Source organism: Botryllus schlosseri, chromosome 5 (assembly GCF_051294905.1).
Source record: "Botryllus schlosseri isolate E-star chromosome 5, Bs_hap1, whole genome shotgun sequence".
NCBI classification, from domain to species: Eukaryota; Metazoa; Chordata; class Ascidiacea; order Stolidobranchia; family Styelidae; genus Botryllus; species Botryllus schlosseri.
In genome coordinates, this window is record NC_137240.1 from 17,012,481 (window position 1) to 17,084,569 (window position 72,089).

At 40.6% G+C, this 72,089-nt stretch overlaps 4 protein-coding genes and 2 long non-coding RNA genes across 6 annotated transcripts; 2 read left to right on the plus strand and 4 right to left on the minus strand.

Annotated features, from left to right (window-relative positions):
* The first annotated feature begins 2,128 nt into the window (after positions 1-2,128).
* On the plus strand, positions 2,129-31,525 carry LOC145439253 (zinc finger FYVE domain-containing protein 9-like). Its single transcript, XM_080316752.1, has 19 exons — positions 2,129-4,476; positions 4,969-6,513; positions 7,547-7,575; positions 7,630-7,769; positions 8,569-8,693; positions 14,409-14,627; positions 16,982-17,105; positions 17,772-17,845; positions 17,903-18,043; positions 20,401-20,605; positions 22,281-22,402; positions 23,167-23,295; positions 25,541-25,721; positions 27,120-27,309; positions 28,202-28,298; positions 28,357-28,469; positions 28,851-28,933; positions 29,742-30,006; positions 30,768-31,525. The coding sequence occupies exons 1-19, from the start codon at positions 4,392-4,394 to the stop codon at positions 30,948-30,950; spliced, it is 4,050 nt and encodes a 1,349-aa protein (XP_080172878.1). The 5' UTR covers positions 2,129-4,391; the 3' UTR covers positions 30,951-31,525.
* Positions 10,588-13,348, minus strand: LOC145439258 (uncharacterized). The gene is made up of 3 exons (XR_013915126.1): positions 12,941-13,348; positions 12,346-12,405; positions 10,588-11,433 (listed from the first exon to the last, which is right to left on the minus strand). It is a non-coding gene; the product is annotated as an uncharacterized LOC145439258 (long non-coding RNA).
* Positions 31,526-33,532: 2,007 nt separating the features above from the next.
* Positions 33,533-38,000, minus strand: LOC145439254 (integrator complex subunit 4-like). Its single transcript, XM_080316753.1, has 3 exons — positions 37,633-38,000; positions 34,197-36,808; positions 33,533-33,790 (listed from the first exon to the last, which is right to left on the minus strand). The coding sequence occupies exons 1-3, from the start codon at positions 37,733-37,735 to the stop codon at positions 33,623-33,625; spliced, it is 2,883 nt and encodes a 960-aa protein (XP_080172879.1). The 5' UTR covers positions 37,736-38,000; the 3' UTR covers positions 33,533-33,622.
* A 140-nt stretch (positions 38,001-38,140) lies between these two features.
* Positions 38,141-40,226, plus strand: LOC145439257 (small ribosomal subunit protein eS28-like). The gene is made up of 4 exons (XM_080316756.1): positions 38,141-38,290; positions 38,456-38,503; positions 39,829-39,961; positions 40,132-40,226. The coding sequence occupies exons 1-3, from the start codon at positions 38,258-38,260 to the stop codon at positions 39,949-39,951; spliced, it is 204 nt and encodes a 67-aa protein (XP_080172882.1). The 5' UTR covers positions 38,141-38,257; the 3' UTR covers positions 39,952-39,961; positions 40,132-40,226.
* Positions 40,227-40,848: 622 nt separating this feature from the next.
* LOC145439255 (uncharacterized) lies at positions 40,849-53,248 on the minus strand. Its single transcript, XM_080316754.1, has 13 exons — positions 53,015-53,248; positions 52,763-52,913; positions 52,007-52,142; positions 51,629-51,717; positions 47,889-48,069; positions 47,646-47,744; positions 45,718-45,900; positions 44,882-45,012; positions 43,687-43,844; positions 42,911-43,018; positions 42,216-42,401; positions 41,707-41,842; positions 40,849-41,156 (listed from the first exon to the last, which is right to left on the minus strand). The coding sequence occupies exons 1-13, from the start codon at positions 53,136-53,138 to the stop codon at positions 41,015-41,017; spliced, it is 1,824 nt and encodes a 607-aa protein (XP_080172880.1). The 5' UTR covers positions 53,139-53,248; the 3' UTR covers positions 40,849-41,014.
* Positions 46,022-47,347, minus strand: LOC145439259 (uncharacterized). Its single transcript, XR_013915127.1, has 2 exons — positions 47,228-47,347; positions 46,022-47,194 (listed from the first exon to the last, which is right to left on the minus strand). It is a non-coding gene; the product is annotated as an uncharacterized LOC145439259 (long non-coding RNA).
* Positions 53,249-72,089: the final 18,841 nt, after the last annotated feature.

Genomic DNA, 72,089 nt, shown 5'->3' on the forward strand with positions numbered 1-72,089 from the left:
CTCAATCTCTGCCAAGGTTTTATCTCTGTCCATCCTCCTGGAAGAGCAATTCGCAAATCGCATTCTCCCAAACGATATATGTCTTGGTGTGTTATATGGCGCCGATGTGCCCGTGCGTAATAGTCCGGCCATGCAGGCTGCACGATCCTAGAATAAAGCATCCCAAAAAGTAGTTATTCGTAGAAGCGAAACAGCCGAAGCGAAACTGTTATATGCAAGCCGCATGGAAAATATAATAGTAACAAAGAGTACGATTAAAATGCATTTAGTCGCACTACTGTACCCCTTCTGATCGACTCAAAAGGTCCAAGATAGACATAGAAACCCTAATCGAGATTTAATAATAAAGGACCAAATTCTCATGTCCGCGTTTACAATTTAATACATCGTATTCCTCACAACGTATAAGCAAAGTTAAACGCCAGATTACGACTGAAACAAAGGGAGCATAAACATTTAGCAACTTATTCCGTCCTTAGAGTCAAAGTCACTGTTTTTTATCGGTTAATATAGGCTTACCATACGTCCTCTTTTAAGAGGATTTGTCCTCTTTTTTGACTTTTTTGAAAGCGTCCTCGGAGGACGCCCTTTTGTCCTCTTTTTTGAGATATTGTCCTCTTTTTTGAAAATTTAGGTCAAATTTAGAGCGAATTGCGAGTGATATGCCGCAAATTAGCACAGAAGTGACGCTCCGGCGGGTATTTCGGAGTGAAAAACGGTGATTTTAGCTCTGAGCGAAAAGATGACCTTTTTTTTAGTTATCCGATCGCAAAGTGGGAAAAATTCACCGGATTTTGAGAATTCTACTCCGGTTTTGCAAGCTGCAAATTTCTGAAAAAGTGTCCTCTTTTTAGTATTCCAAAATATGGTAAGCCTAGGTTAATATATTAATTCGGGCGACATATCTTGGATTTTTTTCCGAAATTCCGTTGTTTGCGAATAAAGGTGTTGGTAGAATATGACCATAACAATTTACAACGTTGTAAATTGCTATGATATAACCCTACGAGCTACGATCCGTAGAATAGGATTGATTATAAAATATTCGAGGAAAAAGCAAGGGTGTAGATTTTGCGGTAGCCTTTTGTGGTCATTTGACTGGTCCGACCCGCGAGCGATTTGAAGGTTCGAATCCGGCCCGCGGCGCCAGTTGAGTTTGACACCCCTGATCCAGCCCCTATCGTATTCGTTGTGAGGAATACGATAGATTTAACATTAAACGGTTCGATATACCAATACCGAGAAAACCATTACCGAGAATGGACATTACCGAGAATGTCATTACCGAGAATGGACATTACCGAGAATGGACATTACCGAGAATGGTCATTACCGAGAATGGACACCACCGAGAATGCACATTACCGAGAATGACCAATGTCAAGAATATAGCTTACTGGGACTGACGTTGTCGAGAAATTTATACCTGAGCATCGATACCGAATGTGGCGACGCCGTGATGCACAGACACGACCTGTGCATATGCATAACATGCCTGCATTGCATATATTACATTCTCGGTAATGTCCATTCTCGGTAATGTCCATTCTCTGTGGTGTCCATTCTCGGTAATGGTTTTCTCGGTAATGTCCATTCTCGGTGGTGTCCATTCTCGGTAATGTCCATTCTCTGTGGTGTCCATTCTCGGTAATGGTTTTCTCGGTATTGACCGGACACCACTCTAAACACGGACGCTGTATTTGGTTTAATAGTATTAATATTAACCGCTATTCGGATTTCTCTGGAATCCCGGGGACTTTTTGAGTCGTTGCTCTATCTCGCCCAGACATAGCTTCATTGATCATTTGCTACCATCGTTTAATTTTTCTTCTATTTTTTTAAGTACCGCAACATTTTTTACAGCCAGACTGTTCAGAGTCAAGTGTACCTGTTTGATGCTGGTGTGATCAGACTAGATGACCTTCACGGTCTTATCGATCATTCCTATCTAATACCGAATAAAGTGCATGCATATTTTCTGTACCACCACCACTGCCATGTGTTATGTATTTTGGTTGGATGAAAATGAAGACTCTCTCTTTCTCTCTCTCTCTCATCCGGAGGTTAGTTACCTTCTTACCTATATAGAATAACTATGTCGTAAATTGCTTCAAGACGTCTCGACATCTTCCTATCTATCATTGCATCGCAGTCTTGTTGTGTATTGAAATGATGAAAATTGTAGCAATAAAATGATCAATCGATCAAGGATCATAGAGTGTCATATTTTATTTCCGTTTATGCGAAATTAGTGCCATATCATCTCTGCAATGATTTTGTTTACTCTTACTTTGCTGTCTGTCAGCTGTCGATGGAAATGATGGGAAGATGGATGATTTTGATGACTGTGGGTATTTCGTGTTGGATAATGTATTTTATATTATTCTTTCGCTAGATCATTGTCATATTGGCATGTTGGATTACTGAACTTGTACTCACAATTTGTTCTCCTGATCTGTATAGTTAAGTTCAGTTTCAGTTTTGATTTCATCATTTTGAAACAGCACAATATTGCGATGAAGGAATAAGGAAAAAGTCGAAATCTCTATGAGCAGACTTTCAATCGAACACACTCACACCTTGGACTACAACATTTAAGCCTAAATTTAAGCCTAGAGGCATGAACACTATTACGAGTAAGATGAGGATAAAAAGGAGTAAAGGACAAGCAATTGAAATAAGGTGGCATGGTGTTGGACTATGGCAGGGGCGGGAAACATACGGCCCGCGACGGCATTTTGTCCGGCCCGTGGACAGATTCCCGTCTTACATGATATGGCCCGCGACCCATCAGTTTGCCGACATTTCACACTACTTGTTTACTACGTCAAATGTTAGTGACTGTGTGTTATTATATCCTGGTGTGCGCACTGCGCAGCGTGCGAGAGTGGAGCTTACGGGTAAGTTCGTCGAAGCGAACTCATCCCTAATGTTGTTTGTGGTAATCATGGTGTTAGTCGTCCACAATGGTCATTTACACCTGAGCGATATTTCTTATTTTTCATTCCGTAACCGCCAACTGCTGGTAGCACGGCACACGTCGAGCCAGACTTTTATGAGATACAGCAGCTTAATAATTATGCCTATGAGATGGCGAGGAGAAGCCTTAGATAAAGCTCCAACTCTTAGATAGGAATTGTGGAGTCGGACATTGGTTATGTAGCTGCGGATTATACATCTACGCTGTCTTGCCACCTACTAAATTTGGGGCACCGGGCTTATCGGACGTCTTAAAATCATAATTTAGGATTGCACCTTGTGTTGATTGATCAGAGGGAAGCAGTCACGGCGGTGCATGTATGACAGCGGTTCTCAAGCTGGGGGACGGGAAAATATCTGAAGGTGGCACGAAGTCACATTTACCTAGAAATTTTTCGCGCTCCACGCGATTTACCTCCAGTTTATGGTGATTGGTCTGTCTATTGTACGAATTTCATATTTGGGAACTCTCCCATCAATAGCCATAACCTTTAATGCCATCAAACTATCCGTTGGAATGGTTAGCATTCTGATTTATCTCTTCAATATTTTGTGATATCATGATAAGGAAGGGGGGCGCGGAATTTTTCACCAACAAAAAGGAGGCGTGTTTAAAAACTCCAAGAACTACTGCCGTATGACAATGCGGTTCTCAACTCCAAATTGTCATCGTCATTATCGGCGAGAAATCGTTTCAAAATGGCATTGCTGTCGGTAAAATACATTCTTTAAATACGATTTATTCCTTGCATAATTGAATAAATGGGTGAACAATCTATCGATTCAGCAATCCGGCCCGCCAAGTAGCCTACTTGATTTTCCTATATCCGGCCCGCCGACTGGAGAAGTTGCCCGCCCCTGGACTATGGTATGTCAGTTTCAGATTGTAGTCTGGAAATGTCCTAAGGGCAGTGGACAGACAGTAGAATCATACAGTAGAATCTGATTGTATTTGGTCTTGAATATGGAGATACCGTTACTTGACAACTCTCAGATTGGTGGTGAAATACTGTCGTGGGTGGCCCTGGTCCATCATACTTCATAAACGGCCTGGTGTATTCTCTTGATCATGATCAGACAGATGATATGCTCAATTGTTCATTTTTAAGTAGTTAAGGTTAGTTGGTTAATTTCTATCTTTGACAGAACCTACTGAGAACACTCTCAAGCACACATATTAATATATCCATTGTCTGTTTTCTCCTTGAATTTGACATCGCTTTTCTAGGCTGAATTGAAGTTAGCTTTTACTTATTTAAAAATATGAAGGGGTAGTCAGTCGGTGCTTATTATGCATGCACACACACCATCGATCATGACACAATCAGGACCAACCTTACATCTGTTGACTTCAGTTTACCTGGAATAGTTCTATGTTATGAAGTTGATAAAATACGAATATCGATAGCAAGATGGATGATTCCTTTCTGGCGGTTGCTGGTAACTTGGATAGTCTCCTTGACGAGTTGGAGAAGAATGAAGATGAGAAAGTTGAATGTATGTTTTTGATGACTGTTCTTTTGAAGTTAACCGGCGTTCAGTTTCTGAGTTTCCCAATGTTTTAATGAATAGATAAATTTGATTGATTGATTGGTTTCGAATGCTCAAATAACGTATAACCTATATTATTCTATTTGAACTTAAGAGCTAGAATTGATCACATGTGTTTGCAAAATGTAAAGTGCACACATAATTTTATTCCATTTTTGTACAAATACGAATTCTTTGGCATTGAGCTGATTATGCGCAACAACAAGGCCTACATTTTTGGAATAGTAGCTTACCTGTTGTACAGACTTGGTGGACCAAATTAATGAATAATTCTGTATTTCTGTATAAGGTGACCTCATGTGGCATTGAATGACTTGTATTCCATTACTTTGTTGAGGCAATAGCAGACGATGTAAATGAAATAAATATTTGTAAGTGCACATTAAATAAGGAGCAAAATCTTCAAACATATATGTTATATTTGATTGTATCTTTCAGCCCATCCATCGACTCCAGTTCATGTCGAAAAATTGGAATCCACAGGTGTTCCCGTCAGTCCGACTACTGTTATCAATCAGACTTTGAAACCTGCAGAACAGTCCAACGACGGGCACTTGGGAAATACGAATGGCGAGATGCCGCTTGCCAGTAAAACAGACATCATAAACAATGACAACTTCTCACTGCAATCATTTGATAACGGAAGTACCGAGACCGCCAGCGAGAATATCAATATCACGAATGGGCTACAGCAATCAAATTCCGATCTCCTGTTGGATCTATTTGGTGCAGTACCAGAATCAACGGCGCAGATTGGCGCTACCACACCCCCGTCAGCCATGGAGTTTTCTCCACTGAATCCATTCAGCGCATCTTATGCCGGGGTTTCATCCTCCCAAAATGGGCATGATGCCTTTCTACAGACTAATATGATGCATGATATTAATAACGTTGATGCAAATGATGTAATGAATCTATTTACGACCGATATCGTAGAAACAACAGTTGGTAATGATATCAACGGAACGTCGGAGGAATTGAACAACTTACCCACTAATGAAGATATGCAATCTTTAAAAAATCCAGTGTCTGCAATTACACCGAGCGAGCCATTTCAAAGCGGTGCGCTTTCTGATTCACCATCGTTAGTTTCTATGAGCAACAGTGCGGATGGAAATGTAACTTTTCAAAATCCCAGCGAATCAACGCAGCATTTAACGGCACAAACTATTGCAGCCAACTCTGAAATCGTAATCCCAAACGTAAACTCCGCTACGAATCTATCTCGTGAGACGCTTCCAATCACGTCTGCATGTCCGCCTGTTGGTAACGCTAGCGATACTTTTGTCCAAAGTCCAATCAATATCACACCAAACGAAAATGCAGATTCCTCTACTAGGCGAGAGGAACAGTCTATGGAATTTATGAGAGATGTTGAAATAAGCAAGGAAGAATTCGATCGATTTTGGGAACAAGTGGAAAAAGACGACAGTAATGTTGATGATATTGCAAGTCAAGGCTCCACTTTTCCAGGAGGCGTAACTAACACGTCACATATCGTGACGGTCCCTTCTTTACTAGCAATAGATAGTAGCAGTATCGGTAGAAATGACACTCTAGACCACACGTTGCAATATAATCCGAACGTTGCCGCAGATATTTTATCTGAGCCTGCCAGAAATGAATCGTTGACGGTTCCAGCTGTTAACGTTAACGGAGAAAACCCTGATTCGGAAATTGTAACGTCGCCCGTGTCAGTACCGTTTGACGCATCTCTAAAAATAATCCCGAAGGGGTCTCCTACATTTCCGCTAAGAAGGAAATCAAAGCCGCCTGCTGCCCAAAATGATTTATCTCCCCCATCGCCCGGGAGGGAATGCGTCGAAGACAGCAGCCCTGTATTAAGTCTGAACGTAGATACGCCTGTTGAGAGCAATGCGAATAGCCCACATTGTTATCCTGCTACTCCGCCGCCGCCGTATTCCGAAGAGATGCATGCGAATTTCGAGAGGTCTGTGTCGCCTGCTACTGTGACTGCTTCAGGTTTGTGTGCATCCATTTGCTCTTGATTTATTTTGACGGTTAGATAATGGGTTCTTTCATAACGTTCTTCTTGAGGTTGAATGTTCTCTGCGCAGTTATGACCTGAGGTGTCCTTATGTAGCCTATTCGTTTTTAATTCTCATATCGGATAGCGGAATCGTATGAATATAAATCAGGATTGGCATGGCTGAACAAATCTTTGCATAGTCACGGCTCCCAGCACTAAAATCATTCTCTTGCAAATATTCAAACGAAGCTTCTTTAGGAATATTGCCATAAAGTATGGCCACCTTACTGCATACTGTGTTTTTCGTTCTGGGTTTTACCGCTATTTCAGAGCACTTGGTTACTGGATTGATATGGCCATCAAACAGCTAATAGCAATGGAATATAATCAACTGATGTAGGTTGTAGGCTACCAAAAAGTAGCTTAGAAATTTGGCTTGAAATGAACTTGTTTGTTCTAATGACACTTTGATCCCATTCATTGTAATGCTGTATTGAAAATAATAGGCTACTCTGTTCCTGATGCGATGCAAACGCGCAATGAAGTGTAGTTCTATCATATAACAAGTTGAGCCTTTTCAAATCTTTTGAAACTGAATAGCCACTCGTAATCAAATATAGGTCCATTATTTGCCCTTGCATTATGCAGCATCATTCAAGATGTGTTTACTTTATTGCGATGCCAAATGTAAAGAACTGTAAGCGCTTATCAGTAGGCCAGCATGTAAATCATCTTTGTAGTACCGATATTGCACGCATTAGACTTGAGCTCTGCGGAATTAACATCCGTCTCATACATAGAATCTTTAGTTCAAGTTGTTCAATCTGCTTCAATTATCGAAATATTGTCTATTTGTAGGACTCGTATCTAGCTAGGTTGTGCCTCTTATATGTAACCAGGTACTGAATCACTACCGATCGGCATGTAGAATAAAACATAATCTCATTACCTGACATCTGACCTTGTAAACCAGTTATTATCCACGAGCGCAACAAACATTTACTGCAACCGATTTTTTTGTTTCAGAACCTCAGGTGCCCAGTCAACAGGAACAGGTAAGCCAGTGTCTGAATATTATTTACAGGGAAATTGAAAGGGTTACCTTTCAGAGCAATGACTTTGACATCTTACCGAGCTCCATATTGGAGTCTATAACGAGACCGGGTGAAACCAAACCAACGTGGGTTCCGGATCAGGACGCGCCGCAATGCAGCAACTGTGCGCAGAAGTTCACTCTTGTTAGGAGAAGGTAATAACTCACAATTTTCACTTATCCAATGGCTTGTACAGGAACATGCAATTGCATTTGGATCTGAGAAGGTATTTTAGCCAGATTGCAATAGGAGCTGGATTAACAATACCTATTTCAAATGATTTACAATTTTGATATGATTTTTTCTTAGAATATGAGTGATTAGCAGATCTTGGACTTGAAAATGGCACAAAATGTACCAATAACTCTGCCAGATGTAGCAGAGTTGATACTGAAGTAATGTTCTGAACTTTTTCCCTCAAGCAGGCTTACTCTACAAGTAGCGACTGCATGAAACAGGTCACGATAAAGTGCAAAAGTAGTTGTGTAAGAATGTGGTAAAAAGATACACAAATATTTAGCTTGAAGACTGAAATCAGTATTTCGAAATTTTCACGCCAATATGTTTTTTCCCTTTAACCTGTGGCAGCAGTCCGTGATGCAGGGTGGGCTAACTTGCTAAAAATGCTGAAATTTTTCAAAATTGCATCCCGTGTTTTCGATTAAGTGACTCTAATGCTGGCCGCTATGTCTATTTTTCTAGTTGAGTGATGCCGCTAATATTTTATACGATCGCATACTGAAATTTGAAATTTTGAAAGCTTTTGAGACTGAGAACAACGTTTCCAGTACCATACTTGAATGTAGCCACAACAGTATGACCTCTTAGCTCTTACCATTAGGCATGTGCCACATTTATTTACGTTTTTGAGATAACCGATCACTCGATTTGTTTAATTTCGCATGATTTAACGATAACTTTCGCAACATTCTCATACTTTAACTTGCTTTACAGGCATCATTGCAGGGCCTGCGGAAGAGTGTTCTGTTCCAACTGCTGCAGCGACAAGTGCCAACTCAAGTATCTAGAGTACAAGGAAGCCAGAGTCTGTCTCATGTGCAGTTTGGCGATTAAGCAAGGTGCATACCGTAACTATTATTTTTCATGGTCCTTTTATTGAACTGACAGTGACTGCCTTGCTTCTGAACTTTGTTGTTCTCCAAAATGAATTTTGTTTGTTACGAAACAAGCATGAACTTGGGTCACGGTTGGTGTCTCGTGAAATATTCGTTATATGACCACTTACAGCGGAGCATTTCAAGTCTCTGCTTTGAGATTTGCTTTCAGAGCCAAAAGCATGTAGTAATTACTGCAGGCTGATATTTGGCTTGTCATATTTCGAAGGTTGGAGTTCGGTGCCATTTTTACTGTTACACTTGGAATAGATTAAATCGAGATTGCAGGATTTGAAAGATTGGACGATATCGTTAATAGTAGCTCTATTGCAAATCTGCAATTATTGTCATGCTTCATTCACAATTCTCTTGATAAAACATACAGCTGTGGCTGTGGTATAGCTTTATCATAGGCATCTAGCGAGAATGGCATAGATTTTAACATGATTTACCTGCATATTGGTACAGTACTTGGTTTACTTTGACGTAATCATTGTGTCAACTGTGCGGTTTACTTTCGATTCGATGACTTTCATGCATTGTAAAAGATAAACACTAAGGGTGGAGGCCAAAAAGCTGAGTAAAAACATCCTGGATTTTCGCTTCATCTGCGAGTTCCAAGATCTCCCGATTTAGAAGTAGATGATCCGCACGCCAAAACATTGGATGTTCGTGCGAAGTTAGTAGATCTACGAATCCAGGATGTAGGACGCTATTGCGTCAAAATGACGCAAAATGTAGTGATCCGTGGAAGGTTGCCATGTCAACCCATCGACTTCGTAGTAAATATTGCTTTGGCAATGCTGATTGGAACGTCGTCGATTTTGGTCATATGCTATGAATGCCGTCGTTTCCTAGGTAGACTTATGAAATTGATTTGAAGCCACTTTGCAGCTTTAATGCATATCACTCTGTAGTTTATTCACAGTTATAAGTTCTAAAGACGGCATTGCAAACCGGTACTGTTGTTATTACTGTCTGTAGTATGGATAATTTGGACATCGTAGATGGCAGTTCGGATGACGAGAATACAATTGTTGTGCCCAGGCATTACTTGGCAGACATATCGGACTTATTTGTAAAATACCCAGAAAATGAATTCGTTGACCGCTACAGATTCTCCAAGGGAGCTACGGTAATTCTATTGGAGATGATTAAAGACAGCCCATGGTTGGAAGTACGGTGCCAAGCTTTGCACCCCATGATGTAATTACTCTGTGCTCTCCGATTTTTTGCTACGATCATTTTCAACAAACAGATGCTGACTTGATTGGTGTAACCCGAACAACTGCACGCCGAATTATCCACTGCATTTCTTAAGCATTATCAGAGAATAGAGAAATGTTGCATGAAAGGATATTTTTCTTTGAACTGTCAAATGGACTGCAATCCCAAGAGAATGCCGGTTATGACTAATGCTGTTGTGAGGTGGCCAGGGAGTACTCATGACTCAAGAACTTTTTCAAACTCCAGATTAAAATACGAGCTCGGCCAGAATAAATACAATGGGACTTTGCTGGGAGACAGAGGCTCTATGCTCTAAAAATGTACCTGATGACTCCATTAACAAATCCACAGGCTGCACAAGAAAAAAAATACAGCTATATGCACTCAAAGACACGCGTGCTGATCAAGCAATGCTTTGGCGTCCTCAAACAGCGTTTCCAAATCCTATGCGAATGCAAATCGAAAACACCATCCCGGCAATCATTGCAACAATATGTTTGCACAATTTTGCTACAAAAACCAATGAGCCAGTTCCTGATATTGCAGTTGCTCCCGAGGAAGCTACGGATATAACATCTGAAGTTGGATACACTGACGCAATAGCCGATCTTGAAAATAAGATCAACACATATTTCTACTAATTATGTTTATTTTAAAATTTTAACGAACACAGTAAACCGTGCTGGTGTAAAAATAATAAAGAGAATGAAATGTGCATGACTTCGTGGAATGAAAGATTCAACTACAATTGCACTGTAGATAATAAACAAAGAGCAGGTGTCCCATTACTTCTAATCAAATTGACAAATATGAATTGAAAAAATGTACCGAAATGTTTGCACCGTCGACAATACCTATAAGGCGGAGGAACACTTGGCAGGCAGGCACAATGAAATATTATAAAGAAATGTTGCATTTCAAAAAATTTGCACCGTCGATAATACCTATAAGCAATGTTCCCTCTAAGCTACTCACGTGCGCAAATGCGCAGTGCTGACATGGTCTCTGCGCACAGAAAATCCAAGTTGCGCACCAAAAAATTCGAAGTGATGACTTTTTTTACAGACGTTTACGCACTGTTGTCCAAGGGTCTGCGTAGTGAGTTGCTGAGTGTGCGCAAACTTGTCGAAAATTAGAGGGAACATTGCCTGTAAGGTGAGGAACACTTGTCAGGCAGGCACAATGAAATATTATAAGAAATGTTGCTTTTCAGAAAATGCGTATTCGGCTATTTACATAACTTGACAGGAAGGCACAATGACATAATTGAACAAAGAAATATTGCATTACAGATGTCACTAATTCCTCAATTGTCCAAGGTCTAATCTATATTTTTCCATTTTTATCGCATGTTCTTCAATACGCATTTTGAATTCTTGCTTTCTGAAATATCTTTCTTCGTCTCTCATGTCTTTTCTTTCTTTGAAGAAGAATCAATCTTGCACACCATCAGTTCAATTCTCAGCTCATTGTTTTTCTGAATTAAAAGAAGTTCATATTGACTCTGCGATGATGTAGTAACCTGTGATTAAACTAAAACTTGTATTAAGAAGCCAATCACAAAAGAAATCATTTGGAAATTCTCCTGGTCTTGTTGGCTGATATTTTTTCCTCTAATGGATGATATCAATATCTGTTCCCAAGTGGGGTATCCATTCGATATGAACTGTGAACCAATAATTGGTCAGTCTCTAGTCATTAAAAACTTGTATTCCGCAACCAGCTCATCACAAAGTGCAGAATTGGTAGTTTTCATTGTATTGTATTTATATACTAGAGCCCGACTGATATTGGAGTTTTGGGACGATACCGATAAAACCAATATCCAACTCCTTCACCGATAACGACTATAGCCTATATTCAAATTGTGTGGAATACCGTAAAATGCGCATTTGAAAAACTTCAGGGCATCTATTTGAACAGATTTACAGCCAATGCTATACTTGGAATGAAAATAAACTAGAGAGGCTGTATCAGGACACCTGTAAAGTGTAATATATGTGAATATCAATATTCTCAGTCTAGTGGTCAAAGATTATAGTTTATGGACTTCCTATCAATCCTATGACCATGCTGTGACCTCACGAAAACTGCCCATACATATTCATTTCCAATGGCCGATACCAACGATTCTTTCAAAGAGTGATATCGAGTCTATATTATCGGCAAAGCGATATAATCGATCAGGCTCCATTGTATACCATCTTATATCAATTGTTACAGGATTGTAACTATGTGCATTGCACTGGTAATCGGCAATCTTTCGAGCAGTCAAACACCATTTCCATTCTCTCGTTAGCAAAAGTTTGCCAAACTCCCCTAAACTGCAAGATTGTATATTATAAAATATCAACTCGACTTGAAATTCAAATGAGTATAAGCTACATACCAGGTGGCAGATCACTTGTCTTTGTCACGTATGTTGACTGCAATTCCATGTAGCTTGTTTCTGAAAAAATGTGAATGTTTCAGAAGGATTTGAGGCTATACGTATGTTTACACATGTACAATGCACATGCATATGCATATTTGCTAGTGATGGTGGAAAAGACTGATCATTTGACGACTAACAAAAAATCTCATTATAAAATCGCTGAATGTATGACAAGAACGTTTGATATCGTGAATGCATTCCCTTTAATACACCATCGGGTGAGAATTCGATATAATATATATCTACACTTTTACAATTGATATGTTAGCAAAAAGTAGTGATGAAAATAACGAGAGGAGTTGCCTCTGACACGAACCGATCATCATCATGGGGAACACTTCTCGATGTGGTCAATGTATCGAACAAGTTCTCATTACTCTCTCGCAAAATAACTTACATGATTGATTTTCTGCAGTAACTATAGACAATACGGTGGAATCACTTTCAAAATGATGTTCAAGTGGCAGAACCTGTGCTGGTATGACAGCTATAACCATTAATTTACTGATATGCGCCATATTATGGATATAATTAATGTCTACAAACTTACCTTGAAATAAATATCACCGTTACCGGGTCAGATACCATAACTTCAGTCACTCTTCCAATTGAATGTTCCGAAGGCCTTCTGTCATTTTCAGTTTTGACACTTTCTCTTGTTTTGAAGCAACCTTCAATTGCTGTTCTGTTTTTTGCCATGTTTGGTGATGTGGCATTTCACGGCTTGGTTGATTGTTTCCAATGCAAGAGAACGGCTGAATTCGTTTATTACATAGTTTGTATGCAATTATCATTAAACATTCTGTAATAACATGATCATCAGTCAATAAGGAGAAGCACAATTGAGTACCGGTAACAAAATATCACCAACATGCAGTATTCACTACCTTTATAATGAACCTCAGATAAGCAATTTCAATCTACAATGTTATAACTATTACAAACCACGCCAAATTTATATGCTTTTGTACCTTAATCCAGACTTTGATCCTGGTGGTGACCAGGATTAAGAAGCAGCAGTCTATACTCAGTCGGTTCTGACAGAATCTTACTAATCTACCTTTCTGGTCCGCAGAAAATCCAGCAACGTGCAAAATCCCCAGATCTTTTATTTGATCTATATTTTTGGCCCCCACCCTAAGGTAACTTCCTATTACTGGGACCTGATTGAGTTGCATAAATGCAAAACACTCGGTACATTTTTAGTGTGGAAAAACAATGCAGCCGTGTAGGTTCTTTGTTCGAAACAAATTGAACCCGAGTTTGTGTTAAGTTTTCAAGTCCACCTCTGTGTTGACATTGTAGTGAGCGTAAAAAATAAGTTACTGTACTGAAGTCAACATTTAATGTATTTTTTTAGTATGAGCCACTTTATGTTAAGAGCTCTTGTGACTACTACTGTCCTGAAGGGCACTTATTACTTCCATTTTAAAACAATATTTGGTCACATTCCTGCAGATCAGACGGTTGTGAGGCCAGCAGCAGAGACTTTTACCCGATACTAGGGTTTTGTTAACATACCACCATTCCTAGATAAGCTTTTCCAAGGAGTGACAATCTAATTTCACAGCTTATCAGCTGTAATTAGTTTTGCCAAGAACCCACAATCTTGGGATAAGTATTTATGATGGAGAAATGTAGTCTAATGTTATACGGCTACGCAGGCTTCACCTTCATGCAGGCTTCACATTCATACGTGTTTCAGTATATTAATAATTTAGACATTGATTGATTTGTTTGTAAGTGATTGCCAGTGTGACCAGAGGGTGCACATTAGATCCAGTTTTCACAGGACTGGATTTGTTGTCCTGAAAATTCAATGAAGGTAATTACGAGAATAAGAACTGCGTTGTTTAAAATGCTGCACATCAAGCTAGCTCTGCTGTTTGTTCATGATACACTCTGGGTTATTTTGTAGACAGGTTCGAGTTCAATTATACACTTTTCCTATTACTACCCACACCGCTGTAATCTATATTGTGCTACACGGTGTATGAAACTGTCCGTTTTTTCCCCAGCCGATGCGATTGCGGCTCAAATTTCACAACGAAGGTCGCAAAGACAGGCGACTGCGCCACGTCCTAGTATTGAACCAGTTCCTCCCGCCAACGTAGTTCAGACGCCGGAACAATCAGCTGCCCAATCGCAGTCCCAAGATGTTGAAAGCGTTATCTCGCCGGCTACACAGTCGCAAATACAAGACGGGCCGGCTGGCGAAGCCGTCGCTTCTCAAGAAGGTGCGTGTTTTAATCCAACGCAACGTTCTTTGCCATCGACAAGGGCTCTGTCGTTTGAAATAATCATTTCCGTTTCATTGCATCCTATGCTTCAGAGTGTTAATAGCTTGCCACACGTTGTTTTTGGTGTGTTAATGGCTTACGGGAATATTGCGTCAGGAAAAGCCATGTTCAAGCACCAGTTGTGCACGTAGTGGTTTCTGTGGTAGCATGGGCAGTCGGCGCTGATTTGGTGTTCTCTTTGTTTGTCAACTTATAATAAAGATGCTTGATTGATTTCGATGAATGAATGTTTGCCTTTGTGTCAGGTTTGCTTGTTTTCATAACTTGTACCATTACTGGAGATAACGGAAATTAAATTATCAGTATTACGAAAGTTAAAAATTCATAGTGGTTGGTGACACATAGCCTACCAACTGATGATAAAATTTCAATCCTGGTGATGGGAATTTCACAGTCCAAAGATATCAGTGACACTAACTCGCTAACATATTAAGCTTCGTAGAGAGAGGCCAAATGTAAATTTTATGCTGTTCTGTGGTTATTTTGGTTTGTACCACTGTTTCCCAAGCCTATTTTTACACAGCGCCCCCTTGGTCAATAATTCATGCACCAAACACGAACACCCCCCTACCCCCTGACACCAACGAAGTTCGTTTGCTTATTGCTCACACAAACATTGGCGCTTATGGCCTCCTTAGGTTATTATAGTTTGTGGTAAGCAAAGCTACACGTTATGCCAAAGTCGCAACTCCATAGAAATCTGACTGACACTATCAAGAAATAAAATCGTACAAGCCAATTCCCTTTCTATTATTATCGGATACGGTTTTTAAAAATTCATGGTACTCATTGTGCAGGCGTTTGTAAATGTGTGTACAATAAGCCTCGCTGGCTGAGAATTCTGTTTGTTATGATTGATTGGTCGGTAAACTCAATATTATATGCAGGGTTGCAATCGACAGGGACCCAAAAATAAGGACAGTCGAAAAGTTAGATTACCATTAAAAGCAATTTTGTACATACTTAGTATTTATACGAGCCGTGGCATATCCCATTACATACATTTCGCAAGAAACAACCTGCTCTTGCAACGCCTTGTTATTAGAAAGTGCTTCGTGGATCTAGGTTTACTTTAGCTCGGGGCCGAAACAGCACTTCGGCAGCCCCTCCCTTAAAAACACATCGGTCCGGGGTCCCCATAGGGTGATAAACCAACTTTTTCACCTCGTTCTGATAGAAGTCAACCAAGATGGAAAAAGGCTATGCATAAAGTTTAGACAAAATCATTCTTAAGCGTATGGAGCAAGAATTCCCGTAACAATGCTTGTAGTCTTGGTCCTGGTCGAAGCAAACTGCTTTGCGATGTTGGAATCTGGGGATATTGCTTTCAACAATTGCAATGTGCAATCGTTGTAGAGAATCATTTCTGGTGTTTGACAGTATGGAATGCCCAGGTACCCGCAGCAGCAGCTGCCTAGGAGTCATTGGTCGTTGGTGTTGATCGACTTGTGAAAAGATTATTCATTGACTGGCTCAAATCAATCATAATGACACACTTCTTGTGTTTTGGGGTATCTGATGTGAGTTGAAACGTGGTGCCGCTGTTTACTATACTATAATGACGTCCGCTGCGATAGCTTGGTACAGCCGAAACTACTGTCCCATTCACTGCCCTAGCTATGTCACCACTTAGAAGTCAAATCATGTAATGTGTGTGCCACGGGAGTTCTTTTCATATATGATGTCATGAAATCTCGACGCAATAGCATAATTTAAAGAATATTCTGCAACACAGATACCCGAGGAAAACGATCGAAGTACTGTGGTTGTTGAAAATAAGACAAAATAAGGACACAAGTCGAAAATAAGGACATTTCTTAGAAATAAGGACAGTTGAGTTTTCTAAGACGTGGCCCTTGAAAATAAGGACAAATCTTAGAAATAAGGACGGTATGGCAACCCTGATTATATGCCAATGAACAATGAACATATATGGAAAGCGTGAATGACTATTTCAGATCAAATGCGCCTTGTACAGCGGCGACCGATGTTACCACATATTTATATATCTCTTATTGAACAACTAGGCTACATATAAATTCATGGATTTTACACTCAAATTTCTATAGTGCATGATGCCCGATTTCGTTCTCAGCACCACACAACCGCCCAGTTTAAAGCCAGCGCCCCCTTCGCCCACTTTGGGCACTTTGGGTATCAGTTCAACTACGATTCGTAGCATGTCTTGGGACCCCCTATTGCGTAGCCCATTCGTCCCTGTCAATGAGTACTGTATGACCCCGAATTCATCGGTTGTGTAGTGATTTTTTAATGGTAGCCTCTTTGTTCAGATGCAGAGGTCGAGGGGGCTGTAGCGGGGGCGGCTGTCAGAAGTGTGCGTTTTTCTGATGGCACGAGGCCAGAGCATCCGGATGAAACACCAACAACGCCGCCTCCTCCCACAAGAACCAACAGGTGGGCACAAATATTATTCCACACTGTATCACTCAGCCTGCATTAGGGCGTGGCAAAGTCATGTATCTCGATAATTCAATTCCAAGTCCAGCATTCCAGTACCACCGATTATGACGGCATAACAGTAACAATGGCGTATATTGGTTCACATTCGTATCTTTCTGAAGCCACATTGAAAATAATGCTGATCACACGTCAGTTTGTGAAATTGTGATTTTGTAGTTATGAACCATTGTGAGGGCCTATCACGACTCTGCAGGAATGTCGCTCCATGAATAACGGAATGATCGCAGTGCTGTGATGTGACTCGGTGCCTGAATGTAGATTCCCTCTAGACGTGTGATCTTTTCTGGGGAGCTTTCACTAAGGCAAGAAGGTTTGATGCAATCCACAGTTGGATCTGCGCAAAACGGAGTACAATACGTCCAATTTGATTCCGAGTACCCGAGCCCAGCATTGGGGTATCTCTCTTTATGTCATTAAGCTTATGACATCATACAGAGTGAGGTGTACTTTGAAAGTTCAAATATATTATTTGTGTGTGACTTCAAAGCACCAGAGGTGGTCAGTAACTAAGTATTTCTACTTCTTTGGGGTACTCAAGTCGGTCAAGATGGTCTTTCCCTTTGACTTGGTTGCAGTGATCACGAGTAATTTCAATTTCAGACTGAGGCGGAAGCACGGAGCTAAAATCGACCAGACGCAGTTTGACGCTGAAACTCTACCTCCCGCTATTATTGGTCTGTTGTCGGTGGCTGTGTTGTCGTGTGTGTTTACGCCGAACCTTTTCCTTATAGCTCATGGAGAAGACGGAACGTTTGCAGTGCAGAACAATCCGGACTTGGGCGTCTTGCTCGACCTCTTGGAATCCGGGAGTAAAAATCCGCAGACTTTCGTGCTGAATCCGAATTTGTTTGTGCACGTCAAATTTGTTTCCCGTGAGTAGTATGTTTTCATTATTGAATTTCTATTGCCGGGCTGCTGTGTAATATGTGAACTGTGGTATCTACTTTTTTCTTGATCCTGTAATGCAATGCCAAATTACAACTTGCTCATACAACATATCCCCATCCCAAGCAGTATTTACATCTGAAATTTACTGCGTAATAAACTGCTTTTGAAATGTAGGTTAAACCTTCCCTTTATACCTTCCTTATCCACATCAGTCGGGCGTCGGGCACAGATAGGCTATAATGCTTCAACAATTTCGTCACATTTGGATCAAAATGCAAACATCTAAAAAACAGGATGTGCTGGCAAAAAAATTAGGGCATATTTGGAATCAGGGGGGGGGGGGAACCTTCATCTAATCGCATATCCGTTTGAAATTTGCTGTTGACCAGTGTCATTGACTACTAATCAGTTTACAAGGCAGTGCTTCGAATTTCATTTTCGTATCATTGCTGTGACATTATTTAGTGCATTGATGATATTTTATAATACTTTTGGTAAGTGGAGAACGTGAAATATCGAACTCTTGAAAAGGTTTTTCTTGCTGTAGTTAGATGAGCTGGAAAAAATTTCTCCTGGCTCCTGTATCATTGTTCTCACTCTTATTGCGTTACCTATGCTCCTAATTTGTAAAGTCACAGTATTTTACTATTTTCCACACTTACAAAGCCATCTGATAGTATTTACAAAGATTCTGGTGTCATAAAAAGAATGACAGTGAACTTCCAACTCTTGAAAGTAAAACCCTACTACAGTTATCTGCTTCCAGTTCAGTTGCACCATAACCTGCTTTTCAAGTGTGTTTATATTGCCTACCTTAGTCATCCCGATCACTGATGGCTGCCTTGTGATGCAATGTCATGTGATTTCAAGATAGCCATTGACAAGATGTACTGTCTGCCATCACTACAAAATAAATGGTTCTGAAAGTGTGTTCGGCAGACATTTTTGTGGTGCAAGAAGGGTTAATCACTTCATTAGGTTTATGGCATGACTTTCATTTTCAAATAAGTTCCCTTACTCACAGACAAATTTATGATGCCTCCCTATCCGATAGTCGGAATTTGTTAGCATACCTGTAGTCCTAAACTAAGCACGCTTTTCCTTGGTGTGATAGTATAATTTCACAGCTTATCAGTGTTTTAGATGGCTGTTTTAAACAATCTTACTTACCTAGATACTACAGAAGTGGGATTAGACTATGAATAGTCAGAGATCACTGGCCTACAGTATCCAACGTTTATGATGGAAAATATCATCCTGCATATAGTCACATGCTATGCGCTTTCCTTTGGCGCACATCAATAATTTAGGCATTGATTAATTTGTTTGAACATGATTGCTAGCCGGTCCGGATGGCAAATATCGTTTTACGGACTTACCTCCACTATTTCGTAGGATAAACGTTGGTTGAAATCTTGAAAATTCGAGGTTAGTTGGATAAAAACTGTATTGTTGTAAACGCTTCATTCAAAACTAGTGCTGGTAATTGTTCACTGATTACCATAACTACAAAGTAAATTTTTACGATAGCGTGTCCGACAGACATTTTTGTAAGGCCAAAAGTCTTATTGACTTCATTGCGTTGATAGTATGACTTTCCATTTATAAATCACTAACGCAGCACTTTTTTACTTCATATATGATACTTTGGCAACTGGCTAAAGTTCAAGATTGAGTATCATTGTCGGTACTTCCTATGAGACGTCATGTGAATAGACGTGATCTAAAGCTCCTGCTTGTTTGGCATTTTTGCTTTATCGATCCATTGGGGATTTCATTATTTATTGCAGAGATCTTTGATTCGTGCCCTAAGAATATTGTTTAGATTTGGGTTTCTCGGGGTGCTGTTTTTTGTTATAGTCTTGTAACGTTGCAAACACAACTTTAGGTGATGTATGTTTGGCAACGATGATCGGAGTACTATCAGGATCAAGTATCAATTGTCATGATTCGAATCAATTTCTACTGAAATTTTGCTTCTTGTGTCACCAATTGTTAGATTATCTACAAGATTAAGAGTTACTATACAATTTTCCCATCAATGTAATTCTAAACACTAAATTGGTCGTATAGCAGCATCCAAAGCGTGGGGTACAAAGCTATGCATGTTGTGGAAATGACATTTCCGCCTAGCCGTGATCAACCCACACCATTGTCACAGAATGTACTGAAGAAGTTGGTAGATATTTCAAGCTCCTACCTCATCCACACACCATACTGAAAATTGTCATATTGAGTGGTACTCATCTCTAGGTTTAATACTCAATGCAGAATGGAATCAATGAAGTATTGAATCAAGTTGTAGCCACAGCGTCTCTATTAAATTTTGTCTCCCGTTTAGATGCGAGCAGACAATGCTGGTGTTACTGGTCCGAAGGAATGGACTGCGTTGGCCAACGCGAAATTGCGATTGTTCTGGAAAGGCAAGGGCTCGGAGACAGGCAGATTTCGCGCGATGTGTTTGTGTTCTATAAGCACATATTCGAGCGGGCCAGGAAAGGAAGGATATTTAACACTGCAGACTATATGCCAAAGACTGTCATGGGGTAAGTGGTGTCGTAGTTACTAATATAGTTGGGCCTACTCGCATACATTACATTACATCGAACGTTTCTATGTGTGATATTCTCTTCCTGTGTACCATATGTACCAATACGAATACCTAATCGGTGACCTGTTGATCTCAACTCAGACATTGCAAGCACAGAGATGCTTTCCGTTGTGGTTTGGGGGCAGCAAACCGATATAACCCTAGATTGTTACAAAGTTTTATCCATGCATCCAGCATACACACTTTCCCCAGTAGCTGGAATGTTGAAATTGATCATCTTCTTTCTGTTAATACGAAGACGAAAATATTGTGATCCTGTATTGTATCATTCAAACTTTGAATCAATGTTTACCTCCGAAAAGCTGTCTTGTTGTTCTGTTCATTGTGTACAAATGAACTCGGTTACTTGAGACAAAGGATTGCTAAATATCAAATGCCACGTGTCGGTATTTCGAAGCCTTCCTAAGTTCCTATCTGCTGTTTCGTTGTTCCTGTGTTGAATTGTCTTGCTTTTTACTCTGAATTTAGAACCGCAATGGTAAGATGCGTCCATTTCACGTATGACAAACGTACTGAAATTTCATGTAGAGATTTTATGCTTTGGGACTGGTTGGCATAATGTAGGCTTGGATGATGTGAGCGTGCAGTAATTATGCGACATTTATGAAAAATTAATGTGTTGTTCTGCGTCGAGTGGGAATGTGGATTATGTATCGCAGTTATATTTAGAAAGAAAACAAAGTTTTATCGATTCCGCTTATTTTGTATGCATTATTCTGTGTTTGGCGCGTCCCTGACCTGATTGTTATGTTTCGCTAGTGATTTAATCGTACATGCACGCCTGATATGGTCTTTTGAAAACGTGCGTGTGTTGTAACCAGCGGCGGTCAGCACCGATCTACTTCTTGCAAATGGCTACTACTTGTACTGGTGTAGAAGACGACATGTCAACATTGCTTATACTTGTGTACCAACAGTGACTACTTGAAATATCACTTTTTGTCTTGGTCTATAAAAAACTCCGCCTCGAAATCACAACCACCTCAACTATTCAGTCACAAAGACTTCATACTGACGCAGTAGTGAAACGAGTGTTCTGAGTTTAGCGATACTAAAAGTGTTGTCTTGTCTGGTCTAATCTCACTTTCTCAAAATAATCTAAAACCTTCCCTAGAGAAAAGGAGGGAGAGGAGGGATGTTTTGAAAACAGACTATATTCTAAATTCCGGTAGATTAGTTAGTTTAAATCAATGTACAAATGCAAATGCAACAAGGATCAGATAATCTTGCTCTTCTTAACGTCTCTATACGCATAACAATATGCCAGTTATGGTACATTAATATATAGATTTAGATATATTTTTTCCAACCCAACACCGATCTGTGAATAATGACTTACTCACAAAGCAGGGTTGGGCCATACTCTAGTATGACAAATGGCTAATTAAAACAATTTAAGGTCGTCTAGACGTGTAAAATAGATTTCAGAGAAACAGGGAAACAGATTTCCCTCTGCTAGAGAACAGGGAGGGATTTTAAAAGGGGATAGATTCGAGCTTGCAAGTGGGTGGAAGGTTCTCCGATCATTCCCCATTGCCTGCGCCACTGTGTGCACCCTTGCCTTGCGTGGTTCCGTGTTATCGGTATGTAAGATTTTTTTCTGTTCGCAGCATGGAAGAACACGAGGAAATCTTCGATTTAGATCGGAACGCCGGGTTTTTGTTCGTGCAAGCCACGTCGCAGTCGCTGGAAGGTTTTTCCTGTTTGAAGAAAAAACTTTACACGCATTGCGGTCAGTGAGATCCGAGTTTTTTTGGCTTCGCTTTACTCGTTAATCTCCTTGGTGTTTGCGGGAGATGAGCTTACCCGAACTTGCCCAACACGAATTTTGATACGGTCCGTCGGGACAGTGGGCACTACTGCTTTTTTTTACTTCATCGGATTTTTGAAAAGTCCAGGAGATTCGAAAGTTGACTCTGGTGTATGCGACTGTAAATAGGTTATGTCAGCAACATGTAGGCAGGAGTTTCTGAATGAGGCATATAGGGCTTTTGGCTCGTAAATTCTGATTACATCTACGGTTGTTACGTAACAGTAATCCACGTAGAAATGATGAAATACAGAAATATGCCTGAAATTATGTATTTCCGACGCTCCTGTTTGCCCAAAACATAATTCCGACCTGGCAACATTTTCTGAATGGGTGATCCTGTGTCGAATTGTTCACCAGCTGAATGGCGAGAGTAGACACAGACTCCAAAGACTTGCAGGAATTGAATCGTAACCTGTATTCTGCACACAAAATATGGTGACACCTGTGTCGCTGCTCTCAAATATCCAAAGGCTAATCGACTTACCATTTGCCTTTAAATGAATCGATGTGTGCCACTTGTTGTAGAATGTACCGCCTACACTGTTACCATCTCTCGCATTTGTGGCCGTGACGTCATCATGTCGGTGATGTCACAACTACAAAGTGATGTCAGCAATGAAAAAAATTTCTGCCTATATACAGATTGACTGAAAATATCTTGAGAATTTTACTTTGTTTAACAGACGACACGCAGACAGTTGATGAACCCGTTAACGGGATGCTCTTTGCAATACTCGTCCAAAATCCCGAAGTGCCTTTGGCGACTGTATTTCCCTTGCGGTTAATGCTCAGGCTGGGCATGGAAGTCAAACGTGAGTTTTTTATGCGCTTTAGCAGTAAACTAACGCCGTTGCGTTTATGTTTATAATAATTTGCAGCACTGCTACCCGTGTGGAATGTCTGAGATTAGTAGTCTGCTGGGCATGTGGGCAATGATGTACCGGTTTTTAAAGCTTTTCTTTTCTCTCTTAAGTTGTGTTTTATCACTGACAAAAGACGCATCTTAAACTGCACTCTAATCCTGAATGTTATTCCTTTCCCTTAGTTGTGAATGATACTCAAATACAATCAGAAGTAATAAGTTACTGTAAATTTATGAGGTCTGTGGTCTGAGTGAATAGGTTGCGATTACACTGGTCAACAAAATGAAAACAAATTTTTAGGCAGAACATATGAGAGCCGTTTCTGGGGTTTTTGAGGTTGCTGATTACGAATATCACATTAGTTTTGTCAGATTGGCTATTTGTCAGGAGATATTTACACCCCTAAAAACGCCCAAAATTACTGTTTTTGCCCCTAAATATTTCACTGGGTACGAAGAAAATCATAGTTTTTTCTAATGTTATACTGCGTTTAATTAACTAATTGACTATAAAGAATCCTCATGTCATTCTAAGTCGTTCTATCAATATTAACAGGACAAGATGCGAAATATTTGTTTGTCAAAAAAGCAGTTTTTGAAGCCTAAAATTTGTACTTTTGCACAACGGAAATACATATTCTCCTGTATCAATTGGTCATTCTACCAGGATTAAAGATGAGTATAAAACTATAAAATTTGTCCTTGTAAGGCTTAACTACAATACTCATATGCGTCTCCTTTCTTTCGACTGGTAAATTGATAATTTTCCGCTGAGTCAACAAAGTGGGTATACCTAGTAACCCTATCAAACGAGAAGCTTGAATCTGGTATCTGGTATTTTCAAATACCGATGAAAGATTCCAATTTTACATTAAGAAGGAGTTCACTGCATGTAATTTCTCCTAAGATGTAGTAAATAAAACTTTTTAGATGATCATAAGCACCCAATAACAAACAGTTGGTCCGAAAATTCGTATCTGCGTATCGTACACTTGAGCACAAACATGAGCATAAAAGTTCGCTTCCTGTTCAGAAATCTTGATATATTTCTTGGTCATCTTGTTGATTAGCAAGGGGAGAGGTTCTACCAAGACATCAGAACAACAAAAGAAAGATATGAGGGCAAATGAGATGAACAATTGAACATATTATGTCAGACCATTGCCGCAAACTTTCAAGAAACTGCACTAAATAGCTTACAGGCGAAAATCTTACAAAAAAACAATTGTGATTTAAAATATATCAATAATATTATATTCCAACTGATTATTTCAACTTTACAATAGCTGGTTGACGTAAAACTGATTGAATTAATGCCACGTTATTTGAGTGTCAAGGTAAATACTTATGTACATGACTGGAATTTATTTATGTACATGATATCCGTGAAAATCTGTAACTATGATAAATCTATCACCCCTAAATATAGTCCTGTTGCTGTATTTTGATTTAAAAGAGTCTTCTGTGTGTAAAAATAACAAGTAGATTGAATTTCTAAACTTTATAGTACGACTGAGCCGATTTTATATCTAGTCATTATCGCGAAAATGGGAGATTTCGGTCAAAATAGCCCAATGGGTTATCTCCACAACAAGAGGCAATTTTGAAAAAACGGTCATATTCGGAATCAGTGCCCTTCAGAACCCCCAAAACCACTCTTACTTTGTCTGCCTAAAAAAATGTGTTGACCAGTGTTATGCGCAACAGACTTTTGCTTTCAAATTCTTGATAATCATCTTTGCAATTAACGTAGAATGAATGATGGTCCCCAAATGGGTGCAAGTTTTGAAATAACATTCCAGTTACCCCAGATTAGCTACGTTGCGAGTTTCATGCGATTTCCGCACATAAAGGTGATAGGAATACCTCCCCTTTCTACTCAACTAAATCTAAATTGTACAGAGTAAGTAGTTTGTCATGGATAATCTGCATAAGTGGACAAAACCTACCAAAAAGTAGAAGTACCTTTCTAACCGTCACTGTTTTAACTTCACTTGGCAGTCTTCACTTCACTGGTTTGAGTAATACCTTTGCTCGGTTAGTGTCAGGTGTCGGTTGGTGATTGTTGCCGCTAAAGTAACCTTGTCATGTAGATGCACCTTACCGTCGGTTGACAATCAGCGTCCTATCACCCTGTATGTGTGATTGTAGAGATGGCCTTGAACTAATCATGTTGTATCGACGCGTTTTTTCAGAGTATCCGTGTCCGTTGTTTTCGATACGTCAGCGAGACGCGGTTTTTCAAGAAATCGGCCACACCATTCTCGCGATACTGTGCGATTTCACCCACTTCAAGTACAGGATCATCGGAGTGCCCGGGCTCAGGGTCGTGCTGTCGTCGGACGGCAATATCAGCGTGCAGATTCCGATGAACAGGTAATTGATGAGTTCGATTGCTCGTTATCAGTTTTGAGTGTTTTGTACCATCACCAGCAAGCGTTACAAATAAAATTAGGGTTGGACAAAATTGAATACCTGAGCAATTCAATTCCGAACCGAGTATAAGTATGTAAGTATTGTGATATCATAACAGATTGGATGATGCGGAAATTATAATATGTACCTTTTGACCACATCTGGCCATCATGGCATTAAAGATAATTTGGTATTTTTTCAAACGTCATTTTCATTGCACTTTGTGACAATGCGAGTTGATCACGACTTCTCAGAAATGTCGGTTGCACTTGCACTTACGTTTTACGTGTGTAGCTTTGTGCTGTGTTTTAGGTCCTTTGATACGAATAATCAAAGTTTCAAGGCTCCCATAGTGGATAGAAAGTATCTAAACTATAATTCTCGTTGATAGTAATATAAGTCTCAGTGCAGAGAAGCGTTTCATTTTAGTATTCGAAAAAATTATCTCTTAATTCTGAATTCGATTCATTACCATTAATACTCGAGTTCAGATTCATACAGCCTAGATTATTGAGTAGAAACAAAATAGTGGGGGATATTCATAGCGCTAGTGAACTTACACTGTTAGACTCAGTATGACAACTTGCCGTTGTATGACTGTGTCGGCATTAACAGGAACTTTTGTAGTCGCAGTTGGCTGCATCCTGTCTAAAGTGTGGCATACGCAAGTCGTTTTGAATCGCAGTGTGTGAACGCTTGTGCCTAAAACGCGTTTCATTGAAATAAGTTCCGTCGCTGGCAAAACTTCCTTCAACTGAGATTATGCTGATGAAGCAGGAATACATCACCTTTTTTAACACTCATCCCTTGATTTCTTCCTATTTTTTCGTTGACTCTCTGACCACGAAATTTGGTGAGCTGACGACTGAAAAAATCTATCACTCTTCCCCAGTACGATGGTTCCATTGCCACATTTACACCACTTCATGCCTAAAAAAGCTCGTCACTTTTCTGCAGCCCTATTCACGCCCTGATTATCAGCTGGAGTGCAAATATCGTTGCTCGCAGCGTCTTGGTGGCTAGTTTGACCTTTGAAAAGCGCTAAAAATCAGGCCAAATATCCACATAAGTCAATAATCATGAGAGATTTTGTATAGGCCTAGATGTAGTTCCAACATTGGCATTTCATTGACACCCCTTAATAGAGAGGTTTTCAACCTATGGACGATGGCGTTGGTTAATTTAGAGGTGAGCTACAAAGCATTGTCAAATTGAATATTGGGCCGCGACCACGAAAATGTGATAACCACCGTGTTAAAACTAGTCCCTGAGATTTCCATGGAGCCGAAGTTAAGATTCCCCGTGCTGAAAGGAAGGGATCGCTTAAATGTAACTTGATTGCCAATTTTCGTTTTTCAGATTTCGCGATACCGTTAGGATCATGAACAGCTCCAACGAATCGGTGCTGGCGATCGGCGCTGGTTGTTACGGCCCAAAAATTGTCGGTACGGACTCCATCTCCACTGTCGACGCGACTTGCGACTCTCACCTCGTTTGCGTGCAAGACAAAGAAAGCGAGACTTATCACACGGAGATTTGTTCCATGAAAGTAAGATTTCGGGTTTTGGCCCGTGCGTGTTTTCGCTTGTAACACTTCGTTGCTGCCTCGATAACCTTGCAGTTCATTCCCATGTCCACGAAAAAGAGGACTCTATTGCTTCCTTCCTTTCTATTGCTGATTTATTGCAGTGAACTTTTCCGTGAGCTTTTTTTTTGCTGTGTTTTCTACTTTCCTGTATGATGTGGCTGAAAGGCTAGAATTTGGCTGTACACGAGTATGTTTGGCCGCGGAAATTGGCGTCTTTTGCCGCGAAGGCTGAGTGCAGCCGAAAAGTTGACAGGTGTGTTTCAACAATGCTTGTTGCGTGACATTCCATTTAGTTTTGAGATCTATGCAGGGTTGTGATGACTCTACTCTACTCGAGATTGCGATTTTTTGGTGACTCGAATTGACTTGAGTCATTTTCTCGAGATACGCAAAATGTCTCGAGATTCTGTCGACCAAAACTGACATTTCGTTGTAATTTCGAAGAATAGTAAAGTTACCACGTTGTTGGTATTTCGCTTGTCGGTACTGGTACTTCATAATGCGACAAGAAACTGTTAAAAGTGAGGGAAATTGGTATATTATGAATGCAAAGAATTCGATATCACCAAGCAGAGGTGTAAAAAGTAGAATTAATTAACAAGACTTTAATTCGATACTGAACAGTCACCACAATACTTGGTCTTGTACTCGGACTTGACTCGGTGGTGAATTGAAAATCACTCGACTTGCCTCAAAACTATAAAAAGTAGCATTGACTTGTGACTTGGACCTTGCAACTTGGTTACCACACTGAATCTGTGTTCTGTCCACTCTCCTAGCAGACACATCAGTTTGATTCTAAAAGCGGCTTATAAAGCATGCCTTTTCCTACATTCGAACGCCTTTGTTTCAGAACGTCAAAGCCATCAACACCGGCGCTGCGTTTGTGATTTTTAACGGCTCCCTGAAAACGGACGGCAGCCACTCTGCGAAATGTGCAATAGTCGAAGGTTAGCGTCGCGATCAAATTTGTTATTGAACGCGTCGCGAAACGCGATCCCTTTTCAGACGGCGTCATGATTCAATTGTTACCTGAAAAGATGGAGCAGCTGCGAGGATGCCTGAGATCGATGGAAGACTTCGCCGTGCCGCTGGCCGTCAACTCTCAGAAGATTCTCGAGGTGAGAACTCGCTTTTAACCTGAGATTCGGTCAAGCACCTGACTTGGTGCAAAAAAAAACTGCAGACAAAGTACTTCTGCGTGCATCGTACACATTGCACATGGTATGTCTGGAACGGATAAACATAATAAATCCGCCCCTGGCCATTCCAGTTGGCACCCAAGTGTGCCTCGACATTGCGGATGAGAAGCACTGTATCAGTCCTTCGAACGAAAGACTCATCAGAGCGTGTATCACTGAAATTATCTGTAGTTTTCTATGTATGGGTGCATCGATATCCCCGTAGCAGTTGGACGTTGCTTGCATCTATGCGTAACTTACTTATTTTCCTGGCGAGCGGTAATGTTTACAAGCTGTTATTTCATTGCCATTCTGTTGCAGCTTCCATCAAGCGAGGAAACGAATTGCGAACCGCTGTCGCTCGAAGTCAAGTGGGTGGAAGATGATACCGCGTTTAATATCGGGTGAGTTTCAGTAACATTGTCTCATATTACCCTGTATCATATTGCGCAAAAGTCCGACCTCATAAGGAAAGAAGTTTCGGATTGTTGTTACTCATCCTGCAAACTTTCACATGATTCGAACCTACGGCCGACTCAAAGATTTTCAATATAGCGACATTGACTCGTGAAACTTCAAACACTCCTACTATATTCTTTACAGAACCCCGGCCAAATGGTGTATTCACATTGAAATGAACCCAAATATTTGAAACTAGAAATAGTGCATTGAGCTTAAACGCTCTCTCTGCCCCGATTATTCGAAATTAAATGCCCAGGTGACGTCATACGTTGTGATACGATTCTTGATATATAATGTTCTTTCCAATTACCCCTTACGAGTGTCAGCCGCAAAATGTTATGGTTCGTTTCGATATGAAAATAGCCTACAATTCAATTGTATATTGAAGTTCTGTACCTCCAAGAAGCTCTTTAGAACCCCAACTCTAACATTCCTGTAACATTCTGGATTGCATGTCATGCGTATGAAGGGTCGCCATTGAATTCGGCTGTTTACGGCATCTAATCTTCACTCACCCCTAACGAATATATTAATACATGCAGACCAAGTGCAGAAATAACCAAGTGCCGTACATCACAGTTCAGGATAATATTCAGTGAAACATTCATTCTTAATATTAATGCATAGCTTTCATAATAATAACAATAATAGTTAACATTTAAATCTTTTTTAACACAATAACATTTTTAGTGCTAAGTGCCAAATTCACTGGTAACCGTTTGAAGGACATTGTCATTTTTTCTTAAACAGGATGTTCAGCCCCATCGACGGCACCGCATTTGAAGGCGTCGTGGGTTTCAACGTGCAGGGTCGTAGTGAGCAGAAAGGCAAGCGGCACGTCCTGCGGTGGAACCAGGTCTTCTTCTTGGCCAGCACGGGCAACCCGCTCGATTTGAGCCGTCTCGCAGAGCAAGTGGCCAACGGCTGTTTCATGGCTTTCGTACCGGTGGTACAGGAACTGGCCCGGCACAGGCTGCGGAGAATCGGCGTCAGGGTCACGATACATCCGGAGAACGTAAGCAGTATAGTTTCAATTCTATGTTCTCGACGTGGAAGCCTTGAAATCTTTATTGATTTGAGTACTAGAATCCAAATTGATTATTATTGGGCAATTTTTTTTGACGTGTAAAAAAGAAGTCATAAATTACGTTAAAATTAATTGTAATGATTCGAGTCGAGTAGTGAGAAATTATTTTTCAAATTCTGGAATTACATGCCCCTCTCCACTAAGAGTTAATTTATGAACAAAAATTATAGTTTTGATGCTATATCCCCATCATGGAAGCGGTGAAACCTCAGTTGATCGTATTACAGTACGTAAAACAAGTTCAAAGCTGCGCCGCACGTTAGTGGGAAAGAAATTTTCGTAAAATCTTGATCGACATAGAGTATAGTCGCAACGTGCAATGAAATAGGTGTGGTCGAAAAACACTAAATTATCTTTATGTGGGTTGGAGCTGGCATTAGTTCCTTTGTGGATGCATAAAAGCTACATATTGGAACTTTCCACAGTATATCGTATTATTCTTGTGGCGCCATACTAAGTGAGACTCAAGTTTTTGAATCGGATCCTCCTAATACTAGATTCAGAAACGAATCACTCAGGTGTGCCCGATTATTATACAGGACTAGCAGCAAGATTAGCTGGGATCGATGTTCAAAGCTCCTGATGGGTATTGCCTCCCAGACCACGAACACCTTACTGCAGAATTCCATAAACACTAATCTTCCGCGCATAGTTTTTCAGTTTTTCTCTACTAACAGGCTGTGTTTCAGGTCGGCTACATAGCCGGTGGGGAAAGGAAAGAACTGCCGCTGGCTTGCATGAACTCGTTGGACGAGCATCTCATACAGACTATTCACAGCGCCGCCAACAGCGTACCCGCTGAGCAGGAGGCTGTCGTTTTCGAATTACTTTTCTCCGTTTTACTAACCAAACCGACTTACAGAACTGCTTAAAAACCGGGGAAATATTATTCTATGCTGGAGAGTTTACCGTCAGTGTACGCATTGTAAAAACCGTTACGCCGCTGTAGATCCATAGATCGAATGGTCATTCTTGTCACGCATACATTTTTAAAAGTTAATATTAATATATTTCGCATTGACGATGAATCAGGCGCTATATTTTTGTTTGATCCCCTGTTATGTCGGTATTATGTCCGTTGCCTATTAGATATCTCAACTGCAAGTCTCGATATTACTGCTACAAAGTTTCATGTGATATATTGATTGAGGCGACTCCATGAGTGTATTGTTTTACATGGAGACTGACGCTGATAAAAGTATTACTTAAAAGATGTGGACCTCGTGAAAATCATTGCTTGGTGAAACTCGGGGTCTTTGCAATCCGACGTGGTATCTCTTCAATTTGCGGCCATATTATACATAGCGTTTACTGTTATCACTTTTGCGAAAATTAAGTTTCTTCTATCCACGCCTTTTTCTCGCTTAGCCCGGGAACTTTGTTTTCTTGATTGTCTTTGGCGAATCTTGCAATTTTTCATGCTAATAATACAACGAAAGGTAATATAGTTTGGACTGTGTCCGAGTTGTAGCTGTGTTCGCTTATTTGATAGGCCAGGAAATGTTGTTTTAGGCTATGGTGAAGGGACGTTGCAATACTTATTGTGGGTGCAGGTATTGATGCTGCAAGGTAGTGGCAATATAGTGCTCACAGGCAGTTGTTAAACCAAACCGCTCGAACACATTGTTGTATGGTATGCGCAGAGGCAGGGCTGTGGGGTCGGAGTTAATTCATTTTCCCTTGATGGAGTTGAGGATACAGAATTATAGTACCCTTTGGAGTTATTGAAAAAACAACTGGCTTGGATTTAAGTTAGTAAAAATCTAGTTTGAACTACCTTATTATGAAGCCTTCTGACAATAGCAAAAAGGTTTGGCGGCGAGAGGCTGTTCCAGAGTAGAGTAGTTATGTCGCCTGTTTGATGTCAAGATATCAATCATAAAAAGAATGCAAATCTATCCAATCACATTCCACTCGGAAACATTAAAAATATAAATGCTGAGAAGCTTGGTTGGAAATCTGTTGAAGCAAGAGTCAAACTACTTTGAGAACACTGACAGTAAGTAGGCGCAAGTAGACAAATCCTATTTGAGTATTTCGTTTCTAACCACCGCTTATTAGTTAGGCTTACCATATGAGAGTCTTTATTATCCAACAAAAATACATAACGAACAGACGGCAATGATGGTGGTACAGAAAATATGAATACACAGTATTCGGTATCAGATAGGAATGTTAGGTACGACCTTGAAGGTCACCTAGTCTGATCATGCCCGCATCAAACACGTACACTTCAGTGTTGGGATCAAGTCACTACCTTCGAGTCACGAGTCATTTCGAGTCATTGCACATTTTGATTCGAGTCAAGTCAAGTCAATCGATTTTCAAAGGTGACTCGAGTCAAGTCAAGTCACTCGATTTTTGGACGTGACTCGAGTCAAGTCGAGTCAAGTCAAGTCAAGTCACGAGTCAAGTCACAATTCAAGTCAAGTTGCCTTTTCGAAGTATGAGGCATGACAACGTCATTGCATTTTGCTAGCCGTCTGAAATACAGATTGAGTGGTCATTGATTTTGAACCGATGAACGAATATAGATTTAAATATACACGCAAGAAGGCTCTGTATCGCTCACACATACGTAGAACTGCTAAACCTCAGTTTATAGTTACCAGCCAATATAGACAATAGATACGAATTGATAAGATGCAATACAGTACGCATCTACAAATCTATATGATACAATTCGAGCCTGCGCCGATGGTTGAGGACAAATAGACTACATTCCAATTCAGTTTCAATAAAACAAGAGTTTTGGACGACAACGTAAGCTGCAAGCTTCGATCACTTCGTTTGCGGTCAATTTATTTGTGAGAGAGCAATGGAAGCTCAGTAAAACGCACGATCATTAAATGATTGGTCGCTCTCACGGGTTACACCAGCGTTTCGCGAACAATCCGAGCATATGCAAGATAGAGTGATTTTGATCGACACCGATCACTTGATGACTTGAAATTGACTCGAGAATTTTGCTCCGAGTCACGAGTCAATCCACATTTCTGATAGGCCGAGTCAAGTCAAGTCAAGTCATTTTAGCAAAGTGACTCGAGTCAAGTCAAGTCATTCGAAAAAGGTGACTCGAGTCTGACTCGAGTCAAGTCATGACTCGAGTCATCCCAACACTGGTACACTTGTCTCTATACAGTCTGGCTGTAAAAAATGTAAGTAAAAAAAAGGAAAATTAAACGATGGTAGCAAAAGATCAATAAAGCAATGCCCTCCTTTATAGCTTTGACAACCAGGGTGATGGACAGGGTGAACTAAAAATGACGCAAAATCTGTAATGCGGACGTTTGAGTGGGTCATTCTGGAGTAGGATTCCAAAATATAGTAGGGAGAGAGTATGTGTTTTTCACCAGTAGTGTTTGGTGCAGACTTAATGTAGCTGTGTTGCTAAATCCAAATTCCATGTTTGTCTTTCATGGGACAATCAATAAGTCATCAATCCACACCAGGCTTAAACACTGATTTCGTATTTATTCATAGAGTGAAAGAAGCAAAAAATAAACAGCAACAATTTGATGAATTGCCACGCCACGATATCGAGTTACGCCCGTAACACGGGCTTTGGATGAAGCAGCAACTCCACTGTATCAGACAGCGGCAAGACGTCAGTCGTTGGTTGGCCGTCATGGGGCGAGATCTTATCAAAGACCTTCACAAATCTGAGCTTCATCAGGCAAGCGTCAGTCCATTGCTGATGTCCGACTATCACCTGTAAAATGCAGTAACACATCATCAAATCAACCATGATGGAAATTTGATCATAAATTGTGGTGTCACGATCGTTCTTTACGTCATGACATATCAGTCTAATCAAGCTGCAAGGTAGCCTATATATCGTCTAGATGGAATCAAAGTAGCTTATGCCCAGTCTTCAAATTTTGAAGGTATACTTTTAAAACTTGAAAAATATCAAGTTTTTGAAAAATTTTCATTTCTTTTATGCCGTATCTTGGCCATTTAACCATGGATAAGATATGGCTGAAAGGTGATGAAAACTTTACATAAAAGTAATTTTCCAAGCATATGTAAAATGGACATAAGCTACTTTCTTACATTTCACTGTGCTGCGGGTAGGCATCTATCATCAAAACCTCACATAATATCCAGACACATACCTTCGTCGTAATCCTGTGTTCAGTTGAGGTAAATTTCTTAACATCTCTCGGCTGCAGACTGACCACATCGGAGGTAGAATCCGGATACAGCACTTCGATTTTCACATTACGAATGGGATCGTCCACATTACTGGCGGTAGCGTCAATATCGAGAGCCGCGGTGAGCCCGGCGCTTATGGATATGCTGCTGTCTGTCTTTGAAACTGGAGAATGTATCGATATTTTAGCTTCGCGAACTGTGTTGGAGAAGGTTACGTTTGAAACGCTGTAGTGCAGCAGCAAAGGCTGCAGTAGCTTCATTACTAAACTGTGTTTGGTCGGTTCCAATTTCAACACTTCGTTGAAGAGAGTTTTTGAGAAGGAATCGGGTTCTTGAGAGTGCGCTTCTAAATAGTCACGCGCGTCCGCAATCGCTTTGAGAAAAGCAGAACACCGCTGCTCCGAGGCGTGCTTGCTCTGTGACTTATGACCTTGCGTCCTCTGCATGTCTATCAGGAACTCGAGAGCGTGCGCTTTCAGCCTCATCTGCCTAAGCAGGGTGACTTCGCCTGTGCTCAGCCCGAGATACAAATGCTCTAATTCGAAAGTCAAGGTTTCTATACGTTTAGCGGCAGGTCTTAATGTCTCGAGCAGTTGTGTTGACGCAATAGCCGAACCTGACCACGACCTAGTGTCTAATATGTCAGACAGAAGTAGTTGCGCTTGCAGTAGCTTTGCCGAGCTGGCCGCTGTGGATGAAAGTTTCGGCATTACGCGTGCGATATGTTTCAAGTCGTTAATCGTGCATGTTAACAGACGTTTTTGCGTGTTCAAATCGTGCCGTTTAAGATTTTTCACTCTCTGCAAGGTACGTTCCAAAAATTCGCCTTGATCGTCAGACTGCGACGGTCCACGCGGCGGAGACCTCAGACACGTATCAGCTCCGTTTGCAAAAGTCATTAATTTCAACCCCTGCGGCACAAGCTCAGGAATGCTATCCCGCAAATACTGATAATGCCGAATCACATGCTCTGGGAACATTTGCATCATTTTCGGGCAGTCGCGGGCCGCGTTAAACACTAATATCAACACCCCAATGTACCCGGGATCGTCCATGTTAGGCTCGGGCATGTCAAAATACGGGTGGCACGATAGTAGATGTGGCACAAGCAGGTAGACTAGCTGGCCGTGATGCTTTCCTATACATTCGTAAGCCTTCCAAACTGATAACTTATCCTGCGGGTATTTGTTAAGATTTTTCAACAGTCTCATGATTGTGATGTTGAGACAGTATTTCGAAGTCAGGCTGCAATTACTCAAGAGCAAATGCAAGCCTTCGCGGATGTCTACTGAAAAGTCATCCATCCCAGCTAGAACGTTATCGAGCTGGTCTTCCAACAGGCAGACGTCCTGCATGATTTTGTGCAGAGAGTGCACAGCGTTGAGTCTGACCGCTTCTATCTCGTCGTTCAGGCAGTCTACTAAAAAGTCGAGGGCCGCTTGTGGAAAATTCGAAGCGCTACGATGGCACGCTAACTCTGTTAGAGAGTCTACGGCCGCCATGCGTACTTCCAACATCTCGTCTTCCAGCCCGTGTACGAAAGCACCACAGGCGCCTCCGCTCATTAACTGCTCCGATTCGGTGTCTACGTCTTTTGGGGCATCGTCTGCCCATTTCGCGCCAGACGAAAACTCCCCCACGTAGCCTTCTTTTGCTTTTTCGTTTAGCGACTTTTTCTTTTTGAGATCGGACATCAGTTTTTTGTCCAAGGTCTGGAAGAGAAATGAATTTCCAACAAGACGCATTGACCCTAATAGTCCAGCTGCAGCGGCGCGGACTTTGCAAGACGAATCGTTCACCATGTCACATATTTTAACGAACGCGTCGTCTACTAGTCGAATTTTTTCGTCACTACCAGCAATACGAACTCTATTCTCTGGGTACACGTTACTCGATATCCACACTAGCTTTAAAGCCACAACTCTGACAGACTCGTAATCATCAAGCAACGCAGCGCATGCTTGAGAATACACTTGAAACTCGAGCTTGTGCCGTCTTTCGTGGAGTAGTATCATTGCTTGCAGGGCGCTGCATCGTACGCGTGGTTCAGGATCGCTGAAAAAATTACCCACGACTGCCTGTAGGGTTGTTCTCTTCGACGTCTGGGAAGGTTCCGATTCGGATTTTATTTTACCGAGGCTTCCGACGGCGAGAAGGCATTTGCTTCTGACTAGGTGGCTCATGCTGCGCAGTCCGTTGTACGCTAATTTTACGATATCTTCGTGCAAACCGGACGGAAGCTGGACCGATTTTGCGCCGTCTAGTAACGTCGACCAGAGCTGTGTGATGACTTGATTTGATTTTTCTTTCTTGATGAATCCGACAATGTCTTTTAGTGTAGTTGTAAAGTTGAACTTGACGGTGAGACTCAAGTTTCCGATTAGCCATGCTATCTTCGTTCGGACTGATGAATCCTTTTCTTTGGCAAAGAGACCAAAGAGCTGTGTTACGCATTGTCTAGCTTCGTCGCTTGGAAGTGGGAGTACTTTCGAAAACTGTATCAGTTTTTTAAGCTTTTCATCGCAACTTTGATCGTCTCTCAGTTTGAGAGGTGGGTCGCGTTCAGACGCATCTGGAAAAAAAGTAGGCTACCATCGAGTTGATGTATAGAAAGGCAATAGAACTGAGACAAAGATAGTGACATCAAATAAACATAGGCTACTGGACAGATGTTAAAAACTTTGAGTTGTATTTATTTCATTGACTTGGTTATGAGTAGCCCTATATCATTTGATCAAATAAAGCATTTAAGGAATCATACCACTGAGGAAACTTACAATGCCCCAATTAGACTAACGTACAAGTATCAAACATTGTTGAGAGTTTTATTGATTCAAGAAATTCAGCTAATAGTGTCATTATATTTTTGCACTTCAATTGTAGTTCTTCCTAAATAGTCGTATACTTTTTCTTGAAATTTTACAGCACTGCTGCTATTGTATTTTGTTATCATTTACTTCATCATCATTGGTTTATTAGCAATTTTATCAGTTCAATACACCACAAAAATGCGATACAATGAAAAGATAGGAAGATGTCGAAGCGACTTGGAGTAGTCTTAAGGAATCAGATACCCACCTTGGTGGTTGATTAATAAGCATTTTGTCTATACATATAATAAATGAAAATTTGATTCCAGAATCAAAACAGTGGTTGATTTCGGCAATAAATTGCGTGTGACATAAGGGTTTCTTGCACTCAATAATAACTCAATGTAATTGATAGGAAAAATTGAGCGTGATGTTGCCACCAATTCCTCTCTGGCTTCTATTTTCATCAGTTGCATCATATTGTGAAGGCTTCTCTAGTCCTCAAATAAGCAATCAACCCCGATAATCTATATTTGTACATTGGCATCTCAATCCGTTATTTTTCAATATAATAACATCGACTCACGTTGTTTCTTTCTGGTTAGCCGTAACCTTTTTAGCGGTACATTATCGCCTTGTATAACATGGCTAAACTCTTCGCACGCTCTCTTCTTCAGGTGAACAGCCATTCTTCACAGAATTGCTGCCAACCTACTATGCATTAATATAAAATAAGTATGGCCTACTTTGTTGTTATTGAACTCTGGGTCGGTTCGGGGAGCGTCGTGTGCACCGCTAACGATATTTAGTGATTGATGTTTACTTTACAATCAAACCACGGAAATTGTTTCAGGAAATAGTGCCTCTCCTCTGATATGGACAAGACACCTGGACCTGGACAGAACTGGAATGGATCTGCGGGCCACGGATCGATTTGTGCACCAGCTGTCAGCCAACAGATTTGCGAAAAACACAAAAAAAAATTGACATGGGCGAGATGAATTCATCAGTAAAAACATGATATCAAAATCTAATTTTTCAATCAATACAAGTATCAAACAAGAATTAAACAAAAATATTTTTTTTTCACGAAAATGGGATACCTTTATTTCAGCATATTCACTAGGCGTGACAGAAAAGTTACGCATGGATAACGACAGTGTGTAGTTTATCATTTTGGTCACGTGATAGCTCTTTCTGAACACGGCAACATGGATCGCGGTGCTGCTGCTAAGTTGGCTAAGGTATATTTATGATTTTGGCTTTGTAACGGTACTTATGACTGTGTATACGGAGGAATTTAGTGCTTCCTACGATCCGTGAGTTCGCCGAGAGCAAGCGTGGGGATTTTTCGTTCTGCTATTCATTTTTGACACGAAATTGAAGATCATGTTTTTTCGTCTTTTCAGGTCACAAAAGTTATTGGACGTACCGGTTCTCAGGGACAGTGTACACAGGTAATTGATTGTAATTGTACTATATTGCCAGATCGTGATTTTCAGTGGACAATGAAGTAATTGAAATTTACTTAGTGATCATGATCATATGGGAAGCGGATTGAACCAGTAGTACTTGATTATCGTTTCAATGCAGTTGCAGTGACTTTTGTGGGGCAGACAGATAATGAATATATTCTTAGCCCTTGCATGTGCTCCGGTATCGAAAGTTATTCATGTTTCATTGAATGACTTAACACCTTGCGAGCTATAGCAAATTTGTCAAGTAAGACTTCCGTCAATGTTTCACCATACGGTGGCGGATTTAGCCTTGAGGACATTTTACGCATCAAATTTACAGTGTCGGATGAGTGATATATTGAGCTGGTGTAACATAATTTGAGCCGTATTACTATTGAACCAATTAGGGTACGTCTTCATGTCAAGCAATACAGTCATCCTCAAGATTACCGGACCACGACTGACCTATCAATCTCGCTTCCCATGACATGCCGCCCTATTTCTTGCCGCTTTCTTTTTCTATACTATCTTCTTTACTTTCATTCAGTGTGCGTGCCTACTCTTTACATCGCCTAGGCCCTAGGCCAAGGTGGGTGTATGATTCCATACATAGGCTACTCCAAGTCGCTTCGGCATCTTCCTGTCTTCTGTCATTGTATCACATTTTTTGTGGTGTATTGAACTGATAAAATTGCTAATAAACCAATGATGATACTTCCACGATGTTTCCTATAGTTGGGTTACAAAAGCCATAGGCCCATGGCCATGCCATCTCTCTGTCACTGACGATTTGATTTTGATTATTTTCAGTCTTGTATTGACAGCTGTGCATTCTAAGTCCAAGTCATTGCGTTGACTCCTCAGTTTTGAGTTGAAATTGTTGTTAAAACCACTTTTTATAACCATGTTTGGCGACCTCGAATTTAAAATATATCAATTTTTAACAGTTTCTGGCCGCATTTTCAAGTACCAGTACCAATAGGCGAAATACCAACAGTGTGGTTACTTTAGTATTCTTCGAAATTACAATGAAATGTCAGTCTTGGCCTTCTGTGTCTCGAGTCATTATTACAACCTTGGTTAAATGTGTCTTCTATTAAGAAAAGTGTAGTGAGCAATCAGTCAATCACTACAACAGTTACACCCCGCTTATATTCCTCAATTCTCATTATGGAAGAAAATTTAGATGCTTGCGAAAGAGACGAGTTGTATTGTTCAAAATGCTCAACAGTAAATCTTGGAACGTGTTTCAGATTGCAATAATTATTATTTGATATGATGCTAAGCCGAAGACATGATTAATTTTAATTGCATGACATTGACAGGTTCGAGTCGAGTTTCTCGATGACTCTGGTCGATCTATTATCCGAAATGTAAAAGGACCAGTTCGTGAAGGGGACATCCTCACTCTATTGGAATCTGAGCGAGAAGCCAGAAGGTTACGATAGTACTGTCAAGGTAAGTTGTTTGCTCACTTCGACCCAGTTTTTAATGAATGTTATTTGAGTCTTGATACGTCAGGATTTATCTGTTCTGATGAATTTTTCAGCATAAAATCCCAATAAAATCTTCTTCACTGTTGGTGCTGTATTTCTGCTAGCGGTTGAATTGTATCTCTTTTGTTACAGACTTCGCGATGGCCGGTGACATCGATCATGTGTTCAGCACATGAATACCTGGACGTCTCACTTTATTCCAACATCTGAATAAAACTGACAAGATATTGCTTTGTGCTGAGCTGGAAATGATTGAGGGTGGAGTGACATATTTTAAGGGACTGCAGGAATGATTATAGATAGGAAAATGATCAGACCTGTAGTGACCAGGACAGAGTTGGGCAAATAACTATAACTAGTGCTGGGCAATATCGAGTATCAACCATTACGATGGCGCCGCAGTGTGGGTGGTTTGGAAAGCTCAAATACGTAAATTTTACACGACCACAGAGAATATGTCAGTTCTAAATACTAAAGATCAACCATATGCCTATTTCATTGCACGTCGCGACAATGCTACTTCTAGTGCAGGCAATACTTGGATATTATTGTGAATCAGGACGCTTCTACTGCACCTCCAGCTGTTGATTATTCAGTAACAAGTACGGCTCAACCCAAAAACTGCTCCAATTACGGCTACACAATTGTTAAATGTTACCCCTGAATAAACTAAAATGTCCTGATTCTTCAATCTTGGTAGCAATTACTTGGATGAAGCTGTGCGGTACATCATGGAATTGATCAAAACTACATGTAGTGTATTACTTGAGATTGGTACTGTGTAGTCCTCTCTAGTGTCTGTCTCCCATGACACTATCTACTTTGTCATGCGTGGCTTGAGGGACAGCATTTGGAAAATTCGACGTTTATATTTTCACTGGATGCATAGAAAAGGCTTGGAAGTACAGAGCTTATCGGAGTATGAAGTCTTGCCCGTCGGTGCTATCGATATACTGCCTGACAGAACAGATTGCTTGATATGCCATATAATATTGAATGCAATTGAAAACGCCGGTCAAGGTTCGTCGCCGTAGTCATCGTACCAAATTTTCTTCATCCTCTCAAGCCTAGCGTCATCAATTTGTCCGTAAACATAGTCTTTCGGTATCGAGTCCACTGCGCGGTCGTGTAACAGTCTCGCTTTCGATATGAACTCCCTGTCGTCACAGAGGAATGTTAGCGAGATAAAAAAACTGTGTTTACGAAAATTGAATTGCCACTTTCAATTTCGTTTTCATTGAGCCAATCCTAAAGTCAGACATTGGTCATCCGAAACAGACTTTAAACTGAGATACATAACTTCAATATACAATGGAATATATTCATACTGCACTCGTCAGCAACTAGTAGAGAATTGGAAAGAACATTATATATCAACAACCATAACACCAAATATGAAATTTCGAGGCGGAGAGATCGCTTGCTCAATGTACTATTTTTAAACGGTACAAATGAAAATGGTACTGCTGGCACAAACTAGGTTGCGGGATTTTGATAAAAGTCGACACCAAGGCACACAAATGAAAATGTGAACGGGCTCTTTTCAAGACGCGAAATTTGTCGTTGCAATAAATGACCTAACTGTGTCACAAATAGTCGTTTTGAAACATAGAGCTAAATATTTGCCCGATGAGAAAGCCTCGGATATCTTTCTTGATTTGCCTTGAAATCAGTGGTGCGATTTGCCCATACCCACCCACGACATACCTTGTCAGATCCAGCTGCTGTTTCAAGAGGTCATGAAGCGCGACAGCGGCCGGGTTTTGTGCCGATAACACATCCAAAATCTCTCCTTGCACAAGTCGCGTCGGCTTGAAATAAGCCGTGTCCACAAAGCTCAGACCTTGACAAACCAACAAGATAACGTTGTAAAGTGCCTTTAACTTTATCAAGGAAATTGGCAATCGGTGAATTTGGCATTACAAATGTAAGAACTCTTGTATTATTATGAAAAGGATGTAGCAATATTGTGTTATAAAGTTCGAAAAAGTTCGAATGTTTCACCGGATATGAGCGCAAATTTGTGATATAAGGCACTTGGTAAATAGAACACTTGGTATGTAGGCTATCTCATGATTAATGTATTCGGGTTAAGTTAGTGGTAAGAGATTAGGAGTTTGGTTGGCGTTAGGTTAGGATCAGGGACTGCCAAATTCACTGGTAACTGCGTAGCATCTGCGAATGATCAACTTTTAAGCGGCATTACAAAAGCTTACCCGGTATCCACGGTTTTCCCGACGTATCTGTCTGCGTTTCGGTGGTGACAGTTTTACGAGGCGGCCCCCGCATAACAGGGGTCGCGCTACTCTCTGTTATCGTAGACGATAAATACGAAGAATCGGGTGATTTCGAGCCTGACGTTTGCGAATACTTTGTGGATACGGTGTTTGAAACGGTGAGAGCTGACAAAATGGAGATAGCGTTGGAAACAGCCTAGTACATGGGTTTTTGACCCTTTTTCTGCTCACGGCATACTAAATCCGAGTTGAAATTAGATTAGACTTGGATTTCTGGCAATTCGTGCTAATTAGCATCTAGTTGTCAAAGTTTGCACTAGATTAGTAGAATCAGGGCATGTAAAATTTAGGAAGGTGATCAAGCAGCCCAGTCCTGATCACGGACTACTTGGGCAGCTGATGACTAAAAATGACCGGCCCATTGAAAACAGTGTCACCGTGGCCCACGGGTTGAAAACCCTTGGTCTAGCATTTTCGTGACACAAAGGTAGGTAGCCGCACGATTGAACTATATACAAGTAGTCAGATATTTGTACCGCATCGTTTTAAGGCGAAGAGTTGGAATCAATCACGAGAGTATCGCACTTCTCACTCGGGGTGCAGTGATTTGGCAAAATTCCTGATATCAGTCAGTCTCTACAACGCTGTATCCTTGATAATATAAGTCAGCATACCTTCAGATACGTCTTCAGCGATACTCTCCGTGTCCCTCAAAGTATCGTCGAAATCGTCAGTGTAGTTGGGAGATTCCGAAACAATTTCTTCCACTTCAGACTCGTCGTCTGAAATTATTAGAAGAATTGGAATATGTCCGCTAATACAAAGTAACGACACAGACACGTGAAGTGAGGGGCTCTAAAAGTAGGTGTTGAGAATGGGAGTATGAGCCTGCGGTTGCAACAGTAAAAAGAGACAAAAATATATCATGATACGATTGTTGATATTCAATGCTCTTTCCAATTCTCTACTAGTTGCTGACGATTACCCCTGACGAGTGTCAGCCGAAAATATTCGGGTTCATTTCAATATGAGTATATTTTTAAATTGTATATTGAAGTTCTGTACCTCCACGAAGCTCTACAAATAGACAAGGGCTGGGCAATATCGAGAGCCTGACACTCATTCATTCATTATTACAACATAACAGCACCAGTGACTTGGAGAAGTTGAAATATTTACCTTTTTGCGATCACAAGGAAAACAGTGTCGGTTACACATCATTAAATTGAGTACTTCATGACCTTGTTCATTTCATCGTGCTTTGAAACCGTGCTGCAGGTTAATCACAGAAATGTGCCAAAAGACAATTCATGTCGAAGGCGTATAAATTCGTTACTCAAAATGATCGACTCGAATTGTTGAGTACTGCACTAAAACAGATTGGAAATACTTCATGTTTCGTCATCTACGTATGGAGAACGCCCCGTCAAGGTAACACCATGACACTAACCTCTTTCCTGCGACCTGAAAACTCCGCCAGTTGGTTTCTTATCAATGGCGGGTTCCACTTTCTCCAACAAACCCAAGGGCTGCATATCCGATTGTGAAGACATTAAGTCGTCAAGAGACCGTACGTTGCTCATCAAATTCGGCGCGGCATCGGAAACGCTGCAAATATATTTGCTATGCCGGTAATAACAAATATAGTACACACCGGAATGGTACCAAACGACATTGTAACTGTCAGCTTGAGGGCAATTGTAATGTACATGCGCTAACGCTCACTCGGTTTTCCATGATATTCATAGTTACATACTACTTTTAGAAACACCTGGGGGTCAACGAACTAGTTTTAAGGGGTCCATGATAATGTTATTGAATGTTGTAACTACATTCTCCTTATCTATAAGATCTGTCCTTATTTTCGACTATGTCTATATTTTGCGTTCTTTTCAGGTCACAATATCCACACTGCCAATACGAAAAATAAAAATTGCACTCCAGGAAGGGCTAGCCGTAAAGGCTATATCTGCACTTCCTTGTCCAGCGGCATATGCACATCATGCACTCATGGTATGCATATGCACAGATCGTGTGTATGTGTAGTATGAGTCGGTGTATATGCCGCAAAAACATCAAGGACAAAATTAAACTACGTCCTTTTCCTTTTCGCGAAAGTGATGTCATTTTTTTAGTCATCGGCTTCTCAAATTTCGACGTTGAGAGGTCCACGCAACCACAAAAACAATTTAGGGTTTCGATAGAGGTAAAGACACACACACCCAAGTAATAGAGCAGTACAGAAGTAATGCTGATTTCCAGTCTATATTCATTATAATATTTTTGTGTTGTGTGGTTTTGTTCTTGTGTTACACTGTTGGTGATGCACATTTAATTCTGTGTACCCGTATGCTTTAGTAATGTATTATATGTGTAATATGGTAGACTTTCGTGTTTGCGGCTAGGTGAAAATTTGGAGTTCCCCGAAAGCTTGCAAATTAGTGTAAGGGTTCGTCAGGTTAGTAAAGGTTGAGAACCACTGTCCTAAGACCATGTCAACAGCACATTGACCATAGAGTAGGGTCAGTTGCATGACCCTTCATTCTACAAGTGGGCAATGAACCGGGCAGGGCCGAGAACCATTCAAATACCACTTGACAGAGCAATGCAAGTTGGCTGAACAGGAAAATTAATACAATGCTTACCTATCAGTGGAGAGCGTTTCCGCTTGTACAGAAGGTGCAAATTCAATAGAAGAATGCATATCGGTGGGTACAAGTTCATCGACCGAATGAAGCCCCGCAAATCCCAGCGCAGACGTGGGCCTCAAATCATCCTGGAACGCACAGCAAACAGTTTTTACTGTGGCAAATGTCTCGAATGTGGACGAAATTGGCTAAAGAAGCTGCTGGCTTTTGAGTAGGAGTGAAAAAAGTGGTCAATTAGGCATTGGCAGTAGTTTTACTTCTATATCATCGATGTGTTGTAAAATAACCCGAGTAGTATCAGCAGATCGCCAAGTTTCCGCAATTGTCATGGCACTCCGATATCATAAGATCCCGTTTGTCAAATGCAAACTTCTGATTAGTCAAGAGATTTCAAACCTTTTTCATCCCGTGGACTCCTCGGGCGATATTCCAGCCCCCTACATATTAGAAAATTCCCCCACCCCCGGCTGGGAACCACTGGATTCGTGGCAGCAATTTGGAAGATATATCCCGCATACACTCCATTTAATACTGATAAAACACCAGTCAAGTATGAAACTAGAAATTTGACTCCAACAGATGTAGGCTACTTGTAGTTCATCACAACATTTTTACAAAGAATTGAATTCCTGAGGTCCAGCGCGACAGGAGAACCTATCACTTGGAACTACAGTAGGAGTGATCAGGGATATCTAGAAACTAGTTCTAGATATCCCTGGGAGTGATGATATCATTGGACCAACGTTGGCCCATGCCGATATTTCTTAGAGCAGACCCGAATCACTTGAATACAGGGTTCATAACAAGTGTTGCCGACAGCCTCAGCACCCTACCTCGTTCTCCGATCGAAATTCCTCAGACGCGACGAGATCGTCTAGTGACATGACGTTGTGTATGCTGGTCGGCAAGATCTCGTCGAGACTTGTCGGATCGTCGGCGCTATCGCTACGAGGCGGCATGAAGTCATCCAGGGACCTTTCCAGGTCGCTGGACCGAATCAGCTCTTGCGAAAACGTCTAAAATTCGCACGGATCCCGTATCAGTCGAAAATTACAGCAGTAAACGAGGTGATCAGGAATAAAGTTATTTCTAATTTCTAGGAGTGCCCAGGTAGTAACCAACTCTCAAAGTCACGAGTTACTCGAGTCATGTTGAGTCATTTTCACTTCACCACTGAGTTACGTCCGGGTTCAAGTCATACGCAATAAAAGTGTGAGTACAAGTCGGGTCAATACACAAATTGACTCGAGTCGAGTTGTTTTGCATTATTACGAACGTGACTCGAGTCAAGTCAAGTCAACAAAAAATTGCACAAGTGGTTACAGTTTTATACTGCCTCCACTTGAACAGCATTTTAGGCAAAATTACTTTCTTTATACAGTTTGCATTTTAAAAAGTAGAAAGCAGTTATTGCAGGAGTTTGCATCACTTTATTGTGTAAAATTGTCATAAAGAGCGTGCGGTATAGCCCCAATATCACAGCAACTAAATATGTTTGAAATTTGCATCTGTTTGTAGTGTGATTGGTCGTTAGTCAAAATGATAGGCCTACACCTTAGATCAGTCAATTTCTGTATGCTGAAATGAGGGATATTAGTTATGTCTAAAGTGGTCCGAGGCCGCTTTTGAAAACCAGGAAAGAGAATTCTTGCAGGATAGCGTCAAACGTATGGATGAATACCCCCCAGAAAAGGATAAATCTTAGTTCTGTTGGTCATAGACCTTATGTATCGTCTCTGTGAAGAGTAAATTTTGACACAATTTTACAAACATCAAAATAACAGATCAAAGCCAAGTATAAATTGCACTAAGTCCAATATTACTTAGCGTATAATCCCCCGCAAACTTGTGCACTAAGTGCTGGAATGAATGAAGAGCTATAACATAACGACATAATAGTATTTTGTAGTACTGATATGCATTTTCGGTATATTTCAATGTGTAGCTATCGCCAATCTGCGTTTATCAATGCTAAAATAACCGATATAGAATCTATAGAAGTATATGTGCATGCTTTTGAATTAGCTGGATGGTGAGATCCAGAGGTAGGCTAGCTACCTTCAAATTTTCGTTATAAGTCAAAGCTTACTCGCGCGTTTTCACGCGGCTCCATACGTACTTTGGAGTTTGAAATGCGGCTCCGACATCCGAAAAGGTTGGGAACCACTACCTTATATTACCCGCTCAAAGCATGCGACCCGTCGACCAAATCTACTTCTTAAAACTTTTGACACGACTTGAAATCGCTATTTCAACTGTACTTGACAAGAAATTAACGGTGTTACTTCTACTTCTCCTTGAGTAGCAACGCTGACTATACTTTAACAAGCTCTGGTCACTAACGAGACTGAGGTAGCGATGAGTGGTATGTTCCACGACATGAAGAATAATAGCCCGACGTAAAATGGCAAAATGTGTCAAACACCATCAATACTACACGCCTGCTACAGTGGTAGCCTGGTTTGAATTTACGATGTCAGGTATGGAACAGTCATGGTCGGCATTCGGTACATCTAAATTCCTGACTTGTGCCGTCGTTAAAGTTTAGATTCAGGCTGGAAGCATAGTTGCCTACTTTTAACATTTCGGAATCGTCATAGCTAGTTGGCGATATATCCCCTGTATATGGTGTATGTAGTTTGCACTATTCCCAGGAGGCTAGTGAGTTCTCTATGATATCTTGGTGGCTGGGTAGAGGATGACTATTACCCAATGTCACGGAAATACAATGATGTTTAAGTCAGTGTAACGGGATACCAACCACTTTTTTAGCAGAGGCGGACCTTGATACATCTCGGTGTCCGAAGCCTGTAGACGAGTTGGAACCGACGGACTCATTTGACGCGATTTTGTTCGGCCACTAAAATAGCAAATGTTGTAGTGAAAAAACTCTTACATAAGATTAAAAACAACATTATTTATTAATATATGGACGCGAATGTGAGTATTGAGTACTATCTTTTCTAACTACAGTACTTTAATATACAACTTATATGTTACTTACCCGCCCGCCGGAGTATCGATCTTGTTTATTTGTGTTCGAAGTTGCGGGCGAATTTTCATCTTTTTTCGCGCCTTTTAAATATCGATGATGCTCAGGGATTTCTTCTGATGTTTCCGACGTGTCGTCGAGAATCGGACGGTCTTCATTTTTAGACTCTTTTTTCCGCTTTTGAAATCTTTCCCTATAAAGAGCAAGTTTGCAAACGCTCCATGTAACCGCGGATATGTGCTTAATATTGGCTGATGAGACAACACAAACACATTACTATAAACCTACTGACAATAGATCACAGTAGCTTCCATACAAGTTGATATACCGTACAACAGAGGTCTCAAACTCAAATGTGTTCGCGGGCCAATTTCCTAATTTTGATGACGTCGCGGGCCGCAGCATCAATAATATGGGTATACTCCATGTATAATATCCAAGTTATCTCCGATTAACATTGGAACAGATCAATAACTACTTGAATATAGGCTAATCATTTTTGTGCCATAGTAACAGTATTGTTTCTTAACCTTTTAGCGATCGTACCGCTTATCCTTTCAATAAGATACCCCGTGCCCCCTGTCCATTTTCAACACAATTTGTGATGGTTTGTTTGTTTGTTTTTGATATTGATGGTGTTTCGACTACATTGGTCATCTTACACCAGGCCGATATAGCCTACTATATTTTTGATTCCGTATTTATCCACTTGTAGCACGGCCCACTTCTAGGCTTTTTATAAGACACCGCTGATGGTACCAATATAGAAATCGGAAATCCTATTCACTTAAAATCGCGCGTAGCGCGACGAATATTTTCCAATTGAATAAATTTGCCCCGAAAATATTCCACAGCATATGGGCCTATTTCCACAATGCATCTCGTACCCCCAGATGTGGTGCTTCGTACCACGAAAAGGCTACAACGGACCCCTGGTTAAGAACCCCTGGAATAGAAATGACCAATTGCCGAAGAATCCATTGGTGTTACAGCTGTGGAGCGTACCACTACTTTACTCCCACCTATAATAACATGGATAAAGAGAACATACAACACCCAGGACGTAACCAAATATACGTCACCGGGACCACAGAATGCCAATAGCTTCCATGCAGACCAGATATATATATACTAGGGTTGTCCATAATTTGGAAAATCTCACAAATGCTGCGTATCCATTTCTCATTCTGTAGATTATTGATAAAAAACGTCAATGTGCCTGCAATAAGCTCTCAGGAAAGTCGTTAAGATTTGTCTAAATGCGTTTGAAAGTAGCTGCTGTAGAGTGGGCGTGCCAGCGACCATAGAACTGCAAGAAGACTAGTAATCACGAAATCACAGCTCATGATTGGTTAATCAGTTATGCTTGAATGATCACGACCGCAGCAACTTTCTGATTACGTGCTTCTACTCATTAAAGAAGTTTGCTAACGGCGATGATTCTGTAGGGGCATTGTAGGTTGGTGATTTAACAATAATATGTGACACCTGGTGATTTAATGTTTTGGTTAAAAAGTCGGTTACGATAGGTTTATAGCAGCAATAGCCTATTGCGGACATGGCAGAGCTGTAACAGAGAATGATTGTGAACTTGTAGAACTAAGTATAAATCCGAGAAACATCTAGTCTGATATGCTAGTGATTACGCCGAGTCCTCCTGCTTTTCTGGGTGCAGGTAAAGTATTAGCCATCGCCAAACTGGTGCAGCACAGCATGTGAGATGGATGCTGCGGGGGACAATCCTGTATGCTTATAAGATGATATGTGGACCGACCAGGTAGCTTACATTGGAACTACGAAGAAGTGTAACTATCGCATCGATTAAACCCATTTATATATCAATGTCTGGTTTGATTCAAACACCAGTCGTGATGCAGCCAGTGATGATCTATGATTCATTTGGGACAGGCTAAGCTCTACAAGCAAACTGTAGTTTTGCTGACCCTACCAGCATAGTCTGTGCATACCTTTAGATCTCTTTCTGTGGTATGATATTGAGGACTTTGACAGCACTTACGGGTAGATTCATTATGCTGTAAGAATCGGACAGGTGCCATGCATAAACGGACGATTCAGTCCATACTTAGAGCATTCAAAACTTAAATTATATACCACGACCAGAGCATAATGAGATCAGACAAAGTATTATCACTGTTAAGATTTATATTTGTAATCAATGATGGTACATCCCTTCTGAAACTAGAAATTCGTACGGTGTTTGCATAAGTGCCATTGCAATGTTTCTTTGTGTGTTTTAGTGCTTTCCCTCGATGAAAGCAAGGTACACAGACTACAACGGTTACCTTCACAATAAGCCAGTCATGTTTCAAACGTTTTTGTGAAGCAGCTGTCTTTTGTTCGTTATGTAATATGTTACTAATCATATCCCGAATCAATCTCAAATCATCATCTGCGGACCAACCTACAATGCGCTTACAGATTCACCGCCGTTAGCAGACTACTCGAACAGCTGATCAGCCGCAACTGTCGTAATCATTCAGGCATATAGTCGCTTACCCAATCAAGCGCCGTGATTTCATGATTACTAGTCTTCTCGCCGTTCTATGGTCGCTGGTACGCCCACTCTGTAGCAGCCACTTTCAAACGCATTTAGACAAATCTTAACGACTTTCCTGTGAACTTATTGCAGGCTCATCGACGTTCTTTATCAATAATCTATACAATGAGACATGGATACGCAGGATTTGTGAGATTTTCCAAATTATGGACAACCCTAATATATACCCTATGCAACGCAAGCTACGGGCTTTTGATATATTACTATTCCCCATGCCAGTTTCATAGATTGTTGCGTCCATAGGATTACCAAGTCACTATCCGAGACGCAAGTCCTACTCTGATTGTAACGTTTGACCCGACTTAACTCGAGTCATTTTCAGTTTAGCCAGACAACCAAAAATCGAGTAATTTGACAAAAGCTCGCACCAAACAAAATCAAAATTTTCAGTCACGAATCATCAACGGGTCATGTTTTATCATCATGAACCTGAAATGTGACATAATACCTATCTTCCACCGCGTGGTAGATTTTAGAGGTGATGTGATAGTGATAGTCAGGTTTTTGTGGTAGTTTTAGAGTGAACTTCAAGTTCTTAAATCTAAAAAGATATATGACAATTGAATATATTGTCGAATATTTGAAATTCCCAAATGCCTTCGCGGGCCGCATAAAATCTTCTCAGGGGCCGCGTGTTTGAGACCTCTGTCGTACAACATACTGGAAGTTGCCAATATCCCTGCGGAGAGGGGTGAGGGACTGGACAATGACTGCATCATTTAGAAAATTAAAAAAAGATCCGACTGTTGAATAGCTATAAAGTTACTATTGGAAAATAAAAAATACTCCAACTACAGCGGAGCACATTGAGCGGGGCCTGCAAAACATTTATGGTGTGATCCATAAACATTCGCCTAGGTGTAATGACCATTCAAGATCCAAAATACCCTACGACTCGGAATAGAAGAGCTTGCGACCTACTATTTCTCGAACCCTGTATTAAAATACCCTAGTCGAATAATGATTCAAATACCCTAGTCGAATAATGATTCAAACAGTTGCATATGATCTATTTGGCGTGCATTGACTAAGGAAGGACACAACTGTGGAATTAAAATGGAGTTTAGACCTTTGGAGTAAGAAATTCGTTAATGCACAGCAACACATGTTCAATTGTTCATACGTACACAAGATCTCTAACAAGTCAAGCACTAGCGTGTTTTAAGACTCTTACCTTAAATTCACATCGGGTTTTCCAATGTCTTTCTTAATATCCTGATCGGAACTGATATCGAGACCGAAGTCGGACCCCGATAGGGACAACTGAAATGTAGAAACTGTCTGATAACTTTATCATTTGTAAGCAGCCAGCGGATATACCGTACTCAGGTATTGCTAAGGTATCACTATGACTTGAACAGTGAACACACTCCAAACATGGTACCTCAGTGATATACGTGTGGCCAACAGACCTAAACCCAGTTTAGACATGATACCAGTCCTACTTGTGATAACTAGAAATACCGCCTACGTCGTAGTGATACCTGAGTATATTAACAGGGCCGTTGGTAAGGTGAATTGATATAATCTAGAAGACCGCGCAATTTTTTACCCGGTTCGTAACTTGTCTGCTCTTAATCTTAGCTTCAAGCGCTGCTAATCTGTTGAGGGCGTTTGAGGTAGACACTTTGGCCGGAGCTTCGCGGATTTTAGACCCTCTTGACGTAGTCGGTCTTTCTTTGGATGTTCTAAAATGTTTTTTGATCAAATCAATTGAACTCTTATACTATAGGCCTACCCAAATAAGGCAAGTTATTCAATGAGAATAAGGATTGTTGACAATGCCCTTAAGTGCAAGGCCTGAATACTATAAACTCAATGCATAGACGGCTGTCAACAAAGCACTTTACTCCTGCGATAATAAGACAGTTTACTAATTTCCATTTGATCTACGAATAATATTTGTTACCGTTACTTACTAGTTACTATATCATAGTAACAAAATGGAAGAATGTTATAAAAACAGGCCTGCAGAGGCGATGATAAATATATAGCCAGCAAAATTATCAAAAAAAGTGGTCAGGCGATGAAAAGGCATGTTACATGCTTTGTCAATTTCATGTCAAAAATAGAGTCCATAAATTTCAATACACACGGTGGTATTTATAGAATATAATTTGATTGAATTTTGTCTTGAAGATGGTCATTCTAATGGAAAATCTGGTATCCACTATCCAGTTGAATACAATTCCACACTTCGCGACCCCCGACCTTGATTGAATGTTTTGTTGAACTATAATTCATGCCTATCTTGTGGTAATTAGACAACAAGAACATGAGTGTATTGTAGCACGGAATGGAATCTTACTTGATTCTTTCATTTGTCTTCTTTTCAGATCTATCATCCTTCTTAAGATACCGTTCGTATGACTGCTGTGAATCATCACTTGATAGTGATATGTCATCCAAATTCAAAGGCTGCTTATTGTATGATTTTGTGTGAAATGATTTTTCAGTATCTTAAAAGAGAAGAGAGAAAACGTAATGATTCAATAAAATATTAAATCATGGTACTGCAAGACACAATATAACTCAAAGAAACAATCAAAAATGCGTTCACCTTTTCGTTGAGACAGGTTGCCGAATCTTGCAGTAGAGTAGTTAGTTCCAGCACCAGGGAGATTGCGATGAGCAAATCGCGATTGTTGACTAGGAGCTGATTTTTGGCGTTTAGTTAATGGCATTTTAAACGGCTCTGTTCTTTAATCAAATGAGCAGCCAACATTAGGTTGCTACAGACGCCTTCAAAAATCTTACCGGTGGCGGTTGTTGTTTTTCATCAACAGTCGTGATAACTAAATCGTAACTGACCGCGTCACGGGCAGATCAGGGAACTATTCTAATCTCCAATGTAAATATGTTGTACAAGAAAATCAAATTGATAAAATCCATTGAATAATTTATTCTGAGCTCAGTTCATATGCATTTATTGATATTGATTCGTTTACAACCTTTACAGCATTTCAAACTGTCGAAACATCGGACACATGAAAATATAAACGCAATTAAACGAGTTGACCTTTTTCACTTTTCGACATTCGATACTTCGACCAGTGACTCAGTGACTTCGACCAGCAAATATTGAAGGGATTAGCAAGTGCAAAGTGTAGAAAATATATTACCATGCAATTTTGATGGAATTAGAGCAATAAAATCAGAGTTGGTCAAAGTAGTCACCGTCACTACTCAAGTAGAAGTAGAAGTAACGCCGGAATTTGTACTCAAGTAGAAGTAGGAGTCGTGGTTCACAAGTAAGTAAGTAAGAAGGTATTCTACGCTTATTTTCGCCTACAAAACGGAAAACTGTCAAGTAGAAGTAGAAGTAGTCTAAAATCATAACTACTTAAAAAGTAGTGTGAGTAGACAAAATCTACTTGAAGTACTTAAAAAAGTAGAAATACTTCGTTACTGACCACCTCTGAATAAAATAGAGATGTAACAAATAGAGTTATCTGAGATAGGCAGAGGTGGTCACTGGTCAGTAACGAAGTACTTCTACATTTTGGAAGTACTCAAGTAGTTTTCCTCTACTTCTGGTACTTACTCAAGTAGATCTGATTTTCTCTACTTCGTAATATTTTGTGATCTACTTACTTACTTTTCGCTATATTCAGTTTGTCAACTAGAAGTAGTTTAATCCCCCAATACGAAAGATGGCCTGAGGAAATTATGGGCTGTTTTCAATCAATCAATCAATCAGGTTTATTAATATTTTCATCGTTTCAAAACATCACAAGACTGCGATACAATGAAAAGATGGGAAGGTGTCCAAACAACTTGGCGTAGCCATTAAGATCAGACACCTACCTTAGCCAAGGCGAAGTAAATAAGAGGCATGCACACTGAATGAAAAGTAATGCAGAGAATATAAGACGCAAGCGACAAAATGGGGTGGCATGTGGCGGAGGGCGAGGTCGATGTTAGGTCGTGGTCCGGTAATCCTGAAGACTGGCTAGTATTGGTTTAGAAGAAATTGCTTGTATTTCGACTTGAATGCGGACATGCTCGACGACTGTCGGATAGCTGGCGAGATGCTGTTTCGCAATTGGGGTCCGGCATACTTGATAGAGCAATGCGTTTTCTTGTATTCAGTCCTGATCATATGGTAGTTGTTCTTCGTTGACTCGCGTGTGCTGTACTTGTGCGCTTTTGTCTCCGAGGTGAAGTAGTCGTTGAAATTTGAGGGACATTGTCCGCAATGGAACTGATACATAAACTTGGCAATTTCTAGCTTCCTCATATCTTCTAAGTTTAGAACACCAAATCTTTTGAGAAGCGATTTATCAGTTACACATCGAGGCGGAGTACCAACATTTAATATTTATAAAAGTCAAGTAAAGCCCCGAAATTTTGTTGCGCTTCGCGCACAGTAGTTATGGAGTGACAGATATCTTTTTACGAAAGTATCAGTGAATATAATTTAGGTACTGGATTGCTTTGTTCCGCTCACACCGCATTGTTGCCCATATCAAATATTTTATCACAGTAAATATGGCGTTTGAAACTAAAAGTTATCTGCACCTTCCGCATAGCTCAATTTGCAACTTTTGACAGTCCATGCGAACAAATTAAGACTGTTTTCTAAACTACTTACTTACTTACTTGAGTAGATTTAAAGTCAGTCAATTCTACTTCTACCTCAAGTAGTTTTAGGTTGCTTAGGAAAGAAGCACTTCCACTCGTACTTGAGTAGATTTTCGGGTCGCTATTTCTACTTCTACTTGAGTAGGCTTCTTGACTACTTTGACCACCTCTGGAGATAGGTATAACAGTCATGCTCTCCATTGACGTAGGCTACATTAATTAATCGCCGCGGGGTGTCACAATAGAGTTGAAGAAAATATATCCGCCTATGGCCTGATCGCGATGACACTCCGTAGTCCACGCGATGGGCCATATTGCGGTACGGATTAAGCCTTTATCTGACTTGCGAGGAAAATTATTTAAGATTAAAGATTAGGATTAAAAATAGGGACGGCAACTAAATTTCTGCAATCATTTTATATTAATGTGCGTATAGGCGAGCATAGCCATTTAGTAAGGGAGACTTATGAAAATCTGGGAACTATATTTTTACCAAACAATTTCTTCACCAATATGTTTGTTAAGGTGTGTAATAACATGTGTTAAAATGTTGAATTTCAAATCTTGTGGGAAACCCCCCAAAAAGCTGTTAAATTTGACGAATTAAAAAATAAAATTAAATAAATCTTTAACCCCCATAAGTAACTTAGGACGTGTTTAATAATGGTTTTCCATGAATATCAATTGATTTTCAACACTTACACTTATTCACTACAGGCTCTGCTTTGTGAAAAACGCCACACCCACTTTTATATTCATGTGCAAAATCTCCTTTATTTCGCATAGCTATGTTCCAGGGCTCTTCAAAAATGACTTTTTTTTTCTCCAATCGTACTGGCTACTTGATAAAATTGTTAGGTTACCTAATTTAAGCCTACACACAAAATTCGGTTCAATTCCAGCCAGTAACCGCTTTGCTACAGGAGAAGGAAGTTTCTATTTATTATATAAAAATAAATAATAAAAAATTTGAAAATTTTCGAAAAATTTGGATTTGAATAAAATAGTATTTACGGTGCGCAGAACTATAATAAATAAACAAAGAATCGGTCACCGTAAATACTATTTTATTCAAATCCAAATTTTTCGACGGCAAAAACTCCGCTTCCACTGGTTGGAATTGAACCAAATTTGGTGAGCATCGTTTCTATAGACACCCTAACACTTTCATGGGGTAAACAGAAAATTTACAAATTTTTCATTATTTATTTCTATATAATAAATAGAAACTTTCTTCTCCTGTAGCAAAGCGGTTACTGGCTAGAATTGAACCAAATTTTTTGTGTAGGCTTAAATTAGATAGCCTAACAATTTTATGAAGTAGCCAGTACGATTTGAGAAAAAAAGTCATTTTTGAAGAGCCCTAATGTTCACTGTAGAGGTAGCCTATTTCACATGCACAATATCAGACATTCCAACAGGCATTGCCTATGCCTTCTTCGTACTCAACATCAACGTAACTGCAATTATTGCATTATAGGGTTTTTACATACTCCACAGGCTGAAATGCACGTGACCTCATTCTTCTTGCAGCTGTATATTCGGTTGTTGCAATCTTTATGACAATTAGAGCTTCTGAACTGCAATAGCTCATCAGGCTCATATCTATGCACGCCTATTGTCCATCCGTAATCGCTGGAATTCGGAGACATGTTCTGTAAAAGAATCCAATCCCGGGTCTGCAGGTACTCGCGGAGTGAACGTTATGAAGCTGCAACCTTTGTTAGAGGTAGTGTCTCTGGTTTGATCACTCTTGTCGCTGTCTTCCTTGAGAACATGTTGTATGTTTTGGTGAACTTCTCTAACCATCAAAGACCGCAATGACTTTCTGAAAGCAACGGCCCAGATACTGCACGTAGCTTGGGTAATAGTTGGCAATTCCCTGTCATGTCTGACGTTGACCCTACTTCACCATGTACAGAAGCCATCCACCATCAATTATAAGGGTCCAGCATGGTTGATTAGTCAAATCAAGTGGTTCAGTTAAGGCCTACAAGGTTGTGTTCGAAAATTTTGCCTTGGTAGCCTTGTTCATCTTCTGATATTTATTGCTGAACAGGGACAGCGGGAAAGGAGTGAACTCATACTGTAAGCTTGTCGCAACATCCATATACAGCTCGGAGAAAATGATCAGTCGGTTGAAAAACTTCAATGAGTCAATGTGAATGTGTTACTCGTAAACCTTAGGACATTTTCTTTGCGATGACAGGGCTTTCATCCAGGGCTGTAGCCAACTCATAAGTCTCCGAGTCACAAGTCAATATCAATTGTATAGTTTTGACTCGAGTCAAGTCGATTTATTTTCAATTCACCACCGAGTCAAGTCCGAGTCCAAGTCCGAGTCACGATATTATGACTCGAGTCCGAGTCCAAGTCATTGTGTTGATTGCTCAGTTTCCAGTTGAAGCCATGTTAAATCCTCTTTTTATAACTCTGTTTGGTGATATCGAATGGTTCGCATTTATAATATACTAGTTTTCATCACTTTTAGCAGTTTCTGGTCGCATTTTCAAGTTTCAGGTCGCATTTTCAAGTATAAGTAGCCTACTGTTAGACAAAATCCCAATAGTGTGGTTACTTTACTATTCTTCTAAATTACCATAAAATGTCGGTCTTGGCCGTCTGAGTCTCGAGTCATATGACTTGGTTTGAGTCATGCGCAATGACTCGAGAAGTCGAGTCAATACACAGATCCGTATTTTTAGAAAATGACTCGAGTCAAGTCGAGTCATAAAAAATCGTGACTCGAGTCATTACAACAACCATGCTTTCACCTTTGACATGACAACCATGGTCGGCGTCACTGACTTTCCATCCAGGTTGATCTGCATGACCAATGGCCATCCTAAATTCAGCTGCTCCCTCAGTATTTAGACTACGTCATCACCCGTACCTGTGAATCCAGATGAGAAATACTCGAGCAACCCCCTTTATCCATCCTTGACGAATGGCTTCATTTCCTCAAACTATTTAGGACAAGTTCAATGGCCCCTGCATCTCGCTTCATCTGTGTCTTGGTAAGCTCTCCGTGAACGGGTACATATCTACTGACGTCCTCCTCCATTCACCGGTTGACATCTGACAGATGACTGAGAGTGAGCACCCAACATCTGTGGCCAGAAAAGCTGTTGCTCATTCTTCCTCTGCGGGTTCACCAACGTGGTTCCCGGGGCGGCAGCCGTTCTAACGCAGTGTTCTCAAGCTGGGGGTGGGGGGTCGTGGAAGCATCTGAGGGGAGGCGCGAAGCCGCCTGAGAGAAATGATTTTCTTGAACTCGGAATGAGTTTAATTTGTGCTGAAACCTCCAAGTTTCAACAATGGAAATAATCCCAATTAGGCCTTTCGATTTGAAATGTCATAATTCCGCCGTACCATCCACACACTGATGCTAGATTTTGAGTGATGCCGAAACTTGCACTAATCAGAAGATATCCCTGAATGAAGTGTAACTGGTAAATGCGTGTAGCTGCCATTGGTTTTTGATTTAGGTTGTGGTCACTGGTCAGGTCCGTTCGAGCTAAGATCAAGTGGGGTAATAGAAGGGGTTAGGTACCAAAATCGCAAAACTATCTATGTGCTACAAGTTATCATTGCACATGGTTATGTTTAATAAATTAGTCAACTGCAACTGCATATTTGAGAAGTGTCTCATTAGCCATAATACTTCCCGTGTCACCAAACAATGCATTGGGGTTGCAACATTCTGGTTGCTCATTTTAAGACTTTTCGATATGACGATAAGAGGGGAGGCGAATTTTTTTTATCAAGGAGTGTGCCGAAAAGAGTTTGACAACCACTGAGGATGGCCTGCTGGTGTGAAGCATCTAGGTAACGATGCAGGACAGATTCCCATTGTAGTCTGCAAGTCACTCGGTTCTGATAAAGACCTTGGCATATCTAGGCTACCATGTATTGGTACTCCACCCAGAGTGCAGGTGTTCTTCCTCTTTTTGCGAATCGATTGAACGTTTCTTCAGACCTTCGCTCAAATACTCGCACTACTGGTCACGGTGTCTGGCTCCCATTTCCCCACCAGTCACCTTTTCCATGAAGGACTTCATGTCACCATGCTCATCCTTAGTTAAGGCAATTTCCATGGTATGTTGATAGAGCTGCATCGACGAGGATGTGAGGAGGGATTGCCTTGTCAAATCATCCTGCAGCCACGATGTGAATGGTTGTTGTGCTTTCAGCATAGATCAACTGGATGACATCTAGTAGCCCAGAATATTCCATGTTGTCACTAATTGGTCCAAGATAAGATTTCAATAGGTGAAAACCACTCAACCTTGGAATGACTGGTAACTTTGTCTGCTTCATTATATATATAGCCTTCAGTCGAATCGGAACACCGACGGTCACTATGGCTACCCCAACGCGCTGTGTGCACCCTTTAAGACTGGTGAAGAAGGTTTTGAGGTCATCAGGGTCTCCTTCAATAACTGGAAGGAACTCAATCTGTGTGCGCTGTTTTGCATCATTACCATTGATTCTCTTCATCCAGTTGGAATGTTGAAACTCGGGATCGTTGGCTTTAATTTGGTTCGTTCGATCGTTGGCCCAATCCACTGCTCATCGTGTGTTACCTGCAGAGGTGGTCAAAGTAGTCACCGTCGCTACTCAAGTAGAAGTAGAAGTATCGCCGGAATTTCTACTCGAGTAGAAGTAGAAGTGGTGGTTCACAAGTAAGTAAGTAAGTAGGTATTTTACGCTTATTTGTGTCTACAAAACTGAAAACTGTCAAGTAGAAGTAGAAGTAGTCTAAAATCATAACTACTTAAAAAGTAGTGTGGGTAGAAAAAATCTACTTCAAGTACTTCAAAAAGTAGAAGTACTTCGTTACTGACCCCCTCTGGTTACCTGGATAGATGAGCGGCTGATCCAAGCTGATCCATATGTCAAGGATCGGAAATTATGGTGAAACAGCGACGAACCATTCAGTAATAATTGACAATGAACTCACACTAGGCCGTGCTGGGTTCATAGCCGCTTTTTTACTTCGGTGCGATTGCGTCCATCTTATAGAACGGAATGATACAGAAAATACCGTTGTAGACCTTGCTGCATGGCTTAGTACTGTATTTAAGGAATTACTGAACTGGTTTTAAGCCTATATATGTGTGTGTTACCCATTATTACAGTATACAGAATTTGTTGAATCGTTGGGTATCGAATTACTGAACGGTGTACTTATGATGGTGTAACTATGCCATCAGTGCCATTACTTTTACATATATTTCCACAGAACAGCCTGTAGTAAAATGTAAATTTTAACAATCGATTGAGAAATATGAAAAACCATTATTAAACCCATTCTTTGTTACTTATAGCCGATAAAGATACTTTTTTATTTTTTTGTTTTATTTTTTTCATTTTTGCAAAATTGTCAAATTTACCAGCTTTTTTTCTGGGTTTCCCACAAGAGTTGAACTTCAACATTTTAACACATGTTATAAGAGACCTTGACAGACATATTGGTGAAGAAATTGTTTGGTAACAATATAGTTCGCAGATTTGTGAAATATTTCATACAATGCCCTTACTAATTAGGGCTGTTCAAAAATAACTTTTTTTCGGATTCCAGCCATTCACTTATTAAATTGTCAGGTTACCCTGACACGCTGCACACCAAATTTGGTTCAATTCTAACAAGTATAGGACTCCACAGATCCAATTAAAATTTAAAATTTATTAATGAAAATTTAAAAAAAAATTTCAAATTTTTCTGCCAACCCCATGAAATTGTTGAGCTGTCTTCAAAGACGATGCAAAACAAATTTGAGTCAATTCTGACCAGTAGAAGCGGAGTTATGTGAGTTTTTCGATGACAATCCTCGGATTATCCTTGATCGGTGAATAATCCGAGATTTGTCAATGGTGTGCAGCGTTTTTTAGGCTAACCTGACAATTTAATCAGTGAACGGCTGGAATCCGGATCCAGATTTAAAAAAGCCCTACTTGATCTCTTCTTGTCGTTACACTAACACTGTTGCCCTATACCTCCCCCATACATTGCTTCATTGATCAATTGCTACCACCGTTTAATTTTTTTTCTATTTTTTTTTTACTACTGTAACATTTTTTACAGCCAGACTGTTTAGAGTCAAGTGTACCTGTTTCATGCTGGTGTGATCAGACTAGATGACCTTCACGGTCTTATCGATCATTCCTATCTAATACCGAATGCTGTGCAAGCATATTTTCTGTACCACCACCACTGCCGTTTGTTATGCATTTTGGTTGGATGAAAATAAAGACTCTCTCTCTCCCCGGGGAAAAAAGTTATTTTTAAACAGCCCTAATGTCCATGTCCACATTCAAGTCGAAATACAAGCAATTGCTACTAAATAACAGTGGCGGCTCGTGACAATATCGGGTGGTGGGGCAAGGGCTGCAAGCGACTTTTTATCAAGATGACGTCACAATGGCGTTTTCCAACGTAAACAAGTAACTTAATGATGGTACGGTAACATGAATTTCCCGGCAACAGTGATTTTAACGTATGTGCCACGAGAGGTCCGCTGGTGAGCTGTGACTTGAAGTGTGGTAACTGCGTAAACGGCGTACGGAACAAAGATTCAACACGGTTCATGTTCGCATTAGACCTGACTAATTATCTGCAGAAATGGAAATGACTATAACTCGAGAGATAGCGTAAGCCTAATTGGAAAGGTCAACGAATTCGGACAGATACGCAATTGTTATCTCATAGATTGGGCCTGTCCTATTGAATCCAAAACATCATTGTAAAGGACTAAGAATAGCAGCCTCGGAAATTTGGTCTCGGTACAGCATAAGAGATTTTGGCCTTGAAACTGGAGACTGTAACACGACACATACGTTTTTATTACTGTCTTATAGGTCTGCTGCGAAATCGCCTTTGAAAAATATATTACCGAATAAATACGTGGATGAAAGCCTTAAACTTTGTACACTGTTACATGACATTATCGAGAAGTGGCCTCATGGCCCTTTTCGGTATGGTACACTGTCAAAATTAATGCGAACAGACCAACACCGAATTTTGCGTAAAATTTACTGAGGAATAGGCTGATCAAGTGACGAGGGGTTGTACGCAAATGGCTTGAAGGCCACAATTTCACGGTGAAATTGACATTGGAGAATATACGATCAAAGTAAATATTTAAATGCAAACTGAGAATGATATCATCATCTCACTTAACGTTACCGCAGATACACCGGCTTTTGCGTGAAATCCGCAATGTGTTGTAGGCTAAAGTGTCAGATCGGAGCACATCTTTACCATACTCGACCTTGATAACGAAATTACTGCCCTAATCATTGAGTGTCAACCTTGAGACTTGGCACAGCGTTCGATACTAAAATCAAGACAAACCGTGCAAAAGCTTATGACGGATCTAGGTAAGGAGCATCGTTAAAATCAATAGAGACCAATACCGGCTTTGCGTATAATCTGTTAGCGATAAATGACGAGTCAGCTCTCACTCGAATTAGGAAACGAAATTACCACTAACACAGTTCAGTGACAAACTTAAAACTTGGTACAGCGTTCGATACTAACATTAAGACTTACCGTGCCAAATGTCATAACCGATCTCAGTATTGAACACCGTCAAAACCAATGGATACCAATACCGGCTTTTGAGTAAAATCTGTTTGCGATACATGACGGATCAGCACACACTCAACTTCGGAAACGGAATTACTACCCTAAACTTTAAGTAGAAACCCTGAAACTTGGGGCAGTGTTAAATACCACCATCACGACATGACATAACAAGTTTCAAGAGTTTTCATGGTGTGAAACCCCATTAAAATCGACCTATATACCAACAAAGGTCGACTAAACGCATATGACGGTAACAGAGTTCAGCTATAGATACGATTGTTACATCACACCTTAAGGGCACAGAGCTATCGTGCCCCGGTTGCTCGGTAATTTTATGAATAGGAGAGAGTAAATCACCGTTTCTTTATTATGCGCGGTTTTGAGAGAATAGACAGTGAAAGCTTGTTATGAGCGCTACCGGGGCAAGCCCCGGCTAGGCATTCGCAAAGCGAAAACACAGAAGAGAATTTGATTTTCGCATAGACTTCGCTATGTATGGGCATTTACAAGCGAAAGGACAAGAAGTATACGATTTTCGCTGTGATTTCGGTTTATATAGATAGGTGTGCGTCTATAAATGGTAAAGAATTGTTATTGAACAGAATTTTAGGTGGGGCAATGCCCCAGTTGCCCTATAGGACGAGCCGCCACTGCTAAATAAATACTAGTCAATCGTCAAGATTACCGGACAACGACCTGACCTATCGATCTCGCCTTCCATGACATGCCACCCCAATTTTGTCGCTTGCATTTTTCAATACTATCTTTTTTTACTTTTCATTCAGTTAGCACTGAGCACTGAGCAGTGAGCATGCCTCCTTTTCACATCGTCTAGGCCAAGGTGGGTATCTAATTCCATAGAGTACGCCAAGTCGTTTCGACACCTTCCTATCTTTTCATTGTATCGCATTTTTGGGGTGTATGGAACTGATAAAATTGCTAATAAACCAATGGTGTTGATGATGATGGTGATAGGCTAAAATATAAGCCTACCTACACTCTTTTATATCGGGATTCCGAAAAAATTAACACTGGAGCTAACCGACAATACATAAGTGTTAAAATCGTGGAGGAACACGTCATTGCATTTTCATAAACAACCACTTCGCAACCATATACTATGCTATTGTTACTATATAGCGATCGCTCAGCTTCACTTATCATCCGATCATGCGAAAAATCACGTAGGCACGGGCACGTGCGTCACCCCGAGGTAGTACAATGTGCTTCGGTCAGTAGATCAAACTTCTGAACTTTTGAATAGATATGAACAAACCTGGAAGGAGTTCACACTTTGTACTGCTGCTGTTGCAAAATATATCTGACGTTGCAGGTATAGCTTACATATATCGAGCGTTGTACCCATGCAATAAACATATATTTTTCGTTTATACATCTTGAGTTTCCCCTATGATTCATGCACAGATAACGCTACCAATTTAGATCCTGCAATGTAGGCTACTTGTTTGCGGATTTTTTTACGGTAACTATCTTGAAGATTGTATCCACCTGTCATTCATAGTTGCGCCATATCAAATCATCACACGTTTGCGATGATATGAGTAACAGTACGAAGTCATAACGAACTGATAAAATCTATTAATTAACCTTGTCTACAGGAAAGTTGTTGAGAAAAGATGCGTACAGGTACAGCTAGCTGTAAATCAAAGGAAAAGAGGATGTGATCTTCAATTGATATGTCACTTTACCATTTCGATAATGCTTTCGTAAATGAATATCATACACACTCTTCGACACTTGAGCTCGCGTTTTATTTCATAGCATGTGGCACAAAATGTGTTCCATTGTACGACAAATGCTGACGATATTTCAAAGAAGGCCTATATGAAACCATGAAAATAGCGATAATTAAATTAATGCGATGCCTTGCAGATTATGTCGATTTTATTGCGTTGATTTGGTCAAAGCTGCTTGAAAGACCACTCTTTCGTACGTACCATATCCATTCATTCGTATACCAAACAAAATACATCATGAATGAATGAGTTAGATATAGAGTTGAATAGGCTTAGAGTACAACACCTGGAGTTGCAATAAAAACATGTTTTAAATGTGTTTGTTTTCAATTCGGTTTTACACGCAATCGTACGAGGAGTATCAAAACGAATCTCTCGTGAAATTGCATTGAATCTGGATTATGATAAATAATAATAATAATAATACATCCACGATATGGAGATCTAGTATACCTATCACCTCGACTAAGTTGTTTTTGTCGAAGTCAAATATTAGGGTAAGGTATGTAATACGTATTAAGGCGACACCGACAACAAACACTAGGATTCGCTCCAAATAGATGAACAAGGCCGAATGCAAATAAAGAGGACCTCGAATTACGTTTCCTGTATGTTTCCTGGCACAAAATGCGAGTAGAAAGCGTTGCGGAGCACCGTTGCGGCAATTCGCGAAAATGTGGTCACGTGGTACCGGTTTCGCAGAACATTGCAGGAGGCGGCGCTGTAATCTCGGCCGCGGTACGTTTGCGGTATTCCGGTCGGTTCTCATTCTGTAGGCATCCTGTTCTATCGAAGACTTTGACCTGGCGTCGCGTAGTCTTTGTCAGTTAATCTGAGTATAAGTGATCCTCCATCATCGGATGAAATTACAAATTTCGAAAACCGCAGTGATTGACCTATTTATGAGTAAATCACGATGCAAAACAGGTGGCAGCTCCATTACCGGTGTTATAACAGTTCGCCGGTAACAAAGACAAATGTTGTTTACGAAGCCCTCGCTGCGATATGCCGATATATGGTCGCGGACTACGTGGCCGCTGGGCCATTGTTGGTTCAAAGAAGAGATTTCTTTTTTGTTCTGCAGCAGAGCAGCTTCAGATTGTTACTCACCGACTGTTCTATATATTTAGGTCTGTTATTCTTTATGTTCCGTGACGAGTTTGCCCGAGTTGAACAAGTGCGCCTTTTTGAATAGGATTACGTATTTAACCCGTTACACGATTGATTTATGTATGTCCAAACCGAAATCCCTGCAACAGCGCCATGTGAAATTGTCTCAATAAATATGTATTCAAGTTTTACGCATGGACAGTAACTTGAAGTATTTGTAACAGCAGCGAATAAACTTGGCAGGCATCGAGGGGTTTGTGTCGGTTTCTGGTGCAAGGAAATCTCTAAATATAGCCGAGTACATGCGGACTGCAAGATGCTATAATTGTAGTTTTGCTGTTACATGACGGATGAAATAACTGATTTTGTCATTTTGCTATATGCTGTTGATGGGAATAAGTAGTCATCGCCGGTACTCAAGCAAAAATAGAAGTAACGAGGTTAATTTCTACTCAAGTAGAAATGCTTTGAAACGTAGATGTACTTCGTTACTGACCACCTCTGGATATACGTGTTGTGCATGTGTAGACTCGGTGTGTTGTGTACAGTACACACTACACATGTCAGAGATAGTTGCTATAATATACTCCGCTTTTCTACTGACCAAATTCAGCGCAGTGCAACCACCGTATACATCTTTTCGTGCCGCAAGCATACGTTCAAGGTGATATTTCGTGAATTCAAAATGTACGTAATACATTTGTGACTTCTTTGGGCCGCTTAAACGCGCCGTAAAGCATTTTAGATGTCTCAACCAATCACAATCTAGCAGTCATTATTTTTCAAACTCCCATTCATTTACTGAGAGAATCAATTGACATCCCCCGAAGCAAACCTAACAGTACATGCAGGACCGTAACTGCCGCACCCCAAACCCCCCAATTGGGGGGGGCCGAGCTCGGAGGGGGCCCAAAATTATTTCGTTAATTAGCATAAATTATAGAGTACTTTTCGAAAATTTATGCAACTTTTCAAAAATTTTTCGCGCTGTCCGCGATTTCATGGTGGCGTCTTTCTTGATTATTTGGTAATCTTCCCCCACGAAAAAAATACGCAACATATATAAAAATGGACATATCGGCGTTGGCCAATACCGCGACACGAAGCACCAAGACATGTAACGATTTAGGACATATTACATGCGACTCCAAGAAGTGTGCCAGAACGATCGGCAGCGCGAAAACCTTGGCCGATAAGGACTGTCCTTCCGCTTACCGAAAACTTCGTTATATATATAAAATACATATAGGTTTAATTGACCATAGGCGCCTAAATGACTGGCGCCGAATGTTCCTGTCTTGGCAATCTGAACCTCAGAAGACGAATTCCATCCCGCAGGGAAAAATTATACGTCAGTGAAGAAATACAAATTTGAAATCGTGTGCATCTTTTAGTTTAGTACGTTTGACCGATTCTCTATTTTTTGATATAGCAGACAGGAGGTCACGAAATAACATCATGTAACGAAGCCATACCAACGGGTCCACCCGCCCGAAGATGTTTAATTAATATTTACCGCCCTACAGTTTCCAAGACACCTCACTCAGCTCTACCGGTAAATCTGATAACGTGAGCAGAGAGGACAAGAAATTGATAGCAATATATATGCAATTCCCGATCTGATTGACCGATTTTATCATGAATTATCGAAAATTTTTGCGCTTCCCGCTGGCTCACTAATCGGTATAGCTAATTTCGTGGCAAAGCGAACAACATGATGGGGGGGGGTCGGTTTATCACTCTGAGTCTATAGGGGTCCAAGACCCTAATTTTATGGGGGCCTGACGAAGTGCTGTTTCGTTCCTGCCAACGGGTATACGCCCGAATATGTTTAATTATTATTGAGGGGTCCTATACCTTTTCAAATACATCTCACTCAGGTCTACTGGTAAACCTGATTACGTGAGCTGAGAGGGGATTAAAATTGATAGCAATATATGTGTAATTCCCGATTATATCGACCTATTCAATAATGAATTCTTGAAATTTTTCGCGCTTCGCGCGACTGGGCGAGAACACCTGGCCCAATAAACGGAGATTCAAAGTTGAATGACAAGTAGCGGCAAATAGCGGGCAGCCACAGGGGGGTCTGGGGGGCGAAGCCCTCCCGAAGTCAGGTATATCACCCCTTGGGGGCCCTAGACCAACGTTTTGGGGGGGGCTGGCGAAGTGCTGTTACGGCCCTGAGTACATGGATACGCTTTGCGAGACGCGACTCCCGCTACGGGCTCTACTTACCATCATCACCTCTGCTATATGCATTCGGCGAAGATTGCGCATATTATTTTTGAGTAATTCGAAGACGAAGGGTGACTGCTGTAAATACATCATATCTTTCACTCGTCGCAAGTTTGATAAGATCAGATCAGATTTCATTCGCGTTTTGTTTACTGTCGTATTCTCACGGTGTTGAATCACCCTTTCGTCACCTCGAAACGTCAGATAAAATGATACCGAAAATCGCTTAGCGGCAAAATGCACGAATGACGCGTTTGCCGTGCTTTAGCTAAATCATATGCAGAGAGTGATACCAGCTTGCGGCATGCATGGTGCATTGGCTTCAACAAATCTCCTCTTCCAGTGTCGCCTGACACCTTGCATCGCTTCTCAAGGCAATTTGATATAAGATTTCATCGACCTCAGCCACATAATAAAATCACATAGACGCAATCGTATTATTCGTGACATAGGAACGCGGTTGATCCCTCCAAAGCACTGCACGTATCCATTTAGTCCAGTGAGTTTCAACATGTTTTGTGTTTATGGTTACGATCAAATTCCTGATTTGCAAATGCTCCGCGACCCACCTCCAAATTGGGTAAGCTGATTACTTAAAAATTAAGTCAGTAGCGTCGCTCAGGACTACTCACGGCAAGCGGATTATTTAAAAAATATAGGCAAGCACCTTGGCAACCCCATGAAACAATAGAAAATGTCCCCTCCCCCGCAACCCGTGGTCGCGACCGCCAGGTTGAATACCACTAATTTAACCCAATATACTGCTGAATGATTTTCTGGATTTACGAATAACATGACACTATAGCAGAGCTGACAATCACCAGCGAATTGTCGCTTGTGCGCAGCAGTTTATATCCGTACTATTACTAGGGCTGGGCAAAATCGAGTACCTGAGTGATTCGATTCTGAATCACGTATTACGCTTCGAGTCGAGTTGAGTATTCGAGTATCACTCATTATGACGTAACAACAGAATGTACTGTGTCAACGTTCAAATATGTACCTTTTATGCCACTACAACCAATATAATGCCTGTTATCCGTCACATTAAAGACACTTTTGTATTTTTTCGACCATACCGATGTCATTGTACTTCTTGGCAATGTTGTGGGATGATCAGGACTTCGAAAATGTGTTATTTCCAGTAACGTTCGTAGCTTTGTACTATGTCTCTGCGACACGGCCAATCTAGGTTTCAAGCCTTCCTCAGTGGAAAATAGTACCAGAACTATAATTCTCGCTAGTAAATTACCTTTCAGTTGCGATGAGCGTATAATTTCAGTACTCGAAAAAATCCTCTTTTACTACTCGACTCGAATCATTAAAATTAATACTCGATTCAGATTCGAGTACTCGAATCATTGTGCCCAGCCCTAACTGTTACCTTGCCACGCTAGTTCGTGTTCAAGTGTTTGATATTGTGTAGTGTACCCTCAACAAACTATTTTCCTCATCACAAACAACCATGAACAAAATTATGTTAGTTTTGGAAAGTCATTTGCATTGTCATATACGATGTTTTTAGCTGCGTTCTATTGATAAAACTCCAACTACGGTTCTATCAGTCTCAAACAAATTGTAAAAGCTTTGTGCGTTCGTGTGAATGCGTAATTTAAACATGCGCTGATGAGTCCGGTGCGTTGTATACAAAGTTGGTGACCATTTTTCAGCTGATGTCAACAAATGGAAACGTGATAGGACATGTTTATTTCTGTAACTCGAGCACAGACTAGGAAATATATGTTGGTTATTGTGTTTTAGACATGTGAGAGATGGTGTTTGGACTCGTATGGCCAACTTCTGCAAATTTTTAAGCCTGGGCATTGCACATTGCATACTTGCCTGAACGCGTTTTCGAGCAACCCGATATAGAAGCGAGATTTCACATATCAATTATACGGGACACTGTGCTAAAAATATGATATGGGCCGGAAAGTTTTTGTGAACAGATTTTGACAGCAGCGATTTCCCCCATAAATCCAACGTATTCGAATTGTAGTTAAAAGATTTTCACAAAAGGTACCATTACCGTCCATCTACCACCATATCTCATCAGTGGAGACATCGTTCAATGAGCTGTTATTCTACCAACAGTAATTGCTTGATTCATTCATTGCCTCCAAATGGGCTAACTACACGTCTAAAATTTGGAACAACAGATCCTGAGAACTAGCGTTGCAACGTAAGCATAAGTCCAGGCAGTGTGCTCATGTTTTGTGGAGTAATTTTTTGTTTATGAGTTGATTCAACATTGACTAAGAGCGTGGAACAAATTAAAGACTATCTTCGACACATATAGCGCCTCCCGACTCATCGGCAATGCCAATAATTTGATACATTGTAATGGTCGCGTGTGCTTATTTATCAACTATGAAGCAGTTACAGCGCTTTAAGTGGCATATGCTTGTCAAATTGCCAGCCTATGTCTTGTTTTACATATTCATGAAGATCTCCAAAATTACAAAAAGATTCGCGGCGTACCTGAGAATCTGCGGCGGCACGCAAATGTGCCGCGACACGCAGTTTGGGAATCACTGTCCTACGTTGTGGGATTATGATATTAAATGAATGCATGGCCCACTAAATTACATGGCAATGATGCATACAGCATGGATGAATGCGGCGTTCACTTTCGAAACTTGAATAACGCCCAACTGTTTCGTAGACCAACCCGATGTGCGACAAGCTTGTGGCGTCTATTTTGAGATTGCCTGGCTCGCCAATCACGATATGTGGGTGTGTCAACCGGAAGATGTCAGCCTAACGGAATGATGTCGAAGGAATCTAATCCTCTGATTTTAGTCACTTAACATGTGATCAACTGATCATGCCTGTAGGGCAGTGTTGGGCAAACTTTTTTGTTAGCGGGCCACATTCACATATAGTCAGTTAGTCACTTGCTATACAAGACACAAATGCACAAGTGGCCAGTAAGGAAGTACACTTCTATTTTTACTCGAGTAGTGTAAGACTATACTTCATTTCTTTAGTTTTTGTAGACAAAATTACTTAATTTTAATTGATTGATATTGTCATATTGAAATATACCCGAATATTTTCTGCCGACACCCGTCAGGGGTAGTCGTCTGCAACTAGTATAGAGAATTGGAAAGAACAACAACCATTCTCTACTATAGTTGCTAACGATTATACCCTAACGTGTGTCAGCCCAAAATATTGTGGTATATTTCAATATTAATATATTATTCAATTGTATATTGAGGTTCTGTATACCTCCGCAGTCCGCAAGAGTCTCTTTGCCTATACTTGGGGATGTGCGTTTGTGGTGATGCTGGTCATTCCTCGTCAGCCGCGAAGATGTATCTGTAGCTGGTGATTGGCTGCCAATAAATAGTACGCGATACAAAATCTAATCAATCCAACAGCTCACTGAATTCATTTTCTTACCTGACTCTTCGCTCTTACACTTCAAGTACTTAGGAGTTAGGACATGTTTTGACAATCGCTACTTCCACTTGTAACTAAATTTATATTATTACTTTTATATGTAGTCGGGCATCGTTGATACATCTTCTCGAAAACGCAGATGGGTGTTTGTTTGCTCCACCTTTCCTCGTTTGTGCGTACTGTGCGTTATGAGAATTTTCCACATGTGATGCCAGTACTTGAAATTTAGCGTTACTCTGATTTGAAATCACTGCATTTGAAGATTAGTTGTATTTGGATAGCATTTCAATTTACGACTTTTGGGTAACTGGATTTGGATTTGGACATGTGATTTCGAAGATTTTGAAGGCGATATTTTTATTTCATTTACATTTTTGCAAACCACACTATTGGCTACTTACAAAAAGTCGTAATTGTCGTCAGGGGTCAAACAAAAGTAGCCGCGGTTTGTCCCCTCTGCTGTAGAGATACATAGAATGACAACGCGATATATATATTTGCACAGTCATCTGATGAATGGTCGGCGGTATGCTTGTTTGCCCGCGTAGACTGATCACTGGTTTTGACAGTGAATCTGATTCGGGTGTTCTTACTATGTGCAATATTCCTGTTCGGTGGACTAATCAGTGTGTAATCATGTGTTAAAAGAGGCCAGACCCGATTACACTGCCACTAACGATGTCGGGTTTCGCCTCGAGAATCAGTCAGAGTATATTCACAATGGCGATAATAATCGTATAGTGAGGCGAATATTCTTTGGCGACGTTCGCTCACTTACATCCGAGGCCCATAAACGGTACGCGGAAAAGATTTTAAAGACATATATTTCATACTATGCAACTAATACAAGCAAAACTTTTAATAGGTCCTGTTTTAATGGCATCTCGAGTTCAGTCGCATGTCGCGCTTGCGGCGATCGTCTATTTCGAGAAGCAATTACGCCTCAC

Coding starts and splice junctions, on each gene's coding strand:
- LOC145439253 (XM_080316752.1), top strand. CDS start 4,392: ATGGATGATTCCTTTCTGGCGGTTGCTGGTAACTTGGATAGTCTCCTT. Junction 17,846..17,902: donor TCTACCTCCCGCTATTATTG/GTCTGTTGTCGG, acceptor TTTTCCTTATAG/CTCATGGAGAAGACGGAACG. Junction 28,470..28,850: donor ACTCTCAGAAGATTCTCGAG/GTGAGAACTCGC, acceptor ATTCTGTTGCAG/CTTCCATCAAGCGAGGAAAC.
- LOC145439254 (XM_080316753.1), bottom strand. CDS start 37,735: ATGGCTGTTCACCTGAAGAAGAGAGCGTGCGAAGAGTTTAGCCATGTT. Junction 36,809..37,632: donor GCTAACCAGAAAGAAACAAC/GTGAGTCGATGT, acceptor CTTTTTTTCCAG/ATGCGTCTGAACGCGACCCA. Junction 33,791..34,196: donor AACACAGGATTACGACGAAG/GTATGTGTCTGG, acceptor TGCATTTTACAG/GTGATAGTCGGACATCAGCA.
- LOC145439257 (XM_080316756.1), top strand. CDS start 38,258: ATGGATCGCGGTGCTGCTGCTAAGTTGGCTAAG. Junction 38,291..38,455: donor CTGCTGCTAAGTTGGCTAAG/GTATATTTATGA, acceptor TCGTCTTTTCAG/GTCACAAAAGTTATTGGACG. Junction 38,504..39,828: donor CTCAGGGACAGTGTACACAG/GTAATTGATTGT, acceptor TGACATTGACAG/GTTCGAGTCGAGTTTCTCGA.
- LOC145439255 (XM_080316754.1), bottom strand. CDS start 53,138: ATGCCATTAACTAAACGCCAAAAATCAGCTCCTAGTCAACAATCGCGA. Junction 51,718..52,006: donor GCAGACAAGTTACGAACCGG/GTAAAAAATTGC, acceptor TCTACATTTCAG/TTGTCCCTATCGGGGTCCGA. Junction 45,901..47,645: donor CCGCCTCTGCTAAAAAAGTG/GTTGGTATCCCG, acceptor TGCGAATTTTAG/ACGTTTTCGCAAGAGCTGAT.